The sequence below is a fragment of the Vigna umbellata genome, chromosome 8, assembly GCF_029865625.1.
Source record: "Vigna umbellata cultivar VRB3 chromosome 8, Vumbellata_1.0, whole genome shotgun sequence".
Taxonomy (NCBI): Eukaryota; Viridiplantae; Streptophyta; class Magnoliopsida; order Fabales; family Fabaceae; genus Vigna; species Vigna umbellata.
Genome location: NC_142172.1, coordinates 21,715,610 through 21,787,698, shown reverse-complemented (window position 1 = coordinate 21,787,698; position 72,089 = coordinate 21,715,610). Strand labels below are relative to the sequence as shown.

General features: G+C 35.7%; 4 protein-coding genes and 1 pseudogene across 7 annotated transcripts in view; 2 read left to right on the top strand and 3 right to left on the bottom strand.

The window, feature by feature from the left end:
* Positions 1-14,894, top strand: part of LOC148194260 (protein fluG-like) — a 22,764-nt gene extending 7,870 nt beyond the window's left edge. The window contains exons 10-18 of one of the 3 annotated variants that reach the window (XM_088096180.1): positions 285-457; positions 11,117-11,237; positions 11,306-11,358; positions 11,427-11,556; positions 11,879-12,024; positions 12,843-13,031; positions 13,226-13,458; positions 13,981-14,117; positions 14,582-14,894. In XM_088096180.1, coding sequence (XP_087952306.1) covers positions 285-457; positions 11,117-11,237; positions 11,306-11,358; positions 11,427-11,556; positions 11,879-12,024; positions 12,843-13,031; positions 13,226-13,458; positions 13,981-14,117; positions 14,582-14,719 — 1,320 coding nt within the window. In that variant the 3' untranslated portion in view covers positions 14,720-14,894. Of the gene's footprint in view, positions 1-284; positions 458-11,116; positions 11,238-11,305; positions 11,359-11,426; positions 11,557-11,878; positions 12,025-12,842; positions 13,032-13,225; positions 13,459-13,980; positions 14,118-14,577 lie in introns of all 3 variants that reach the window. The other 2 variants (XM_088096181.1, XM_088096182.1) reach the window with 2 other exon arrangements.
* LOC148194261 (uncharacterized) lies at positions 4,567-5,388 on the bottom strand (annotated as a pseudogene).
* A 5,329-nt stretch (positions 14,895-20,223) lies between the features above and the next one.
* On the top strand, positions 20,224-21,154 carry LOC148194259 (casparian strip membrane protein 1). The gene is made up of 3 exons (XM_088097469.1): positions 20,224-20,516; positions 20,591-20,714; positions 20,791-21,154. Exons 1-3 carry the CDS (start codon positions 20,278-20,280, stop codon positions 21,004-21,006), a joined length of 579 nt encoding a protein of 192 aa, XP_087953595.1. The 5' UTR covers positions 20,224-20,277; the 3' UTR covers positions 21,007-21,154.
* A 26,715-nt stretch (positions 21,155-47,869) lies between these two features.
* Positions 47,870-48,803, bottom strand: LOC148194258 (casparian strip membrane protein 1). Its single transcript, XM_088097479.1, has 3 exons — positions 48,509-48,803; positions 48,311-48,434; positions 47,870-48,234 (listed from the first exon to the last, which is right to left on the bottom strand). The coding sequence occupies exons 1-3, from the start codon at positions 48,745-48,747 to the stop codon at positions 48,019-48,021; spliced, it is 579 nt and encodes a 192-aa protein (XP_087953605.1). The 5' UTR covers positions 48,748-48,803; the 3' UTR covers positions 47,870-48,018.
* Positions 48,804-54,130: 5,327 nt separating this feature from the next.
* LOC124824844 (protein fluG-like) lies at positions 54,131-71,038 on the bottom strand. Of its 2 annotated transcripts, none has more exons than XM_088096600.1 (18): positions 70,793-71,038; positions 70,188-70,439; positions 68,712-68,778; positions 68,485-68,601; positions 68,305-68,410; positions 67,798-67,954; positions 67,614-67,709; positions 67,391-67,439; positions 63,977-64,236; positions 58,540-58,712; positions 57,805-57,925; positions 57,682-57,734; positions 57,469-57,598; positions 57,001-57,146; positions 55,994-56,182; positions 55,567-55,799; positions 54,908-55,044; positions 54,131-54,443 (listed from the first exon to the last, which is right to left on the bottom strand). In XM_088096600.1, the coding sequence occupies exons 1-18, from the start codon at positions 70,952-70,954 to the stop codon at positions 54,306-54,308; spliced, it is 2,586 nt and encodes an 861-aa protein (XP_087952726.1). In that variant the 5' UTR covers positions 70,955-71,038; the 3' UTR covers positions 54,131-54,305. The 2 variants fall into 2 exon arrangements, with proteins under 2 accessions (XP_087952726.1, XP_087952727.1); XM_088096601.1 differs by having other exon boundaries at positions 54,131-54,447; positions 70,793-71,037.
* Positions 71,039-72,089: the final 1,051 nt, after the last annotated feature.

The following is a 72,089-nucleotide window of genomic DNA, read 5'->3' as shown; positions in this document are numbered from 1 at the left end:
ATCGTGTGGCCAAGAGAAAAAGATGAAATCTATCCTAGAAATATAGAGTATCATGTTTTTTAACACTTTGCTGTCCTTTCACCTTTTGTTATAAAACTTGAAATACAGAATACTGAATCACTTTCTTGGAAGTTCTAATGCTGCATCTCTCATTCCTTGTGCACATACTGCATCTCTCATTCACTTGAACTTCTGGCTGTACAGGCCTGGAAAAGTTCGTTCAGCTGGTTTATGAATTCTTTTCTTGAAATTACATCTTGAGATGGAGTTGTGTTTTATTTCAGGCTGTTCCTAAAAAGCGTTTCAATGATGTGGTTGTTAAGAACGGTGTTGGTTTAGGGTTTGCGGCTATGGGATTCTCTTCTCATATGGATGGACTTGCAGAGGGGTCTGGTCTAACAACAGTTGGTGAAACAAGATTAGTGCCTGATTTGTCTACTCTAAGGAGAATTCCGTGGTAAGTACTGCTTTTCTTTACAGGATATGAGCTTTTTCATAAATTAAACTTCCTTTTCAATTGATTCTCAAGTTATCAAACATATAATGTTCTCCAATTAATTAACGAGGGAAAAGCTGAAAGGAAAATATCTTGTTTGTTTCCATTTAAAGTCTCTCCTCGCCAATGTAAGATATACTTGTTTATGCGCATTGCAACCGTTTTCAGTGTTTATGAATTGTATGAAGAACTCGGTTAGGTTTCTGAGTAGGAAACCTAATTATCCACGATCACAGTAGGCAGGAAAGATAATGAAAGAATGAATTTCTCTTATTAATGGTAATAGAATTCTCTAAACAAGGATAGTTGGGAGCATAACGTCTCTCAGAGGACTGTAGCTGCCTGTTAACAAACTCAATAATTAAAAGCATAACCCTAACAATAGAATCTAGCTCTATTTATATTAAATATTTTCCGCCCATCTTATACTGTATATTTCCCTAGAATATATAGCCCTATTTACTATAAATATCTTATACTGAATATTTCTCTAGAATATAGCTTTACTTACTATAAATATCTTATACTGAATATTTTCCTATAATATAGCTCTAATTACTATAAATATTTCCCACCCATCCTAACTGCTACAAGAGTTAGGATAGTAGCTCTTCAATCGATCGACTTAAATTCTTCACCTCTTTCAACCGTTCGGCTCGAGCCCTCACCGCCTTCAGCCGTTTGGCTCGATTCCTCACCGCCTTCCATCGTTCGGCTCGACATCTCCCCGCCTTCCACCGTTCGGCTCGACCTCTTCCCGCCTTCCACCGTTCAGTGTCCTTCTTCTCTCATACTTTCTTCTTCTCTCGTAAACCTTCCAACCCCTAACATTACCCACCACCTGATGTTCAACCTTATCCTCAAGGTTGAAATCTGGATATTGATCTTTGATAGTCATTGCATCTTCCCACATTGTTGCACCTCGTCCTCCCCTTGTTGTATCTATCTTCTATCCAAAATTCTGATAGGCCAAAAAGATGGTCCATCCACTTGCAAGTCTGTTGGCAATTCTTTCTCAACACTTCTTTCACCCACTACCTTCTTCAACTGGGATACATGAAACACTGGGTGTATCCGTGCGGTATCTGGCAATTAGAGCCTAAAAGCCACCTCTCCGACCTTCTATGTGACTTGGAAAGGCCCAAAATACCGAGTGACTAACTTATGATGTAGTCTGGACGGCATAGAAGTCTGCCTGTGCGGTCTGATCTTTAAGTACACCCAATCCCCAATCCCCAACCTCTACATCTGCTGATCTCCTTTTTTTATTGGTCTGTTTCACCATCAGTTCTTGAGCCCGTGCTAAATGAAATTTTAGTTGTTTCAGAGCTTCGTCCCTTGTCTACAACTCCTGACCTACGGCCTCCACTAAGGTTTCTCCTGGTATGAACCTGTGCAAGGAAGGGGGGAGATCTCCCATACACTGTTTCAAATGGAGTACACCTCGCTGCTCCTTGGTAGCTAGTATTGTACCAATACTCAGCCCATGTAGTACTGAACTCCACCCCTTTAGTTGTTCTGAGCAAAACATCTCAGATAACCCTCCAACACCCTGTTCAACACCTCGGTCTGCCCATCCGATTTAGGATGATAGGCTGTGCTCATCTTTAGTTGGGTCCCCTGCATTTTGAACAGCTCCTTCCAGAAGACACTCAAAAACAGTGGATCTCTATCACTAACAATATATATTGGTACCCCATGCAACCTGACAATTTCCTTAACAAACACCTCAGCTATGGTGTGGGCTGAATATGGATGTTTCAGTGGTAAGAAATGCCCATATTTACTAAGACGGTCCACCACCACCAGTACGGCATCATACCCTTGGGATTTGGTCAACTTCACTATAAAATCCATGCTCACTTCCTCCCAAATGGTGTTGGTTATGGGCAAAGGTTGTAGCAACCCCTATGGGGAGGATGACAAATATTTATGTTGCTGGCATACCAGGCAACTTGCAACGAAATCAGTCACGACTTTCTTCATTCCTATCCAATGAAGTGATTGAGCTACCTTGCGATAAGTCCGATAAACCCCAGAATGTCCCCCTTTCTGAGTCATGTGAAATTTAGCTATTAGTTTAGGTACCCAGGCCGATTGAGCTAAAATCACTAGCCTTTCCTTATAGTGCAATCTGTCATGCTTCATGGTAAAAGTTGGGTGCGAGTTAGGGTCCTTTTTAATGTCTCCCATTACCCTCTTCAATGCCTCATCCTCCTTCAAGATCTCCCCAAAGTCTTGCCAATAAGGCCTGGCCACAACCGTCAACTCCTTCTCTTCTTCCGTACCTTTCTCCCTCTTTCGAGATAGGGCATCTGCAACCCTGTTGGTAACCCCAAACTTGTACATAATTTCAAAATCATACCCTTGGAGCTTTGCAATCCAATTCTGCTGATTCTGGGTGGTGATGCACTGCTCCAATAAGTATCTAAGGCTCCTTTGGTCAGTATGAACCACAAATCTTTGGCCCAATAGATAGGGTCTCCAGTGCTGTATGACCATAACCAAAGCCATAAGTTCTTTCTCGTATATTGATTTATTCAACGATCCCTCCGATAAAGCCTTGCTGAAGAAAGCAACGGGCCTGTTTCCTTGTGTGAGAACCGCTCCTACTCCTCCTCCTGATGCAACACACTCAATATGGAAAGGTTGGTAAAAGTCAGGCAAAATCAATACTGGTACAGTAGTAATGGCCTCCTCCAATCTAGTCATGGCTACATCAGCTTGCTCTGTCCATGTAAACAACCCCTTTGTAAGCAACTCGGTCAACGACTTGGCGATCTTCCCATAATCCTTCACGAAACGCCTGTAGTACCCCGTCAGACCTAGAAACCCCCTTAAAGCCTTCAATGTACTGGGCTTTTCCCAATCCATCACAACCCTCACCTTATGTTGGTCCATCTCAACCCCCCTTTCCGAGATCAGATGACCCATATATCTTATCTGGACCTTGCCAAATTCACACTATTTCCTGTTAGCCACCCAACTGTTCTCCTCCAGCTTCCTCAACACTAACCCGACATGCTTCAAATGTTCCTCCCAAGATTGGCTATAAACCAATATGTCATCAAAGAATAAGTTGAAAATAGGACTGATTTTATTATTCAGAATCATAAAAAATACATTCTCATATCCTCTATTTGTAACAATCTAATTCTCCTAAACAGGAAATAGGGAAACTAGGTAAACAAAATAAAATAGAAGATTATATATCTAATTAGGAAGATTCTAAAGATATCTTCTCTAATTACAACACTCCCCCTCAAGTTGGTAAATGAATATCAATCATTCCCAACTTGCCTACAAGATCTTGAAATCTACCCGGAGGAAGCCCTTTTGTAAAAATATATGCTATTTGAAGTTCTATAGGAACATGAGTTGTAATCACAAAGCCTCTGTCAAGATTATCTTTGATGAAATGTTTGTCAATCTCAATGTGTTTGGTTATGCGTGCTGTACTGGATTATGGGTTATGCTCATGGCAGACTTATTGTCACAGTGTAGTTGCACCGGGTTCTCCACTTTGACTTTAAGATTATTCAAAATGATTTTCATCCAGAGTCCTTCACACATTCCTTGAGCAAGAGCTCGAAATTTAGCTTCTGCACTAGAACGAAATACTCTATCTTGCTTTTTGCTTCTCCATGTTACCAGACTATCTCCAAGAAACACACAATACCCAGAAGTAGATTTTCTATCAGTAATAGAACCTGCATAGTCAGCATCAATATATATCTTCATAGTCAATGTGTCTTCCCTTTTGAATAATATTAGCATCATCTCCTGCAATAATCATATCATCCACATAGACAAGCAATAGAGTGAGTTTACCTACAGAAGAGTCCTTTATGAATAAAGTGTGATCTCCTTGGCTTTGTCTGTATCTCAAGGAAACCATTGCTTTTTGTAAATCTTCCAAACCACGCTCTAGGGGATTGCTTAAACCCATACAATGCTTTCTTCAGGAGGTATACCTTGTTTCTTTCATTTTTCACTTCAAAGCTTGGGGGAATATCCATGTATACTTCCTCTTCTAGATTTCCATGAAGAAAGGCATTCTTCACATCCAGCTAGTGTAAGTCCCATCTAAAATGAGCAGCCAAAGCCAGAATAACTCGAACTGTATTCATCTTTGCCACTGGGGCAAATGTCTCCTCATAGTCAATCCCATATGTTTGGGTATATTCTTTTGCCACCAATCTAGCTTTATATCTTTCTATTGTCCCATCTGCCTTATGTTTCACTGTGAATATCCATCTACACCCTACTGCCTTCTTGTCTCTTGGCTTATCAACAATCTCCCAAGTTGAATTTCTTTCTAGTGCATTCATCTCTTCTTTCATGGCTCAATTCCAATGTTCAAGTTTCATGGCCTCCTAGATTGACATAGGAATTTCTGTGGCATCAATGGCAGCAATAAGACTTTTGTGCTTATCAGAGAGATTGTTAGTGCAAACATACTAAGAAATAAGATATTTAGCACATGATCTTCTTTCCTTTCTCAATGCAATGGGTAAATCCTTAGTAATACTTACCTCTTCCTCATTGATAATCTTCAGGGATCCTCACCTCCGAATTAGACAATTCTTCTTGCTTAAGAGTTGAAGTGGGTTGTTTTCTTCTTTCATATTTTTTGCCAAAAAATTTGTCTTCTTCCTCTTCTTCCTCATTGTGGACTATGGTAGCTTCATTGCTCAGGTCTTAGGCATACTGCAAAGACAAACATGATAATGACAAGGAGAGTTCATCCACTTCAAATGCTTTCTCCCCTTGAAGTGGTGGACTGACATAAAAGGATTGTGTTTAATGAAAGGTGACATCCATGGTGATAAAGATGCGACGACTCTGAGGATGATAACATTTGTACTCTTTTTTATTAGAAGGATACCCAATTAAGACACATTTAAGAGCTTTGGGATCTAATTTACCACGATTAGGATGATGAGAGTGAACAAAAACAACACATCCAAAGACTCGACTAGATAGAATCGTTAGAGGGGAAGAAGAAGGAACAAAAGACAACAGAGACTCTATAGGACTAATGCCATTTAATATACGAGTGCGTAACTTGTTGATGAGATATGTGACAGTTAACACAGCTTCTCCCCAGTAATTTTTTGGAACAGACATTTGAAAAATAGAGCTCTAGTTACTTCAAGAACATGACGATTCTTTCTTTCTACAACCCCATTTTGTTGAGGGGTGTTAACATAGGTTAGTTCATGAACAATACCATTATGAGACAAAAAATTGAGAAATTCATGATTCACATATTTAGTACCATTATCAGACCTAATTCTTTTGATTTTTTTTCCAAATTGATTTTGGACAAGATGGAAAAAATTAACAAAAATTTGAAAAACTTCGGATTTATTTTTCATAAGGTATGTCCACGTGACACGAGTACAATTGTCAATAAAGGTAACGAACCATTTGGTTCCAGAAATAGAATCTATGATAGGACCCCAAACACTAGAGGGAATTAAATCAAATGGAGAAATACTCTTTTTATGACTAATAGGATAAGATGTATGATGGTGTTTTGATAATTGAAAAATATCACAATTAAAAGACTCAACAGACTCTTTGGTAAACAAGTGGGGAAATAAGGACTTGATACGACTAAATGAAGGATGTCCAAGCCTTTGATAATGTAACCATATTTGGGATTTTGCACACGTCTCAAATGTTGCTTGTTGACTCATGATTTTCGTGTTGCTTTGGTCATCAAACTCTAAAAAATACAACCCACTCTGCTCCTTAGCAATTAAAATTGTCTTCCCTATGGCAAAATCCTGAAAAACACAATAAGTTGGAAAAATGTTATTGAACAATTTAAATCTTTTGTGAGTATTTGCAGAGAAATAAGACTATTAGCTAATTGAGGAACATATAAAACATCCTTCAATACAATAGATGAGTCCAAAATTATATTCCCAGAGCCGCATAAAGGTATACCCTGACCATTCGCAGCTGTAATAAGTTGTTCTTTATTTCTTTTACCATGAGTCGAAGGACACACTAAAAGGTGTCATATGATTAGTTGCACCCGAATCAAGGATCCAAATACCTTCAGACATATGACCAACCATATCTAGACAAATCTTACCTTTTATGGACAAAGTACATGATCCAGAGGGCTTACTCATTGATTCAACCATTGCTTTCAAGTGCTCGAGATCTTTTTTTAATGAAGGCACAAAGGAATAAATTTTACTTCAGACATCCCGTAGAACGCAACCAGGAGTCTCTGGTGACCTTTTCCGAGACGACGATGACGTGTGAGTCACATCGAGAAAAAAGGAGCAGAACTTAAAAGCTCATATATACTCAAATATAGGCCAAACGTGTCGTCACCAACCCTAAGAACAAACTCAGGAGGCTCCGGCGACTCTGTTTGTGGCGGCGGCGGCAAGTGGGTCACACCGAGAAAAAAGGAGCAGAACTTAAAACTCATATCTACTCAAATATAGGCCAAAGGGTCGTCACCGACCCTAGGAACAGACTTAGGAGGCTTCGGCAACTCTGTCTGTGGCGACGGCGGCGAGTGGGTCTCGTCGGAGGTGGGCGCGTGGGCTACATGCGCCAGCGACAGTGGCGACGCATGGCGGTGCGTGGTGGCTTCTCTCACGGAGCGACTTCCGACGTTGTGGTCGCCGGTGTTGGGCGCACCTTTCTGCCCAATCAATGACCCCAACCGGCGACGTCAGTGGTCGGACAGCGGCAACGGCGCGACTGTGCAGCGGAACGGAGCCCCAAGATTGGGAGCTCTGACACCAAGTTGAAAATATGACTGATTTTATTATTCAGAATCATAAAAAATACATTCTCATATTCTCTATTTGTAATAATCTAATTCTCCTAAAAAGGGAAATAGGGAAACTAGGTAAACAAAATATAATAGAAGATTATATATCTATTTTCTCTAATTAGGAAGATTCTAAAGATATCTTCTCTAATTACAACATAACACTAACACAAATTTTCTCAGATAGGTTTGCATCAGACTGTTCATAGCACTTTGGAAGGTTCCAGGTGCGTTGGTGAGGCCAAAGGGCATCACCATGAACTCATAATGGCCTTGGTGAGTCCTAAAAGCCTTTTTCTGTATATCCCCTTCCCTCATCCGAATCTGATGGTATCCTGCCTTCAAATCTACTTTAGAGAAATACCTAGCTCCCCTCAATTCATCCAAGAACTCTTCTATTATAGGGATGGAAATTTGTCAGGTACAATGGCTCGGTTCAGAGCTCTATAGTCCACACAAAACCTCCAGCTGCCATCCTTCTTCTTAACTAATATAACTGGGCTTGAGTGTGGACTGATGCTCGGCCTGACGATCCCTGTCTTAAGCATCTCGGTCACTTGCTTCTCAATTTCACCTTTCATCACATGGGAGTATCTATATGGCCTTACATTTACTGGGTCCGCCCCCTCCTTGAGAGGTATCTTTTGTACCATGCCTCTGTCAGGAGGTAATCCTATGAGCTCGTGGAATACCCCTGAGTACTGGTCTAAAATCTGATCCATTGCCTGACTCTGCTCCTCTATCAATCCCTGGTTGTTCCCTCCTTCCTCACTCCTTCCTATCCTCCCTAACTCCCACACTAACATCCAGGCTTCCACTTCTTTCATTTTGAACAATGCTCCTGGCTCAACCAATCTTCTAGCTAAAGTAGGGTCGTCCCCTTTTATGGTCACCTTCCTCCCCTCTTGACCGAACACCATGATCAGTTCCTTCCAATTCAGGGTTATTTCCCCCAGCTTGGCAAGCTATTCTACCCCAGTATTACATCAACTCCGCCCAATTCAAACAGATGAAACCTGTCTGTAGCCTCTACTTCTCCTATGCGAATCATTACCTCTTCGCAACACTCCCTTGTCTTCTTTTTCTGCCCATCTCCCAAGCTCACCAAATATGGTGGAGTGTCTACCATGGGTAATCCCAACTCTTTTACCAATCCCTTGCTTATGAAATTGTGGCTAGCGTCACTGTCTATCAAGATCAACACCTGCTTCTTCCTATCTCTCCATGTAATTTCATCATTCTTGGCTGGGTAAGGCCTCCAGCCGAGAAGGCCGACAACTCCATCTGCATTTGGTCAAATTCGGCCTCAATCCTTCCCTTTCCTCATCTTTCGCCAGTATAACCATCCGAAGACTCCTTTCTGGACAGTGGTGGCCTGGACCGAACGACCCTCCACACCTGAAACACCTCCCTTCTTCCCTTTGTTTCACAAATTCCGAATAGGGTAGATTCTTCGTGTTTCTTCCCTTGTTGTCAAAACCTGATTTGCCTAATCCACTCCCTTGTGTTCTTCCTTCCTTCCTAACCCCACACTCTCCGTGACCCCCGCTCGGCTCTAATTACGTCGGCTGGGATACATCCGCGTCACTATGCTGTTCGGTCTCCCCCAAGACTGATTCTTGATCATACTTCCGCCCCCAGCCTTTGCGCCACTGTGGAGCTCCTCCACCACGTCCTTTGCCATTCTCATAGTGATCATCAACTCCTGCGGATCAAGTAGTCGCACTTGATTATGAATCCCCTCCTGTAGCCCTACCATAAAGTACCCAATCAATTGTTCTTCGGGCACTCCTTTCGTCTGTCCCACCAAGATTTCAAAATCTTGGATGTATTCTTCCACAAATCCCGATTGCTTACTGGCCGCCAATCTTTCGAAGACTGACCCCCTGTTTCTTCCTTCGAATCAGATCACCATTGCCTCCTTTAAACCCGCCCACGAACGGTTCCTGACCTTCTCCCTCCAAAATCTGAACTAGTATCTAACACTTCGCTCCATGCTGATGCAGGCTAGGAGCACCTTTTCTTCCTCGGACACCCCTTGTAGTTAAAAAAATTTATCAGCTTTATTGATCCAATTCAACGGATCAATCCCTTAAACAATGGGTAACTCTACCCTTTTCCTCCAATTTGGTTGCTCCTCCTGGCGTCCACCCTCTCTCTCGCCTTCCTCTTCCTCTCGCCGGTCCCCCCTTCTCCCGTTGACAGACCCTGACTTCCATCCGAATTTCCATCTAGTTGTGGGGCTTGCCCTTCTATCATCCTCATCAGTTCTTGTAAATCTTTGTGGATTGCCGCCACCTCCGCCTCCAATACCCCCATGGACAACTCCACGTTCTCCAGTTTCCCTTCGACTGCATTCATTCTTCCCTCCATGACGTCTTTCACTCCTCTATATTAGTATCTGGGAGGTCGGACCAATTGTTAGGTTTCTGAGTAGGAAACCTAATTATCCACGATCACAATAGGCAGAAAAGATAATGAAAGAATGAATTTCTCTTATTAATGGTAATAGAATTCTCTAAACAAGGATAGTTGAGAGCATAACCTCCCTTACAGGACTATAGGCGCCTGTTAACAAACTCAATAATCAAAAGCATAACCCTAACAATAGAATCTAGCTCTATTTATATTAAATATTTTCCGCCCATCTTATATTGTATATTTCCCTAGAATATAGCCCTATTTACTATAAATATCTTATACTGAATATTTCCCTAGAATATAGCTCTATTTACTTTAAATATCTTATACTGAATATTTCCCTATAATATAGCTCTAATTACTATAAATATTTCCCGCCCATCCTAATTGCTACAACAGTTAGGATAGTAACTCTTCAATTGATCGACTCCAGTTCTTCACCTCTTTCCACCGTTCGGCTGGAGCCCTCACCGCCTTCAGCTGTTCCGCTCGATTCCTCACCACCTTCCATCGTTCGGCTCGACATCTCCCCGCTTTCCACTGTTCGGTGCCCTTCTTCACCCTCACTGCCTTCCACCGTTCGGCTCGACCTCTCCCCGCCTTCCACCGTTCGGTGTCCTTCTTCTCTCATATACTTTCTTCTTCTCTCGTAAACCTTCCAACCCCTAGCAAACTCAAAACATTCAGCCTTCCAATTTCCCTCTCTCAATTGGCAACTAGCATTTTGTTATCTATTGTCATTGAAGCTCTGACCAGATATTTTTGGATTATTATCCTATGTTTTTCTTTTACATGTGTCTTTTTCTCATTTCATTATATACAGAAATTCTTTTACTGCTCATGTTTTGTTTATCTTATTTCTTTTCTTTTCTTCTTTGTGTTAAATAAATTTTGTATTTAATTGTTGCCTTGTGATAGGGGAATAAAAGTATATATGTAAGGAGAAATAAAGGCGTGAAGGAGAAAATGTCCGATAGAAATTAGGAGGGAGTTTCTATTAGAAGTTTGTTAGAGGGAAAGGGGAGTATAAATAATAATTAGTGGAAAAGGGCGGGGGGATGAGATTAGTAATTGTTGTTGACTGGAACATTAGTCCAGTGGAGGGAGATCGGGCTTCCTTAGGAGGGATTACTATACAATTGTATTCTTGATTCATTGAATAAGAGAAGTATATTGAGAGAAGTATAATCTGTTGGTGTGGTTTATTTGCTTTCTTGACTTCTTGAATTAAGAAGTCCTGACCTTGTTTATTAAGTAAATAGTAATTGCATCATTGCATGGATCAAGTGCATCTGGAATGGAAATCAGCTTAAGGTTTTTTTTTTTTCAGAAATATATATTTCAGAAGATAGATACAATCTTGTTAACTAATGCATCTCTCTTTTGAATAGGAATAAAAAAGATGAAATGGTTTTAGTTGATATGTGTGTTAAACCTGGTGAAGCTTGGGAATATTGTCCAAGAGATGTCTTAAGAAGAGCTTCTAAAATTCTGAAAGATGAATTTGACTTGGTACGAAGTTGAGTTCATCCTATCTGTTGAAGTATAGGATGCTTAACTTTTTCTGCTTCCACTTCCAGGAAATGAATGCAGGATTTGAGAATGAATTTATTCTCTTAAAGATGCTAAAAAGGTATGTTGTTGATCTGAATAATGCAAATTACAGACAATTTGTTAAAAATGTGGTGAAAAAATATTCAGGGAAGGTAAAGAGGAATGGGTGCCATTTGACTCGAGTCCATACTGCTCCACATCAGCATTTGATGCTGCTTCTCCCGTACTTCATGAAGTTGTTGATTCTCTTCATTCCTTGGGAATTGCAGTTGAACAGGTAAAAGGAATTGTAACATGATCAATTATACTATTCTTATCTTCTGAAGATTTCTTTCACAAATGAAACCAGATTAAGGTAAACCTAATACACCCTGTACCCAGAGTAATAGAGTGATTAACAGCGCACTACCACAACACTATATTCTTGAAACTGAGCGTAAGCTCTGAAAAGCCCATCAATTATGAATAATTTGGGGGTTTAAGCATGACCAAGTCCTCATAAGGATTATCCTTTATAGCATGTTTTCAGACATTGTCTGATACTTCTTTTCAAGCTGCAGCCCACTTTTTAAGCTTAACCTTTTCTTGTAATATCCTAGATACACTGTGAAGCTGCTAAAGGTCAGTTTGAGGTGGTTTTGAAGTATACCATTTGCACTAAAGCAGCAGACAACTTAATTTTCACCCGTGAAGTTGTTAGGGCAATTGCCAGAAAGCATGGCTTGCTAGCAACTTTTATTCCAAAGTAAGTGGCAAAGTTTGTCTTAGTTTTATATGATATCTTTGTATTCAGATTTTTGAACGACAGAGAATAACAAAGTAGCATTTCAGAGCTGCTTTAAAGACTGTGCCAGCATATTTGACACCATATGGACACAATTGTATGGCGATAATGTTGTAAAAGGAGCCCCTGCTTGTTTCTTCTATGGAGAATATTCCTGATTGTGTTACTGTGTTGATAAAAGTACCCTCATGATTTGAATATACACTATCATAACAATATCTAAGCAAGACACAATAGTTATACTTCAGGACCATTTCTCTTACTACCACTTTAAAATATCCTGATTAAAATGTTAAAATATATAACTTCAGTAAATTTGTATACAATCATTTCTTTTATCATAAAATTATTAAAAGTCCATTCTTTTACAATCTAACATAAAGTCACATATCATATATGCTCTAGTGGTGTATGTTGACAACAAGTCTTTCTGGAAAGATGCTCTAATGTTATTACTTGCTGTCACTAGCTTTTGAAGAATACATCAACACTTAGACCTTAACTCATGGCCTTTCAGCTTCAAGTCTTAAACACAACTACAAACAAAACATAATTAATGAACTCTATTACAAGACATAATTAACACTAAGAATCACTCCTAACTTTTGTAATCCCCCAACACAATTAATTATAACAAAACATTAAACATAACTAACAACATTTAACATTCTATGTATAGACTAGTTAATAAAACATAATTGCAGCTGATGAACTATCTAAGGAAACCGTTAAAATTACTTTTGTTGGTGTAACAGAAGTTTTATCGTGACATTGTTTAGGTACGCATTAGATGATATGGGTTCTGGATCGCATGTTCATCTTAGCTTGTGGCGGAATGGCCAAAATGTATATATGGGATCTGGTACATCATCTAAGCATGGAATATCAACTTTGGGAAGAGAATTTATGGCAGGAATTCTACAACATCTTCCTTCAATCTTGGCATTTATAGCACCACTCCCTAACAGGTTGGTCTTATTCTGTGTGTTTTGACTGAAACTGATGTTATTGTATGACATTATATTGCCAGCGTTGATAAAGTTTAAGTTGTTATGAGTAAGATAGGATTCTTTTTTCCCTCTCTAACAAGCGTTATTTTAAATTGCAAATACCAAGTTTTGGAATTATGCCGCAATGTTACTGTTATCTGAATTCGTGGCAGTTATGATCGATTGCAACCCAATACATGGAGTGGTGCGTACCTTTTCTGGGGAAACGAAAATAAGGAGGCTCCATTGCGAGCTTCATCTCCACCTGGAACTCTCGACGGTCTAGCCACCAACTTTGAGATGAAATCATTTGATGGTTCTGCCAATCCATACTTGGGCTTAGCTGCCATACTTGCTGCTGGCATTGATGGGCTTCGAAGGCATCTTCCTCTTCCTGAACCTGTTGGTAAGATCATATAACCTTGATTATAATGTTTAAATCAACCATGAGCTGCACAAAATATTAAAATAGTTAGCCTGGGAATAACAGTGGCTTTTGATACCAATAATGGGATATTCATGAGGGAAGATTATATATATCAAATCTAGATAAGATACTGATACCATTTTTAACCTAAAAATTCGAAATATTAGATTTATGGGTCATTTTTCTTTTATGTTGTTTAATTTTGTCATTTTTTCAAAATGTGAGACTTAGTCACGCGATTATTTTCAACAGTTTTATCAAATAATACAATTGCAGTGAAATACTTATTGGAGTTTTTCATCAGAATCCTAGGAAGCACAGTGGATGCTAAATTTTATTTACTTCTATCAAGTTCAATTCCAAATTTGCAGCCTTTTTTTTCCGTTTTCTCTTTCATGTTCCTTTTACCAATCTGCATAACGGTTGCATAAATTTTCGCTGGGTTCTTTCATGTTCCTTTACAAATATCAATATAAACCTCTCATTTCATGTATGAAACAGATTCAAATCCAAACCCGGAAACCCTTCAGAGATTGCCAGCATCTCTTTCTGAATCTTTGGATGCTCTCCATAAGGATGACTTCCTTAAGGAATTTATCAGCGAGAAGTTGCTAACTGCCATAAAAGCAATTCGAAAGGTATGATGTATTCGATGTAGATGCCTTTTACCCTTCATGTTAGATATATCGTTTTGGCTATTCTGCAGCGGGTTCATAGGTTAGTGATTAGCTAAGTGGAGAATCATGCATATCTCAAAGATTTGGGAAGTTTAAAACAATCTTAAGATTAAAACTTTTTTATTTACTAATAAAACTATTCATGTTAAAATATATCATAATTTTGAGAGGAATAAATCAAACATAAGAATAAGGCCTTTTTATTAATAAAACAATTTATTATAAAAAATTAATAATTATTCATAATAATTTAATTAAATTTCATTCTCAAACATAATTTTATAATTAATTTAATAGAGATATATTAGTATCAAATTTTTTGTAGGCCTTTTTATCTAAGAGATCTAAAGTATGGACCTGCTTAGGCTTTAAGTTAGTCCTCATTCTTAATTTTGATGCTTAATGTGACTTATATTATCAGGCAGAAATTGAGCATTACACCAAGCACAAGGATGCATACAAGGAACTCATTCACCGTTACTAAGCTAGTTGCCTTTTGTAGAATGCAAGTTTGGTTTGAGCACAGTTTAAGTTCTGCTGAATTCTTCGTAATGACCATTTGATGTTACTTGCTTTTTTTACACTTGAGCTTTATGGTTCATGGTAAAGACAGTTATGACCGTATCTGTTTTACAGCCTGTATTAACTATTATACGTATCTTATACTATCTATTGTATGTACCTTGCTTGTATTGTTCTAGTAAGATATGAACTAATTTATGCTGTGCCTGTTGCTCACCAGGTGTAAATTAGTGAAATTACGTTTTTGATAAATTTTTTAGAATACAAATGGAAAATAATGTATTTTTATGCAAGATTGTAAGAACCCGAACAAAAAAAAAATACTTGATCTAATGCTTATGAGAATTGTATTTCTTTTCTCAACGTCTTCATTTTGTGCAAAAGCATATTAGCACTGTAGAATATTTGACTAGGAATCTCGAAACAAATATTTGATTAATGGATTATTAAATAAGATATTCTTATAATCATAGAGTTACTCTTAATAATTTATAGGATTAAATATATTTTTAGTTCTCCAATTTAGTAAAAATTGAAATTAGTTCTATAGATTTAGTTTTTTAACCAAATTTAGTTTTTTATTTTTAGAATTCTATAGATTTAATTATTTTAACCAAATTTTATTTGATGTTTCAAATAACGATGATGTGAAAATGTGTCAAATAGTATAACATCTCAATTTAGTAGTATAAAACTACTAAAATGAACATTACATGGATAATGATAGAACAAGAACTACATATTGTGATGAATAAAATTATTCACCTGAAGAACAAAAGTAATTACCTATATTGCAAGCTTCACTCCCAAACTTTCGTTGAGCCAACTGAAAAGACTATATCCTTAAGCTCACACCATTAAGGTGATGATTGCAAAAAAGAAACAATAAACAAATACAAACTACAAAAAAGCAAGGGTAAGCTAGAGTATCAAAAGATTTTACATATAATTTAAAACAATGACAATATACACGCATGTTATGAATCGAACAACACAGCAATTTGTCCATTCCACTTGTAACCCTTTTTGCTATCCGAATAGATGCATTGATGTCGGACTCATGGGGAACCTGCACCCGTGTATGGTGGAGCAAACTAGCTCAGAAATAATAATAACCACATCCTCAACCACCACCAATAATACCATACACCAAGGTTAATCCGTCAAACATCTATGGCCCTAACCACTGACCATAAACTAGGACCTCCTACTACTCTCCACGACATAATCACTTATCTCTAAGTGAAATGGGGTTATTGAGAGTGTCAGGGTCATTCCCCAATCCAGGAGCCCCTACTTTAATACATAACACAACATAACCAACTTAGGATATTCCTCCTTGGAATTCCTTTCCCACATGATACTTGAAATCCACAACTCACATTATTTGAACATCATCATCACACCTCATACATAATCATCTTCATAACTTTATTTACATACCACATTGCATACTATCTCATTGAATTCCCATATATAACATCACTGATAATCTTATAAATACTTATGCCTCATCCACAATGAATCAGAACATAACTCAAAGTTATTAAGACACAATAATGAAAAGAATAAAACAAAACTTGGACCAATTGTTCAACAACCACGCTCGTTGGGCGACCACATTCACCACCCCACACTCCTAACTCAAATCTCTCTCAATTAAAATGTTGAACATGTATAACCAACCCCAACTGCAACCAGCAAGTTCATCAATTCTTTTTCACCATAACACCATTTAAGATATCACCTCCTTTCTTCAAAACACCATTAAAACTTCTTTATCTTAAATTCTTGAATCCTTACATTTCATGATACACACTCAAAGCAAAATTGCAACACCTTAACATCCAATTACAGAACCAACATTGTTCAATACAGCAAGGACATCCAATTTCATCATACCAAACATAGATAATAAAGTACAATAAAATACACATCTAATTTAACTAACAGCATAATTACTCAAATTAATACTCACTCAAGTTAATAAGAAAATAACCACTAAACTTGCAAAACAATTTTAGTTAAAGATAAAACATCTAGCTTCCCTTACCTTACACCGACGATAAACAATTTTAGTTAAAGATAAACAATTTGATCAGTTCGACCCTGATTGAAAGTTTGTTCAATTTCATTAAGTCAACCTCGACCAAAATTTTACTTAATTTGGTTGAGCCATTTCTTACCAAAATATGGCCTCTTTAGCTAAGCCAACTTTTGCCAAAATTCGATAGAGTCGACAAAGGCCAAAATTTAACCGAGTCGTCCTCAAATGAAATTTGGTAGAATTCGACCGAGCCTTTCCAAACGTCGAGACGAGCCTGCCCAAGATGAAATTGTGATTGAATGGCCTTGGTTCAGCAATGTTGAGATGGATCGACCCAGACACAACATCAAGATAGACTGGCTTAGGAAGAAGGTTGGGAGGGGCTGACAACAGTTGAACATGTGTCAAACTAATTCACATGGACATGAAATTGAGATGGATTAGCTTGGGTTGGATGTAGAGACGGGATGACCTGGGTCGATGGGTGAGATAGTTTATGATTGATGGTTTTCACCTGTTATAATAGGTCTTCATAGAAACCTATTTTTTTCCACTAGTGCATGTAACAAAAGCAAGCAACGTGAAAATGACCCTGCATTAAGCACCCAAAAAGTTATCATGAATGATTATCACAATCATCTTTACTTCAATCATACATAACAAATAATATAAATATATCATCATACCACACAATCATTTAATATAATAATAATTGCAACTCATTTATACACAACAAGAATCAAACACATGATCACTAATCCACAACAAAAAAACTCTAATCATTTGTGTTACCCTTTACTTTTGCAATACTTATGTTTTATTATTTTAAATAATGACGTCCACACCATTGCCCTTTTTATAAATATTTTATTTCCATAAATATTTTACCCTTTAAGTTTTTTTTAGATACAGAGGAGATTTATGTTTTGTGATTAGGGGTGCCCAAAAAAATCCATTCACGTCAAACTGATATATTTTTGCTTTAGTCCATGTCTATTTAAAATCTATTTTATTAAAGACTCAATTCATTTAAGATTCATTTTATTAAATTTATATTTTAATATATCTATATTCTTTTTCTTTTTTATTAGATATTCATTTTTTTAATATCAATTTTCTAATACAGAAAATTTAGATGAAAAATTAGAAATCTAAATTTTAAGTTGATCTAGACCAACTGTCGAGATAGTCCAAATCGTGTCAAAAGTCGAGATGGATCATCTAAGTTAAAGGTTGAGAAGGATCGACTCGAGCCAAAGGTCAAGAAGGATTGATTGAGGTCAGTTTAGGCAAAAGTTCGAGATAGATTGGCTTGAGTCGAAGGTCGAGATGTTCGGTGTGAATCCAAGGTTTAGAAGGGCCAGTCCAATCCAAAGGCCCCCTAAGTCGACCAATTTAAAATTTGATTGAATTCTATCAAGACGGCCTACCCAAATTTTCATCGAGTTGGCCTAACCAAAATTTGACTAAAGGTTGGGAGGGGCTGACAATAGTTGAAATTTAACATGTGTCAAACTAATTCACATGGACATGAAATTGAGATGGATTAGCTTGGGTTGGAGGTAGAGCTGGGATGACCTGGGTCGATGGGTGAGATGGTTTAACCTGGACGGAGGGTAAGGATGGATTTACCATAAGAGAGAGTTGAGACTAGTTGGATCGAGCCGAAGATATATACGAGATGGGTCTGGCCGACAACAAAAATTTTATAAAATTCAATTTAAATTGCTTTTATAAAAAAATGGATTTTGGATTGAAAACTTGATCCAAATATTTGGATCTTAAAAAAAAAATCCAACCTAGTTCTAAAGAAAAATAAATTTGGATTCAAAATCTGATCCAATTGTATATCCAAAATCTGATCCAGTTATTTGGAGCGAGATTGGATTTGGATTGGATCTTTAGAACTTCAAATCATGGACACCCCTATTTTTGATGATAATAGAAGGGTTTTGGTGGCATCGTATAGGTTTAAGGAAAATGGAAACATTTTATATCAACACAAACGTTTTTTAATCAAATTTAAATAATATCCATGTACTAGTAAGACATATGTTGAGACAGTTGAGCGCAAGTCTTCTAATGATGCATGACAATTTTGATATAAGTTTTGATATTGATGCAAGAATGAAGTCAATTGAGCTAGATGACTGAATTATAGTGTCTACTAATGCATTTGGAATAATTGATTCACATATAGTGTCTATTATTCCAGTAATGACTACCATTCTACCACTTTCACTTGAAAATGCAAACCGATTTAATGGATTACAAATGATCCTCATGACATTCCTGATTCACCTAATGACACTCATGTTGATTGACTCATGTTGATACTAATATTCCTATAGTTATGCTCCTACAAATATAGTTGCCAACAAATATGCTTGTTCATGTTGATGATGATCCAAAAGAATCTAATCTAGTTAATGTTGATGGTGTTGATAATATTCATATTAATTTTCTTTCTAATTTATTTGCTTACACTCATAAAGTTTGTGATATACTTGTTCAAGAGAATGTGGGTAATGTTAGGGGTTGGAAAGTTTATGAGAGAAGGAAGAAAAGAGAGTAGAAGAATTCCTAACTGCCTTAGCAGTTAGGAAAAGGCGGGAAGTATGAGTATAAAAGGAATAACACATTATACTGTGATTAGTCAAGAATTATACTTTGTATAGAGCGGATTTCGAACCCGGTGAGGGCTCGACTTACACATTATTGTCATTGTTCGTTAATGTGAATAATATACCCTTTGTTTGATTCTTTTGGTGTGGGATGAGTGCGTATCAGTGAGTGAGGGAGACAGTTAGGATTTTATTTTCAGATTCCTAACACATAGTGTTTGTGATATACTTGTTCAATATCTTGACTGTGTTCATAATGTTATATTTGACTATGTAGTAGATGTTGATCCTAATAATGATTTTGTATATGATTTTTTTTATGGTGTAATTGATTTTATTGTTGATATTGATTTTCTTTTACTTCCAGCATCATCTACCTTTCCATTGCATTCTACCATCCCAATAATGTCTTCCCTTTTACTAGGGTATGTATCTAGATCGTCTACCCCATATAAACAAAATTTATATATATTGAACAAAAACTTACATAGGTATTTCACAGTTTTTTTGTTGTCTGTCGCATTTAAATAACATGAATTATACTTTGATGGTGAGCGAACAAAAGTGTAGTATACTGACCTCATGGGCGACTTTGGCAAAACAAATCCTTATGATACCAATCCCTACATATATATATATATATTTATAGATCGAAAAGCAAAGAAGTTGGAAGATATAATTTGAGAATATTATTATTTCTCTGAAACGTATCTCCACTAACTATTTCTCTTAGTGGAAATGGTTTTAACAACTCCTCTCATGGATGGCCTTCATTTATAAAATATATATGAACGTTGACCATTCTCTCTCTATATAAGGTATTGGCATATGGATTCATTTGCATAATTCACTGGGTCTTTAAATTCATATTTGAGTAGAATCATATATAGGACAGAGGGTTCCCTGGAGTTTGAAAGTAAAAAAAAAAATGTCAACGACCGTGGATGTCCCAGAATCCAGCAATGTTGGTAAAGGAAAAGCAGTTGCAGTTGGAAGGCCAGGAGGGTGGAAGAAAGGGTTAGCCATAATGGACTTCATTCTAAGGTTGGGTGGCATAGCATCTTCTCTTGGTGCTGCAGCAACTATGGGAACAAGTGATCAAACGCTCCCTTTCTTCACTCAGTTCTTTCAGTTTGAAGCTAGTTACGATAGCTTCACTACTTTTCAGTATGTAATCCAGCTTTTTCTCCATATTTATGCCTTTTCTTAACAATCCAGTACTAATGGTTACCAAAATACAGGTTTTTTGTGATTACAATGTCACTGGTGGCTGGGTATCTTGTCCTGTCACTACCCTTCTCAGTCGTAGCCATCATACGCCCTCATGCAGCTGGACCAAGGCTTTTCCTCATCATCCTAGACACAGTAATTAACTATGAACCAACCTTAATTATAATTACAAACTACTATTCACATTTAATTGTTTGTTTGTAAAATGCAGGTGTTTCTGACTTTGGCCACAGCTAGTGGTGCTTCGGCAGCTGCAATCGTTTACTTGGCACACAACGGCAATCAAGACTCCAACTGGCTTGCCATCTGTAACCAGTTTGGAGACTTTTGTGCCCAAACCAGTGGAGCTGTGGTTGCGTCCTTCGTCACTGTAGTTATCCTTGTGCTTCTCGTTATTATGTCTGCTTTGCTCCTCAAAAGACACTAAAGTTAATTAAGATCTAATCGTGCAGGGACTATACCTTTACCTGCATTATACTTATCAGTCTAATGTTTGGTTCTTCTTTTTTTGTTCACTTTAATTTCCTTTTAAGATGTGTTCCTGATTATTTCCAATGATTTTCTAATGTCACAAGTTTGAGCCTATCCCATGTTCAATTTATTTCAGATTCTTCTACCCTTTTATTTTTCGTTCCGGAAACATTGAAAATAAAATTATAAATACACAGTAAAAGTATTTAATCTTCCACTTACGGGTGGGTGTGGGTTTTACCCATCCTCCTCTACCAATTAAGAATCCATATTCATGTTTATCTCCAATACCCAATCAATGGAAGGAAGGTGTGTTGTCTCTAAACTTGTTCTCTACTTCTAAGAAAACAAGATATACATTTTCTTTCGATCATGATGAAAATATTATAATTCTATAAGTTTTAAAATAAAGTACCAAATATACAAATACTAGTAATATTTAAGTAATTTAAAATAAGGATGTGTGTATTCTACCTTTTTGCTTTAAGTGTCTTCGAAAAGGAAGATGAGTATTATCAATTCAACAATTATATAAAGGATACAATGTTAAACAAGAAGAAAAGAATGATGAACATACCATAGTGTTAAACTTAATAAAGTCATCTATATTGTAAAGAATTCTATACTCAAGTTGAGTGAAGTGTTTTTTCATTCCTTTTACATTTCTTTTATTCTTTTAATCCTTGTTTCCTTTTAGGTCTATGTGGTATCACTAGTGTAGTCAAGGGAAACAACAACGATTATTTTCGCTTATACGCAGCAGTTATTTTCCCTTACTGTATACAAAATCTAAACTATAGAGAAAATAAAGTTCAAACCAAAATATTACCGTTTCCCATCCACTCGTAACATGTGCACGAATAGTGGTCACCATCCAATACATGACGTAGTAACCACACTCAAATGACCCGATTTGTCTATTACACTTCAACATATCATCATAATTATAAAATGTTAAGTAACACCATTGGAATGCTACAAAATGTAACAAAGTATGAACTAAAATACCAAACCTTAAGGGTCAACCATGCAAGCTTTTTAGTTGTAGCAGTTGATCTCCCAGATAATACCATATGTGCTGCAAGGGAACTATTAAAACAAAAATTGCTTTAGCATACATTTACATAACAAAGAAAGTTGAAACATTGGTTCTTACCAATCTACTACTTGTCTAAGAAGGTTGGGAGGAGACTTGGAGTTGATGAAAACCCATTTTGGGAATTCCATTCAAAGGAGTACCAACTTAAGTTAAGGCTAAGAAAGGAAAGATGGAGAAGGACTTTTAGAAGCTCTTTCTTGATTTTCTTTCTCTAAGTCTTAGAAGGATTCTTTCTAATATGTTTATATGTTGTTTTGTAGGGTCCAATAAGACTAGGACATCATGGACTAACCAGCCAAGAAAGAACCCCTTTGATAAGAGGAATCAAAAGAACAAAAAGAAGGAAAAATTTCGGATGAGTTCCGGATTGGAAGCCAGCTTTCCGGACTGAAAATAGGAAGCAGAATGACTTCCAAAACAGGTTTTAGCCCAGCCAAAATCCTCTGAAGCCCAGCCACGCGAGTGGCATGTTTCCCATGGGTCTTTGCTGACCTATTTGAAGCATGGCATGCATGAACCAACCAGCTAGCCTTCTTGGCTCGAAATGTATTTGAATTTTGGAGGGAAACTTGGTGAGATTGAGGGATCCTCTTCACCTATAAATAAGAGGGCCAATACCTTGTAATAATCACTTTTGGATGTAATGAAATGCTGCAAAATTGTTTGCTCAGCTTCTTATATCATTAAGTCACCTCTGAATTTATAATTCAGCCACTCTCCTCTAGCTTCCTTCCTTAGTAGGAAGGCTTTTTGAGCTTAGAGGCTCCAAAGACACACCATACTTTCATTTACACTTTCATCAAACACCTTACATGCACCAACCTTCATTGCTTCATTCTTCATTTCGCTGCCACTTTGATTTGAGGACAATTGTCCTAGTGTGATGCCTGGACGTGCTTCCATCATATGGTATCATATGGGAGTAGCTTCCATCAAGTGCTTTAGATGTGGGGAAAAAGGATATTATGCATCTGAGTGTCGTAATAGAAGGTTAACTTACATTCTTGAGCATGAGAGTGAAAGTGAGGGTTCTTCATATAGTGAGTCTGAAACATCCACTTCTGAAGAAGAAGAAGCTTTACCTTGTAATGGTGACTTACTCATGGTAAGGAGACTCCTTGAAAGTAAACATGTTGAGCTAGAACAGTCACAAAGAGAGAACCTATTCCACACAAGATGTAAAGTTTTTGAAAAGACATGTTCAATGATTATGGATAGTGGCTCCCTTTGTAACTGCTGTAGTTCAAGAATGGTAGAGAAGCTACTCCTCATCCTAAACCTTATAAACTTCAATGGATCAAAGAGGATGAAGGAATAATAGTCAAAAAACAAGTTAGTGTACCCTTTTCCATTGGAAAATACGAAGACCAAATTGTTTGTGATATAGTACCAATGGAAGCTGGACACATATTACTTGGAAGGCCTTGGCAATTTGATAAGCAAGCTCTACATGATGGACTCACCAACAAAATCATCATTCAACATAAGGGCAAGAAGATTGTTTTGTGTCCACTTACACCTTTACAAGTAAGAGAGGACCAAATAATTCTTAAGAAGAAGTTGGATGGAGAAAAAAAAGGAAAATAGGAAAGAGAAAAAGGAGAAAAATATGGGTTTGGTAAATAGTGTCTCAACCAAAGAAGTTGTCCAAAACCAAACTTTGAAAAGTTCTAAAAATATTTTGCTTGGACAACCTCATTTTCTTCTCTATTGCAAAGAGGCACTTGTTTCAGTAAATTATGAACTTGGTTCTCTACCAAAGGGGTTGCAAAACCTTTTAAAAGAGTTTGATGATTTATTTCCTAAAGAGGTACCAAGAGGCTTACCACCTTTGAGGGGAATAGAACATCAAATAGATTTGGTGCCTGGGGTAAGCCTTCTTAATAGGCCAGCCTATAGAACCAACCCCATGGAAACAAAAGAAATAGAGAAACAAGTTAATGAATTATTGAATAAAGGGTGGATTCAAAAGAGCGTAAGTCCTTGTGTTGTGCCTATGTTGTTAGTTCCTAAGAAGGATGGATCTTGGAGAGTGTGTAAAGATTGTAGGGTCATCAACAACATAATTGTTAAATATAGGCACCCCATTCCTATAATAGATGACATGTTAGATGAATTACATGGAGCAAACGTTTTCACCAAAATTGATCTCAAAAGCGGATATCATCAAATAAGAATTAAAGAGGGAGATGAATGGAAAACCGCTTTCAAGACCAAGTTTGGTTTGTATGAATTGTTAGTCATGCCCTTTGACTTGACCAATGCTCCTAGTACATTCATGAGATTGATGAACCATGTCCTTAGGGAATGCATAGGAAGGTTTGTAGTGGTTTACTTTGATGATATCTTAATCTATAGTCAAGGTCTTCAAGAGCATCTTAGCCATGTCAAAAAGGTCTTGCTTCTTCTTAGAGAACATCATCTCTTTGCCAACTTTGATAAATGTACTTTTTGTCAAGAGAGTGTGATTTTCCTTGGATTCAAAGTTGGAAAAGAAGGTTTACATGTTGATACTGAGAAGATCAAGGCCATACAAGAATGGCCAACCCCTAAGATAGTAGGAGAGGATGAAGTTTCCATGGATTAGCTAGTTTTTATAGGAGATTTGTTAAAGACTTCTCCACCATAGCTGCTCATTTAAATGAATTAATCAAGAAAGATGTTCCTTTTCTGTGGGGTGATAAACAAGCTTTATCTTTTGAGACCTTAAAACATAAGTTAACTCATGCACCTATTCTAGTTTTGCCTGATTTTTCCAAAGCCTTTGAACTAGAATGTGATGCATCTAGGGTAGGGATAGGAGCTGTTTTAATTCAAGAATGTCATCCCATAGCTTACTTCAGTGAAAACTTAGGGGACCTACTTTAAATTATCCTACCTATGATAAAGAGTTGTATGCCCTCATTAGAGCTTTAAAGACTTGGGAGCATTATTTGGTAAATCGAGAATTCATTATACATACTGACCATGAATCTCTCAAGTATCTTAAAGGGTAGGGAAAGCTAAACAAGAGACATGCCAAGTGGATGGTGGAATACCTGGAGCAATTAACCTATGTCATCAAACACAAAAAGGGGAGTACTAATGTTGTTGCATATGCTTTATCTAGAAGACATGCATTATTCGTAACCCTAGGCTCACAAATATTAGGATTTGGTGATATAAGAGAACTATATGAAAATGAGAAAACATTTGCATCCACTTATTCATCATGTATTAAGAAGCCTTTTGATGGATTTTATCTTTCTGAAGGGTATCTTTTTAGTAAAGGAAAACATTGTATACCCCAATGATCCATTAGAAAACTTCTTATCAAAGAGAGTCATGGAGGAGGACTCATGGGCCATCATGGAGTTGATAAAACTCTAAACATATTCAAAAGTAAATTCTATTGGCCACACATGAGAGTAGATGTTCAAAGGCATTGTTCTAAATGCATAGCTTGTTTACAAGCTAAGTCAAAAATTATGCCTCATGGACTCTATACACCTATTCCCATAGCTAATACCACTTGGGAGGACATAAGCATGGATTTTGTTCTGGATTGCCAAGAACTCAAAAGGGGTATGATTCTATATTTGTGGTAGTAGATCGTTTTAGTAAAATGGCACATTTTATACCCTGCCACAAAATAGATGATGTTAGCTATATCTCTAGACTCTTCTTCAAATAAATAGTGAGATTGCATGGCTTACCCAAAACCATAGTGTTTGATAGAGATGTTAAGTTCCTAAGCCATTTTTGAAAAACTTTATGGGAAAAGCTAGGAACTAAACTTCTATTTTCTACCACATGTCACCCACAAACTGACGGGCAAACTGAAGTAGTAAATAGATCTCTCTCTACCTTATTAACGATAATATTAAGAGGTAATAAAAAAAGTTGGGATGATCATCTACCTCATATTGACTTTGCTTATAATAGAGTAGTTCACAAGACTCTTAATCTTTCTCCTTTTGAGGTTGTTTATGGTTTTAACCCTATTACACCTCTTGATTCACTTCCTCTTCCAGAATCATCTTCTTTTCTTCATAAAGAAGGTGTATCTAAAGCGGAGTTTATCAAGAAATTACATGAGAAAGTTAAAAACCAAATTGAAAAACAAACAAGGAAGAAAGAAAATAGTTTTTGAAGAAGGAGACATAGTTTTGCTTCATTTGAGAAAGGAAAGATTTCCCTCTCAGTGAAAGTCCAAACTTAGTCCAAGAGGAGATGGTCCTTTCAAAGTGGTCAAAAAGATAAATGATAATGCATATATATTAGACCTTTCTGAAAGTTATGGTGTCAGTCTTACTTTTAACATCTGCGACTTAATTCCTTTCACAGGAGATGATCAACAGGATGAAGAAGATATGAGGACAGATCCTTTTCAAGAGGGAGGGTCTGATGGAAGACCATCAAGGAATCACATTGGATCTCTTACTAGTGCCATGGCAAGGAAGATTCAAGAAGAAGAAGGATCACCTAACACTTTACTTCTATGGAAGGTTACTTACGAAAATCCTTCTTCTCTTGTCTAAAAACTAATATTTGTAAATGATGTTTTTGTAGGATACAATAAAGGCAAGAACCATGGCCAACCAAACAAATTTAGGAAAAGCATTTTTCAAGGAATCAGCACCAGGGCCGCTCAAGCGCCATCAGAGCTGCCTGAAGCACGTTTTGGCAGCATTGTCCATGTGACCCAGCATGCTTCCCGTGACCAGCTAGCTTAGCCTCCAAGCCCGTTTCTTATTTTGATTTTTGGAGGGAAATTAGGCCAGAATTGAGGCCCCTCTTCACCTATAAATAAGAGGGCCTCCCCTTTGTAACTTTCACTTTTGAGCTTAGTGATATGCTGCTGAAATTGTTTTCCAGCCCTATTGCTCTTGAGTCACTCTTAATTTTCAACTTCTTCACCCTTCCTCTAGCTTCCTTCCTCCGTAAGAAGGCCCTTTGAGGTTTGAGGCTTCACCCACACACTTCTTCACCTTAAACACTTCAAACACCTCATTATCTTCACTATTCCGCTGCACCTTTTTCCTTATTGTGTTATTCTGGTTTGGAGCTCCTACTTGCGTGAATCCAGCTGGGAGTAGCTTCCATTAAGTCACCTCTAAATTTATAATTCAGCCACTCTCCTCTAGCTTCCTTCCTTAATAGGAAGGCTTGCTGAGCTTAGAGGCTCCAAACACACACCATACTTTCATTTACACTTTCATCAAACACCTTACATGCACCAACCTTCATTGCTTCATTCTTCATTCTGCTACCACTTTGATTTGAGGACAGTTGTCCTAGTGTGATGCCTCGTGTTGGCTAAGCCTGTCATATTGCTCTTGCATCTCAACCTGTCTGTAGATCTTAAGTTTGTCAAGCAACATCATTTCAAAAGGTGAGAGTGGTTCCTTCAGGTTTCACAAGAATTTCCTCAAGTTCCTCTAACTCCCCATCAGGAAGACCAACCTTATAGACAAATTCATCTCCTTGTTTCATTAGTCTCATACGGCAAAATCCACTTTTATTAATCTTGTTGGAATTTAATATAATTTTGAAAACTTAGTTTGTCAAATATACTTTGTTCTTTTCCAAAACCTTGAAGATCGACACAACACAAGGAATATGACAGGCTTAGCCAACACGAGGCATCACACTAGGACAGCTATCCTCAAATCAAAGTGGCAATGGTTGAGATGCAAGAGCAATATTGTGCTTCTTCAACTTCCCTTTCTTAGCCTTAACTTAAGTTGGTACTCCTTTGAATGAAATTCCCAAAAGGGGTTTCCATCATACCTTCCCTCTTGTAAAATGTTTGTCCTCAAATAAGGAAGATATAAAAAGCACAACTTTAGTTTTTTGTTTTCGTCCTGGATCAAAATATATCTATAATAAGCATCAAATATATCTCCAATTAGTATCAATCCAAGAAAGAATTTTTTAATGGAAGTAACTTTAGAATAAGGACTTTCTATATTTTGGTTTATAGTTTTAAGAAAATTTGAAAGTCCTAATTCGAAAGTCACTTTTCTTTTATCTTGAGTTTCTTGTATCCCTAAGGGTAATAATAACTCAAGATATAAATTGCCATATTTTGAAGAGGGTAGTGTAATGAAAATTGTTATGGGATAGGGATAGGATATGTAATACCTAAAATCCTTTATCTGGAGAATTTCACCCAAAAGAAATACTGCCTAGGGATAGGGATATGATGTTTGGTTGTCTTAAGTTTCTGTTTGTATGCAAAATTGATTATTAGGGATGCAAGGGATTGTAATCTAATAATTAAGAATAGGCTTTTTACGCCGAGGGATCAGGTTTTAAGTAATTTAGAAAGTGACGTTAACAATTTAATGAAGAAGATGAATTCTTATATAGATGAAAGTAAGCAAGGTGAAATCTAAACCCCAACAACATAATCATCTCATATTATGACACCATTCATTCTTGTGTCAAGCCTTAGTTGATCAATTTGCAATCATATTTACTTTTGTTGCATTTACATTTAAACACCAATAAAATATATTTTTAGTCTTAATTAGTTAAGTAATTACACGATTACTTAGTGTCGTGAGTCTTCTTAGATAGATACTTGGTCTTACCAGTTATTATTACTTGATATGATTTGGTACACTTGCCAATGAGTTAACAAGTTTTTGACGCTGCTGCTGAGGAGTCGTGGTTTAAACTATACTTTAGTGTAATTCTTAACCAGTTTTGATTTTATTTTTATTGTTCTTTAATTTTTTTTGTTTATTTTTTATTTTTATTTTTTTTAGGCTAATTGGGTGCTCTAGTGTTTTGTTCTTTTTAGTGGATGCAAGATAAGATTCGCACTAGGAGTACAAAAATATCTAAACCTCTCTTTTTAGGTTTGGAAAATAGTAGAAGAAGAAGGAAGAAAAAGATTTTCAGAGAACTTTTCCCCTCCCTTGAGACTCTTCTACAACCTTTCACATTATCTGACCAGGAGACAGAAGATATGGCTGATAATCAGAATGGTAGATGTACCCTAGCAGATTATGCAGCGGTCACTAGACCTCTTAATTTTAATAGTATTGCAAGGCTAAGGGTCAATGCCCAAGCATGGAGATGAAGCCTGCTCTCATTCAACTAGTGAAGAGAAACCAAATCAATGGATTAACTCATGAAAATCCATATGAACATCTAACCACGTTCAATGAAATATGCAATATAGTGAAGATTAATGGTGTGCCAAATGAGACTATTAGACTTAGCTTGTTCCCTTTCTCTTTAGGAGGAAATGCTAAGATGTGGCTTAATTCATTCCCAAAGAATAGTTTCACTGAGTGGGAAGATGTGGTGGCAAAATTTGTGAATAAATATTTTCCTCCGTCTAAGGTAAGTGAAGGCAAACAAGAAATTTCTTCTTTTAGACAAGGCATGGATGAAACTCTAGGTCAAGCGTGGGATAGATTCAAAAGTTTATTGCGAAAGACCCCCACACATGGCTTTGATGAACCCACGGTGGTCATTCTTTTCCTTGGAGGACTGAGTTCATAGACTAAATTGATGTTGGATGCCTCAATTGGAGGTAATATCAAGTGTAAGACTCCAGAGGAAGCTTATGAGTTGATTGAAAATATGGCCGACAATGATAATGAGATGCAAAATGAAAGGGCCCAATTTCAATCGAAAGGAGTTCTACAATTACAATCTCAAGATGCTCTATTAGCTCAGAATAAAATAATGACTCAACAATTGGAGACTCTGATGAAGAAAATCTCTCAACTGCCTCAAGAATTGCAGAATGTTTCTCAAGCTCAACATCAACTTTGTGAGCTTTGTAGTTGTTAAGATGTCGGCAAGTGTACCAAATCGTATCAAGTAATAGTAAAATGGTAAGACCAAGTATCGTTTCCCAAAGCACTCATGACACTAAACAATTATGTGATTGCTTAACTAATTAAGACTTTTTAAGAAAAACACAACGTGAATGGATAATATTGAATGTGAGATGAATATGTTGTTGGGGTTTAGATTTCACCAAGTATCCTCTCATGCATATATGAATTCATTTTCTTCATTAATGTTAATATCACTTTCTAAATTACTAAAATCTCGACGTCTCGGCGAAGAAAGTCTATCCTTAATTACTAGTTTACAATGTCTTGTCTCCCTAACAATTAATTCTGCATTACATATGCACAGAAGCTTAAGATAACCAAAACTCATATCCCTATGTCTAGGCAATACTACTTTTGGGAGCAATTCTCCAGATCTAGGTTTCCATATATGTGTCCATATCACAAAAAATAATAATCATGCCATGAATTAGTTAAACATAACAATGCATAGAGCGAAGAAGAATAAACCTAACAATTAATGAAAGAAGCATAAATAATTAAGAATCAATTCAAATACATGAGAGTTCATAAGGTTACATCGTCCCCCAACAACAAAGAATGTTTAGTTCCCCGTCGTCAAGGAGAAATAGATGAACAATGGAATGAAAAAGATAGAAAAACCCTAAAAACTGAAGAGGAGAGCTTCCGCATCCACTTTTTCCTTCAGAGAGTTGGAGAAAATCTGAATTTGTGTCAATTCTGTCAAGAGATACCCTCTCTAGGTCGAGCTTATCCTTAAATAGGGCTGAATTGGGCCATGGGCCAACGTTGTCACCGCTCAGCGCCCCTACTTAGGGCGCTCAGGCGTGCTTGCGAGAGGATGGCGCTTAGCGTAAGTGTAGTGTTATTTTGAAAAAGACGCTTCCTCCTAAAGGCAAAGATCCAGGAAGTTTTACTATTCCTTGCACTATTGGGAATTGTGGTCTAGGAAAGGCCCTAGTTGATTTAGGGGTTAGCATCAACCTGATGCCCCTATCTATATTTAAAAAGATTGGTGGACTTGAGGTTAAACCTACAAGTATGATATTAGAAATGGCGGATAGATCCATCAAGAATCCCTATGGTGTAGTGGAAGATGTTGTTGTTCAAATTGACAAAATTAAATTCCCAGTGGATTTTGTAGTGATGGAGATGGGGGAAAATGTAAAGATCCCGCTAATTCTTGGAAGACCATTCATGAAGACAGCTAAGGTTGTCATTAATGTAGATGATGGAGTGTTGACGCTGAGAGATCAAGATGAGGAGGTGACTTTCAATGTCTTCAATGATGATGAGCCAATTCAAGTAAAGAAGATTAGTTCTAAAACTACAGATGAAGTTCTACCAGAATCTAGTCTATCTGAGCAAGCTGCCAAATCAGTCAAGAGGGGTCAAAATTGTTTCTTGTCACAGGTATAGGAAGGGGAGATAGATATTAAAGAGAAGCTAGTTCATCAAGACTCGGTGCTTGAAACTGAAGAATACAAACTTGACAACCTAGTGAGATACAGGAACAAGTTATGGGTTATTAAGGAAATTAAAGTAAATAGAGTTATTGAGATTGAAGCTCCTTATTCAAGGAGAGTAAAGATGGTGACTAGGAAGATGTTGAAGTTATGTTGGTGTGATGAAGGAGAGAAGAACACCAACATCAAAAATCTAGATTGAGCTTAATGGTGTCAATCTAATGTCATTAAATAAGCGTTTACTGGGAGGCAACCCTGTTTCTAAATTTGTTTTTGATTTAGTTGTGTGGTGTGGATTGGATTTTGCTTTGTATGTTTGAGACTTTTTAGGTTATATATGCCTCTTATGGCAATGACGACAACATTTACTAATGGATGCTACTGACAGCATCTACTTATGGATGTTATGTTGCTAGATCAGGACTTTTTATGTTTTTTTTATGCATTTTTTAACTTTATCTTGTTTTGGTTTTAGTGAGTTATGTACATGGTTTAATGATTTGCGTTGCAAAGGTTTGGTATGATGCGATAAACTGTTGTTTGTGATGAGTAATATTCTTGTGTTTGCTCTATTATTCTATGATGCATGTTGAGTAATGATTGGTTTAGCTTGTAAGCATAGATGGTGGATGCTCATATTTGTTTAAGACAGATGTTTATCAAATTTTGGAACCTTGAATTAACCTGTGAGAAGTTGGGCTCCAGAGTTTATTGTTGTTGAATGCTATCGCTTTGGAATCATAGTTGATTTTGCCTGAGTTTCTCTGTTGAACTATTTTCTTGCTTGTTACAAATGATCAAGGCCCCATCTGTTGTTATCCCTTGTAAGCCAATGAATAAAAGTTGGGAGTTAAGTTGAGAAATGGTTTCCTCAATTGAAAAGCAAAAAGAAATATTAATACTATATCATAAATTGTTCACTCTCTTAATTCAAGGTGCTTTGTTGTATCCAGAAAAACCATTTTTCTTCTTAGCCCGGCCACAATACAAGCCTTAAAAAGTCCTTGAAATGATAACTTGCTTGTGAATGTGTTTGATGTGTATAAATGAACGGCAAAGTTGATTTGTGTGACATTGTGATGGTAGAGTGAAAGAGACACCTCACTATACACCTTTGAGCTTGAGTGAAACACTTTCTTTGGTGAGGAATGGTTCCATGCACTATAGGATAACATTTTGCTTTGGTTATTGATCACTTATAAGGCTTTTGCATTTGTTGTGTATTCTTTGTTACGTGAGCACCATAGTTGAATCTTGATTGGCTAAGACTTCATTATATCTTGACTGATCTTTCTATGATGGCCAGACATGAGTGATTTACTTGTCTAAGAAGAAAATGATTTTTAATGTGTTTGACCATTGTAGTATGATTATTTTGTTTAAGCCAAGTTACAATTTACTTGAGGACAAACAAAGTTTCAAGTTTGGGGTTATGATAACGGTTGAATATACTGTTATCTGTGATGCAATTTTGATACTAAATCAACTCTTTTTGACTTAAAAGCTTGCTTGAACTATTATTTTTAGCTTAATTTTGTTGAGAAGTGAGTAGAGGTTATACTTATGATTTTATCACTAAATTCCCTTAATTTTGTAGGTTATTGTTATGTTTTGGAAGAGAAGCAAAAGTATCAAGGAGTCAGAATTCAAGAGGGACAGAAAAATCACTAGAGAAGAAGGTTGAAGAAGGTGCAGGGCGCCTGGTTGCCCTTTGTTGGGGCCCTCAGCTCCACTCAGCATCGCAACACGCCTAGGCGCCCTTCCAAGGGCGCTAAGCGCCAGTTTGCTGCACTGTTGAACGCCTGCTTGCCCTCTGAGGGGCGTTGAGCGCCAGTCTACACCCAGTGTCACCTGCTTGCCGTTAGTTGGGGTGCTAAGCGCTAGGGACGTTGGCCCATGATCCAATTTTGATCTATTTAAGGACTTGCACGCCCTAGGGTTGGTATCTTTGGAAGGCTGAAGCACAAAAATAGATTTTTTGAGCCTTTGGAGGCAGATTTGGATGCGGGAGCTCTCCTCTTCATTTTCTAGGGTTTTTATCTACTCTCATTCCATTGTACACCAAGGTTCTCCATGACTATGGAGAACTAAACTCATTTGTTGTTGGGGAAGATGTAACCTCTAAACTTTCATGTATTTGAATATGATTTGAATTATTTTATGATTCTTCATTAATTGTTAGTGATTTCCTCCTTTGCTTAATGCTTGTTATGTTTTGATCACTCATAGCATGATGTTTGGATTTCTTTCTTATTGGGAAATACCTAGAACCCTTGATTTGGAGAATTTCACCCAAAAGAAATATTACCTAGGGATAGGGATAGGATGTTTGGTTGTCTTAAGCTTATGTTCGTAATGCATAATTGATTATTAGGGATGGAAGGGATTGTGGTCTAATAATTAAGGATAGGCTTTTTATGTTGGGGGATTGGGTTCTAAGTAATTTAGAAAGTACGTTAACAATTTAATGAAGAAGATCAATTCTTATATACACGAAAGTAAGGAAGATGAAATCTAAACCCCAACAACATAATCATCTCATATTATCAACACCATTCAATTTTTGTGTCAAGCCTCAATTGATCAATTTGCATTCATATTTACTTTTGTTGGATTTGCATTTAAACACCAACAAAGTAGTTTTTTAGTCTTAATTAGTTAAGTAATTACACGATTGTTTAGTGTCGTGAGTCTTCTGGGATACGATACTTGGTCTTACCATTTACTATTACTTGATACAATTTGGTACATTTGCCAATGAGTTAACACCTCCTGGCTAACCTACAGAGGAACACAATCCAATGATTGCAAATGTTGAATTTGATCATCACAATAGTACACCAACAGTGTAGAATTGATCAAAACTCTTTCAGCTCAACTTTGTTGCAAGAATCTTGATGATTAACCCAATGTCATCTTTGATTCTCCAAGACTTGTTCTTAGATGCTCCTGCAATCAATACTCAATGAAAATATTAGTTATAAATAGGATTTCTCAATCCTGATGCATTTTAATCGATTACGTAATTAACATAATTTGTTGAGCTTTTCCTTATACTTTAACAGTTTTACATCTGTTTCAGATTTAACAGATTATACAGCACATGCAATCGATTATAAAATTTATACAAGCCAACAACGAATTTATATGACCACTATAGACAATTAAGATATTAAATGAAATTAATTTTCATAAGATAAACATTTTAACCGATTAAGAAACTTACGTAATCGGTTATGTTCAACACTTTAAACGAAACAAATTTTCAAATCAATTTTTATTCCAAACATTTCAATGCACTCATCAAACACATGTTGACATAACAATGTGTTTTAATCAATTATACAACTAATGTAATCGATTACTACACAACTATTTGCCCCTGTAGAGTGTATCTTGATAATTGGAGAAATTTTACCGATTATATACAATGATTAATTGATTATTTCTACAAGATATGTAATGTGCAATATGTTTAAACTTATGATTCATTTACACAAACCGAATACATGTATCAAGCATTTCAAGCACAAACACAATAATGATAAAGCAATTGTTATGTCATTTGTTGTGCAAGAAACCATAAAATATTTCTTTGGTTCATCATCTAAAACACACACACACAAATATATATATATATATATATATATATATATATATATATATATATATATATATATAGAGAGAGAGAGAGAGAGAGGTGGGTAAAGCTCCCACTATCAACATAGATGTTAGAATTAATGAGCTTTGTTTCTCAACACCAAGACGGGGTGAATTCGTGTTTTATAAAAATTGCACTTTTGAAATCTTTTTCACAAATAGTATGATTCTTTAAACCTTTCTTGGACAGTAAGCAATATGTGTGCAATGTAACAGTATGCGTAATCAATTAAAAACAAAACGTAATCGATTATGTTAGCAATATGATGAAGATGAAGTTTTAATGATGTCCAAATCGAGTCAAGAGAAATCAAGATTCAAGAAGATGTTATGAAGACTAGTATTGTAATGGAAAGCTTTTGTAATAATTGTAGTTTAGTGTCTAGGACTTAGATTTTCAGTGGTTTTGATTCCATGTACTTTCATATTATATAATTGATGTCCAGAGTCAGAATCATACTGTTTTAATCGATTAAATAGAGTAAAAGCTGAAAATTCAAACTGTCTTTGTTTTAATAGATTAAAATACCTTTTAATCGATTAAAACTTGAATTAATCGATTAATATGTGGATTAATCGATTAATATGTGGATTAATCGGTTAAAGGTGACCGTTGGAGCTTTCTAGCTATTAAAACTAGCCGTTGTACTTATTTTAATCGATTAACAAGAATATTAATCAATTAAAAGCGTTAAATGGTTGGAAACGAAGAACGAAAGAGTATTTGCTCGAGTCTATAAATAGGCTCCAATTTTCCTTCAACAATCTCTCTTCCCTTGTGCTCTAGAACTTAGAAATCATTGAGACTTGTGTGTTCTTGTTCGGCTTGAGAAACTCTTGTCTGTGGAGCTAGTAAAGTGCTGCTACGGTGATAGAGGAATAGTTGGTTCATCCTTGGTGCATCTGAGGAGGTGTTTGGAAGAAGAAGTCATCCTTCATGAAGCATTCAGAGGCAGTGTTTCATCCTTCGTGAAGTATTTGGAGGAAGTGTTCGTCCCTTGGTGTGTTTAAGGGAAGTGTGTCTCATATCTCGTAGCTTCAAGAGAGGAGTTTTCTAAACTTTTATAAATTGTTTCTTTGTGATTGTAATTTGTAATTGTTTTGTGAGTAGTAAACTGTTTATCTTGATTTGAGATAAGCGACTAGACGTAGGATTGGTAAGATCTGAACCAAGATAAAATCATCTGCGCAAATTTCTCTCAACCTTACTCTCTTTATTTGTTATTATTCTTTTCTTAGTAAGTTTAATTGAGTAGAAATTTAAAAGGCACGCGTTTGTATTAAAACCCCTCTTGGTTTGTTATCCCACGCTAACCATTCCATTGTAGCCACTCTGACAAATTAATGCAAAGAGATAGGGAGAAGAAAAATCACACTCTCATTTTTATACTAGTTTGGCCTCAATGCCTACATCTAGTGTCCTTTCAATCAACTTGGGATTGAAAGCCAATTACACTATAGAGATCTGAGTTTTTACAACAAGGCTTTTACAGCGACCAATCTGTCAAAATGTAAACAACCTCTCTCACTCACTAATATAATATAGGTAATACAAAAACCTGTAGCAAGAACAATCCTCTCCTATAGTCACCCCTTTGAGAACCCTCTCAAAGTACAAAGAACGCCTCATTCTTCTTCGTGGCCTCACCCATAGGGAACAACAACACAAAGTTTGCTAATGTTCTTCTCCTAATCAATCAACAAGCACCTTAGTTGTGCAGAACGATCAGTCTCTTCAATACAATAGTCTGCTTCACAAGAATTCTTCAAGATCCTTTAATCTTTCATGTTCTTTATTCTTGGAGCTTCTGAGTAATCTGTAAGCTTTCTAAACTCAATAACAATCAAATATGAAAATGTTAGAATCAATTCTTCTTACAGAAACCAATCAATGTGTCAATATATAGTTTAAGTCAATCCTGACGCAATGAAATTGATTAGCCAACTTATGTAATCGGTTACAAACAGATGTAACATAATTACAACCAACTTGGCTCCTTAATTGAATATTCAATTAATACACTCGATTTCATTAAATGCTTAGTCAAACATATTTAAAAATATGACCGTTGAAATAGTTAGACAAGCATAAGTCAGTTTTCAAATGCTAACAGACTTAATTGAATACATAATCCATGTAACCGATTATGCTTCAACACTTGGAAAAAGATATGTGCATACACACGAGTTTTAATCGATTTACTAACTAATGTAATCGATTCAAAACTGGTTGTTTTGGCATAGTTTAAAACTCAAGTTGTCTGATGACCTTAATTGTTTATCACAACACTGTAATCAATTAAGTCATGTAGATATGCTTTTGTGCATGTGGTTTTTCTATTTTCAAAACATATATTGTGCATGCACAGATATGATCACTGTACAAACACAGTAGTATGCATCAATCAATACAATATGTCAAATGTGACAATCACAATATGTGCATATTTCACAATAAGTATAAACACAAAAAATACATAACACAATACACATACATGTGTTTTTATTAACAATGTGTTGTCATCATCAAAAATAAACATCACAGGAAGTGGGTTTAGCTAACACTATGCTCCCCCTATCAACAATAGATCAAGACTAGAGCAACCCATGAGGCCCCTCTAGTCACCTTCCTCCTTGAGTTGGCCTAACCTCTCTTAGAGCCATCAAACACTAACCACCATATCTCCTAGAGGTACTAAGCTTCTACCACATCCATACCTTAGTTCATCATCCTTGGACCATTTCCTACCACATTTCCGCACCATTATCCAATGAAACACCTTTCCATACACATCTCCTAGCTTTGGCCCAACCTAGCCAAGGAAGTTGCTATCAGAGTGGTTGTCCAACAAGCTAGAAATTGTGTTCCAACAACATTCAAAGACACTAAAATGAGTGTTTTCAGTTTCTATTTCAGAAGGCATCAACCAAAGTTAAATTTTGTAGCATATAAGTGAAGTTAGGAGTTGTTTTCATTGTAATTTGTTGCTCATATCACCGAACCTTTTGTTGTTTTAGTGTAGTATTTGTTGTTTTTGCTAAGTGGCTTGGGAAAATTCCCTTGGTGACATTTTAAGTTCATAGTTAAACATTCTAATAGCTTTGAAACCGTGAATTAGTTGTTAAAGTGTGTTAATAGGCTCCAAGTGTCACATGCACTTTCACCTAGGGTCGTCTAGCATTACAAACTTAATTTACATTTCGATTTACTTTCCTTTAATTACTTTCTTTTTTCCTTTTATAAGCCTCCGTGATATCTAGGATTGTATTGTATCTTAAATTAACCTTCCTTTGGTTTATGAGCATTTTGTGTTTGCATTTGAAAAGATTTTTACCTAGAAGCTTAGATAAAGATAATCTAAGGAAACTCTAGTTAGGAAGGATAAGGAAACTCTAGTTAGGAAGGACTTGGTTTCTAAGCTTGTTCATTGTGACTCACCTCTCCTTCGTGGGAGCTACTTTGAACAACTTTACCTTTAGTTTCTTTCCAGAAATCCATCAATGAAAAAAAACAAGAAATTTTTATGGAAATTTTTTCACTCATAACTTGTGAAAGTTCTTTGAAAAACTTGTGAAAACAATTTACAACTTCGCAACATGAGTATTAATCAATCAAGTGTGTAGAGTAGTGTGAGGCATAGCCAAGAGAGCATGTAATTAAGGAATAAGCTCCAACAAACAAAGGGAGAAATTAGTAAGCTCAAGGATATGTTTGTTTAATTCATGGATAGCCAAAACAAAGGAAAATAAAAAGTGGAGTCCTCACACAAGACAAAGAAGTTCCTTGGAGACACATCCCCATATCGTAGTGAGCAGGAGCTCTATAGTAGTCATCACAATGATGACTTCTATCAAACACCTTCGAGGAGAACCCAAAGACCTAGGGAACATCACAAAAGGGAACCTAGGATAGATCTTCCCCCCTTCCATGGCCAACAAGATATAGAGGAGTATTTGGAATGGGAGATGAAAGTTGAGCAATTGTTTGAGTGACACAACGTGAATGATGAGAGAAGAGTAGCCATGGCTACTTTGAGCTTTCAAGGACATGCCATGTATTGATGGACTGCCTTGGTGAGAGACCTAAGAATTGGAAATCAACCTCAAATCAGATATTGGAATGAACTATAGGTCAACCTTGTGAAGAAAACATGTGCCCTTTTGATATCAAATGAACCCTTGAGAAGAAAACATGTGCCTTGGTGTTAGAGTAGAACAACAATTAAAAAGGAAAACTTCCTCTAAAAAAGACTACTCTAGTGATAATGGTTGATTTCACCGTTATTTAAGAGTAAATTTTGATATCAAATGAACCATTTTTTACTTAAAAACTTGTTTTTTCTCTTGATTTTGGTTTATTTTGGGAAATAAGAGAGTTGAGGTTACACTTGAAGATTTTATCACTAAATCCCCTTGGTTTTGTAGGAAATTGGGAAAATTGGAAGAGGAGTTAAGTTGCCAAGAAGTTGGAACTCATAAAGGACAGAAAGAGCATCAGAAGAGAAGGTTGCAAAAGGTCGCACTCACGCTTGGGTGCCCTTTTTAATGACCCTCAGCGCTGAAGCTCTGCAGTCATGCCTGGACGCCCTTTTTGGGGCGCTGAGCGCCATCTTTCCTGCAACGTTTCACACCTGAGTGCCCTCCATTGGACGCTGAGCGTCATTCTCTCGTAAGCACGCCTCAGCGCCCTAAGTAGGGGCGCTGAGCGGTGACAACGTTGGCCCATGGCCCAATTCAGCCCTATTTAAGGATTAGCTCGACCTAGAGAGGGTATATCTTGACAGAATTGACACAAATTCATATTTTCTCCAACTCTCTGAGGGTAGAAGTGGATGCGGAAGATCTCCTCTTCAGTTTTTAGGGTTTTTCTATCTTTTTCATTCCATTGTTCATCTAGTTTCTTCATGACGATGAGGAACTAAACATTCTTTGTTGTTGGGGGATGATGTAACCTTGTGAACTCTCATGTATTTGAATTGATCTTAATTATATATGCTTCTTTCATTAATTGTTTTGGTAATTCTTCTTTACTCAATTGTTGTTATGTTTAACTCATTTATGGCATGATGTATGATTTGCATGAGTACCGGGAGGTATCTTACAATTCATGTTCTGGAGAATTGCTCCCAAAAGCAATATTGCTCATAATGGAGATATGAGTTTTGGTCATCTTAAGCTCCTAATCATAATGCAGAATTAATTATTAGGGATGCAAGGGATTGTGATCTAGTAATTAAGGATAGGCTTTATTCGCCAAGGGATCAGGTTTTAAGTTATTTAGAGAGTGATGTTAACATTAATGAAGACGATGAATTCATACATGCATGAGAGGAAACTTAGTGAAATCTAAACCCCAACAACATACTCATCTCATATCTTCAACTTCATCCATTCAACTTTGTGTTTTCTTTCATTTGGTCAAAAACTGCATTCATGTTTACTTTAATAGTATTTGCATTCAAAACCACTAAATTGTGCTCCAAAAGTCATAATTAGTTGAGTAATCACATAACTGGTTAGTGTCGTGAGTCCTTTGGGAAACGATACTTGGTCTTACCACTTTATTATTACTTGATACGATTCGGTACACTTGCCGATATCTTAACATCTAGTTCTTCCTACCCTAGGAAAGATTCCAAGAGGAAGGGAGAACCCTCCAAATTAAAAGATGAGGGACCTAGGGATAGGGAAAAAGAGAAAAAGAAATTTCCTCTAAAGAACCTTCTAAAGATGTTAGGGTAAATAGACCAAATGTTTTAGATATGGTCACAAAGGACACTATGCTTCTGAGTGTCCTAACAAAAGGTCTACTTATATCCTAGAGCATAAGAGTGAAAACAAAGGTTCTTCTAATGATTCTAATATTTCCATTTCTAAGGAGGAAGCCTTTCTTGTGAAGGTGAGTTATTATTGGTAAGAAGACTTTTTGGAAGTCAACATATAGAATTAGAACAATCACAAAGGGAAAATCAATTCCACACAAGATGTAAAGTTCTTGAAAATACTTGTTCATTAATTGTGGATAGTGATTTCTCTTGTAATTGTTATAGTTCTAGATTGGTGGAAAAGTTAGACCTAACTACTACTCCTCATCTCAAGCCTTACAAGCTTCAATGGATAAAAGATGATGAAGAGATATTAGTTAAGGAACATGTAAACATACCTATCTCCATTGGAAATTATGAAGAAAAATATTGTGCCAATGGATGCTAGGCATGTTTTACTTTGTAGGCCTTGGCAATATGACCATAAGTCCACTCATGATGGCTATACCAACAAAATAAATTTTCTTCACAAAGGAAGCAAAATAATTTTGATTCCTCTTACATCTCAACAAGTGAAGGATGATGAAATAAAAATTGAAGAGGAAAGAAAAAGAGAAGAAGACAAATTGAATAAGAAACCTTCCAAAATCATCTATATGAACAAACGATCTCATATTTTGAAGTTTAATCAAATAAAATTGAAACGGGTTAAAAGATCAGAAAACAACCTAGGATAAAAACGTAGAGCCGAAAACCCAAACAAACAAAACTAGAACCTGAAACCCAAAACTTAGGAGTCAAAGGAAAACACTTAGGTCCTAAGAAATAGAAAAACATTTAGTCTAGAGAAATCAAACGCTTGATTAGACGATGTCTTGTCTAAAAGTGTTTGAGAGAGAAGTAAGTTAAACGCTCATTACTTAAGATACCTGAACTAAGTATTTAACTTCTCTCGAAAAACGAAAACAAATCAAGACAAGGTCTTCAACTAAAACAACTAAAAGACTCGACTAAAAGATATAAAAAAATCTGAGAAAGCTAAACATTATCTGTCTAAAAGGTACACATACAAAGAAGCGTTTATTTATATTCAGAGGATACCACGAGCGAAACAGACATGTCATCTTATGATGAAGTATCTATACGTTTGGCATCTACAAATTAAAAGAGCTCAATTGAAAAATGCAACCTAACGGTAGGAAATCAAAAAGCACTTTATTCTTCTGAACAAGCATTAAATGACATTAAATGCCCACGTTCAAAAACAAAAAAAAAAACTTATAAGAAAAGTCATATCTTTTGATTACACAGTTTACTCTAATTTTGTAGATAAACTATTCTACACGCATCCACAATGCTATAGTTCAAAATCAAATGTGGACGTCAGAGACAAAATATATAATCATGAAATGTTCCTCTCTTGAAGCAAAGTCTAAAAAGATCGTACAACCTACTTCAAGCAAAAGACTGAAAAATCATGTCTGCTGTGACAAAGTTGACTTACTCAATAGTTGTTCTGAAAAGAAGAAAGAAAAAGTACAAGCATCAAGGCTACGAACTACAAACGTTGTCTTACACAATAACTTTTTCATAGTTTATTAATATATAAATTTTAATATGCGTGTCTTAAATTTCATGAAATTTGTAGTTGTGTTTTGTATTGATCTTCGGGTTCATATTTGATTGTGATTTATAATCACTTTCATTTCGTGTAACCTGAAGACCAATGCGAAATGCTCGCAAAACTTCGTGAAATTTTAGATATGTTGTTTAAAATTTATATGTTTAATTAACTAAAAAAAAGTGAATTTTCTTGAATGGGATAGGGTCACACCTTGAATACAAAAACGATCAAAGTGATCATTCAAGATTATTGAAATTGTGTAACCAATTTCAGTAAATATGCGTACGAATCGACATTGGATTAGTTCACCAGGCATTAGCGCTGAGTACGAGAGAGGGGTATAAGAGTTTATATAGTTTGCATAATGTGATGCGAGTACAAGTGATTATGGAGTCAAGTTTAGAAGTCCCTGTGTCAACTGTTTGAATAGGAGGAAGTTGAATGCAACCGATATTAGGGAACATCTTATCTATGATGGTTTCGTACGAAGTTATACAACATGGATATGGAACAACGAATTAATAGACTTTCCAACTGTCTCTCCAACTAAAAATATATATGATTCAACCATGGATATGAAAGATCGACCAGAAGAAGACAACTTAGAGGACATGATCCGCGATGTTGGCGCAGAAGCTTTTGCCAAAGCGCATGTGTATGAAACGATGTCCACTGATGCGGAGACTTATTTGTATGTCGGTTCAACTAAGTTCACACGGTTGTCAGCGGTGTTAAGGCTTATGAATTTAAAGGCGAGCAATGAATGGACTGATAAGAGTTTTATAGAATTGTTGTCGTTGCTGAATGAAATGCTACCAGATGGAAATACATTACCCACTCGTAATTATGATGCAAAAAAATTCTTTGTCCGATCGGTATGGAGTAAAAATGGATACATGCATGTCTGAATGATTGCATATTATATAGGAATGAGTATGAAGTTTTGACAAAGTGTCCAAAATGTGGGTTATCACGATACAAGTCAAAAAACAACTGTGAAGATAGTGGTCACACAGAAAAGAATGGTTCTTCTTTGAAAGTAGTTTGGTACCTTCCACTCGTGGCCAGACTTAAGCGTTTGTTCGCGAATCCGAAAGACGCTAAAAACCTAAGATGACATGCAGATGAAAGAACAACTAATGGGTTGTTTCGTCATGCAACTGATTCAAAGCAATGGAAAAATATTGATCAAGAATTCCCAAAATTTTGTCAAGAATGTAGAAATCTTCGGTTTGATTAAGCTACTGATGGAATAAACTCATTTCGTAATTTAAGTACCAATCATAGTTGTTGGCCCATTATACTGATAATTTACAATTTTATCTCCTGGATTGTGCATGAAAAGAAAGTACATGATGTTGTTGATGTTGATATCTGGTCCAAAGCAGCTTGGGAATGACATAGATGTTTATCTCAGGCCACTAGTTGAAAACTTGAAGTTGTTGGGGGTTGATGGGATTGAAATATTTGATGCCTTTGCTTCTGAAACTTTCATGATGCATGCCATGTTATTTTGCACCATTAATGACTTCTCAGCTTACGAAAATTTACCGGGGTACATGTGAAGGGTCATAAAGCATGTCTTATATGTGAAGAAAATACTACAGCTCATCAATTAAAACACCGAAGGAAGAAAGTGAATATGCGTCACCGGAGACTTTTACAATCTAATAATCCATATTGAAGGTTAAAAAAAGCATTCAATGGACAACAAGAGAAAGACGATGCACCAATTCCACTAGCCTTGAAGTTCTTGAAAAAGTTAATAAAGTGCATCATGTATTTGGGAAAACATCTAAGAAGTCATCTATAACAACCCCTTGGAAGAAGAAATCAATATTCTTTGATCTTCCATATTGGTCAAAGTTAGATGTTAGACATTGCATAGATGTGATGAATGTAGAGAAGAATGTGTGTGATAGCTTGATCAGTACACTACTCAACATCTAGGGAAAAAAAAGATGGAGTGAATGCTCGTTTGGATTTGGTTGACATGAAGATCCGAGAAGAGTTGACACCAAGAGAGATTGGTAAACGTACTTATTTGCCCCCTACATGTTACACAATGTCCAAACAAGAGAAGATAAGTTTTTTCCTTTGTTTAAAGAGTATCAAGATCTTAGTGTCAATGCAGGACTTAAAGCTTTTTGGACTAAAGTCTCACAATTGCCGCAATTGTTACTGGTGGCAATTGAAGGAATTTGCCGAAAAAAGTTAGGCAGACCATAACTTGATTGTGCTCATTTTTCTCGTCAATTTGTAGTAAAGTCATTGATCCAACAAAGTTAGATGAACTTCAAGGCGACATTATTACCATCTTGTGTCAGCTAGAAATGTTTTTCCCTCCATCCTTTTTTGACATCATGGTGCATTTATTTGTTCATTTGGTTAGAGAAATCAAGTTGTGTGGACCAGTATACTTAAGATGGATGTATCCTATTGAGCGTTATATTAAGATTTTGAAAGGGTACGTCAAAGCACATTTTATATGAAGACTTTGGATGATAAAAGCATAGTACAAAATAGTGGCGTCATTCTAGAAGCCGAGTCGCTACAATTTTCCATATCCAAAGATCAAAATCATGTAGTTGGATCAATTAGATATTATGGTAGAATAGAAGAGATATGGGAGGTTTACACTAAGTTTTCTATTGCACTCTTCAAATGTAAGTTGGTTGACAATAAGAGTGGTGTCAAAATAGATGAATCTGGTATGACATTAGTTGATTTTCGAAAGGTTGGTTATGGAGACAACCGTTTATCATGGCATATCAAGCAAGTTAGGTTTGTTATGTCAAAGATCCTACGTCTAACCATTGGTATGTCGCTCTTCATGGAAAAAGACAATTTGAAGATAAAGAAGAGAATCTAAGTAATCTTCATATTACTGACAACCATTCATTTAAAATGACAATAAATTAAATCACGACCCTCTAGTTGATGTGTACATGCAATTTTGGAAGATCACAATGAGAGAATATACATATGACCAATCCATATGATTATGTATGAATTTCATATTTGTGTAAAAATTTATGGCTTTTGTTAAACAATATATGTTATTTTATAAGTCTTTTATTAATCTTTCATCTTATTTATTGTGACAGATATATGGCTGAGGCACCACATTCATCAAGGGATGAAGTTCCCACTTCTAGACCCACTAGAGGAGCGATGAGGTTAAGACAACTTATACTTAGAAGAAATGCAGGTGAGAGGACACCTGTCATTACTTACGTGGTCACAAGAGTAGCATCTGGACCGAATGTAGATGTTTTTAGGTCTTACCTTGGAGTACTAGCACGTGATCGTATCTCTATCCTTACTTCATCATTTGACCATTTATCCGAGGTTGATCGGAATCTAATCTGGCAAGATCTATTGGTAAGTTAATCAATATTGCTCCAAATTGTAGTTTCATTATATTGATAAATTTGTATTGATATAAGGTTATTACTTTCTTTATTGCAGATGACATTTGATATTTCAAATGTTGCGAGCCTAAGGAGTAGGTGTTTATCTGCAATTGCCGAAAGATTTAGGGGGTTTAAGACAAAATTGACGTCAAATATATATATATATATATATTTGGAGCAAATATTAATGAAACTCCATGTTCTAAATATTCTACAATTGACGAAGACACTTGGCGTCAGTTTGTACAACTTTGTTCATCCGAGTCGTGGCAAGTAAGTGTAGGTAAAATCATTCAATTTATCATTCATAATTTTATATCATAACAATTGACATGAAAACATAACCATTTTTTCATGTAATAGTAGACAGGTCAAGAGGGAAGTCCTAGAACGAAGAAGACTCGTTCATCTGAGGAGGACCCTCTTGGTGCATTAGACGAGCTTTGTAACATGATTGCAAATACGCCAATGATTGTACATGGGATTCTACTACATTTGGAAGAAATGTTGAGATCCCATTATACTTGCATCAGCAAGATGTTAGGGAACTTGCGTTGGGGAGAGAACAAATTAATATTACACCCATTCAGCTGTGGATGATGTAAGTTTATGAGAACTTTTTTATAGAAAATTGATTTATCGAGTTACTTATATCAGATCATTTCTTTATTTCAAGTATATGTTTGGTGTCAGTAACAAGATGGGGTTCAATGATGTATATGGGTTCATTGACCCCTATATGACTCATGAAGGAAATAGATTTGGTGAAATCAAAGCATACATCACTAGCTGCTTTAACGGGGAAGGAGATATATTTTTTCCCTTATATACTTAGGTAAGTGAAATTTGTTAACTTTAAAGTTTCATTTAAGATTTTAGTATATGACAATTAAGTTATTACCAATTTTAGGCGTCATTAGTAGCTCATTTATGTTTCAACTTTCTTTGTTGTATAAATGTATGCTAAAGCAATTTTTGTTTTAATAGTTCCCTTGCAGCACATATGGTATTATCTGGGAGATCAACTACTATAGCTAAAAAGCTTGCATGGTTGGCCCTTAAGGTTTTTTAGTTCAAACTTTGTTACATTTTGTAGCATTCCAATGGTGTTAGTTAACATTTTATAATTATGATGATATGTTGAAGTGTAATAGACAAATCGGGTCATTTGAGTGTGGTTACTACGTCATGTATTGGATGGTGACCACTATTCGTGCACATGTTACGAGTGGATGGGAAACGGTAATATTTTGGTTTGAACTTTATTTTCTCTATAGTTTAGATTTTGTATACAGTAAGGGAAAATAACTGCTGCGTATAAGCGAAAATAATCGTTGTTGTTTCCCTTGACTACACTAGTGATACCACATAGACCTAAAAGGAAACAAGGATTAAAAGAATAAAAGAAATGTAAAAGGAATGAAAAAACACTTCACTCAACTTGAGTATAGAATTCTTTACAATATAGATGACTTTATTAAGTTTAACACTATGGTATGTTCATCATTCTTTTCTTCTTGTTTAACATTGTATCCTTTATATAATTGTTGAATTGATAATACTCATCTTCCTTTTCGAAGACACTTAAAGCAAAAAGGTAGAATACACACATCCTTATTTTAAATTACTTAAATATTACTAGTATTTGTATATTTGGTACTTTATTTTAAAACTTATAGAATTATAATATTTTCATCATGATCGAAAGAAAATGTATATCTTGTTTTCTTAGAAGTAGAGAACAAGTTTAGAGACAACACACCTTCCTTCCATTGATTGGGTATTGGAGATAAACATGAATATGGATTCTTAATTGGTAGAGGAGGATGGGTAAAACCCACACCCACCCGTAAGTGGAAGATTAAATACTTTTACTGTGTATTTATAATTTTATTTTCAATGTTTCCGGAACGAAAAATAAAAGGGTAGAAGAATCTGAAATAAATTGAACATGGGATAGGCTCAAACTTGTGACATTAGAAAATCATTGGAAATAATCAGGAACACATCTTAAAAGGAAATTAAAGTGAACAAAAAAAGAAGAACCAAACATTAGACTGATAAGTATAATGCAGGTAAAGGTATAGTCCCTGCACGATTAGATCTTAATTAACTTTAGTGTCTTTTGAGGAGCAAAGCAGACATAATAACGAGAAGCACAAGGATAACTACAGTGACGAAGGACGCAACCACAGCTCCACTGGTTTGGGCACAAAAGTCTCCAAACTGGTTACAGATGGCAAGCCAGTTGGAGTCTTGATTGCCGTTGTGTGCCAAGTAAACGATTGCAGCTGCCGAAGCACCACTAGCTGTGGCCAAAGTCAGAAACACCTGCATTTTACAAACAAACAATTAAATGTGAATAGTAGTTTGTAATTATAATTAAGGTTGGTTCATAGTTAATTACTGTGTCTAGGATGATGAGGAAAAGCCTTGGTCCAGCTGCATGAGGGCGTATGATGGCTACGACTGAGAAGGGTAGTGACAGGACAAGATACCCAGCCACCAGTGACATTGTAATCACAAAAAACCTGTATTTTGGTAACCATTAGTACTGGATTGTTAAGAAAAGGCATAAATATGGAGAAAAAGCTGGATTACATACTGAAAAGTAGTGAAGCTATCGTAACTAGCTTCAAACTGAAAGAACTGAGTGAAGAAAGGGAGCGTTTGATCACTTGTTCCCATAGTTGCTGCAGCACCAAGAGAAGATGCTATGCCACCCAACCTTAGAATGAAGTCCATTATGGCTAACCCTTTCTTCCACCCTCCTGGCCTTCCAACTGCAACTGCTTTTCCTTTACCAACATTGCTGGATTCTGGGACATCCACGGTCGTTGACATTTTTTTTTTTACTTTCAAACTCCAGGGAACCCTCTGTCCTATATATGATTCTACTCAAATATGAATTTAAAGACCCAGTGAATTATGCAAATGAATCCATATGCCAATACCTTATATAGAGAGAGAATGGTCAACGTTCATATATATTTTATAAATGAAGGCCATCCATGAGAGGAGTTGTTAAAACCATTTCCACTAAGAGAAATAGTTAGTGGAGATACGTTTCAGAGAAATAATAATATTCTCAAATTATATCTTCCAACTTCTTTGCTTTTCGATCTATAAATATATATATATATATGTAGGGATTGGTATCATAAGGATTTGTTTTGCCAAAGTCGCCCATGAGGTCAGTATACTACACTTTTGTTCGCTCACCATCAAAGTATAATTCATGTTATTTAAATGCGACAGACAACAAAAAAACTGTGAAATACCTATGTAAGTTTTTGTTCAATATATATAAATTTTGTTTATATGGGGTAGACGATCTAGATACATACCCTAGTAAAAGGGAAGACATTATTGGGATGGTAGAATGCAATGGAAAGGTAGATGATGCTGGAAGTAAAAGAAAATCAATATCAACAATAAAATCAATTACACCATAAAAAAAATCATATACAAAATCATTATTAGGATCAACATCTACTACATAGTCAAATATAACATTATGAACACAGTCAAGATATTGAACAAGTATATCACAAACACTATGTGTTAGGAATCTGAAAATAAAATCCTAACTGTCTCCCTCACTCACTGATACGCACTCATCCCACACCAAAAGAATCAAACAAAGGGTATATTATTCACATTAACGAACAATGACAATAATGTGTAAGTCGAGCCCTCACCGGGTTCGAAATCCGCTCTATACAAAGTATAATTCTTGACTAATCACAGTATAATGTGTTATTCCTTTTATACTCATACTTCCCGCCTTTTCCTAACTGCTAAGGCAGTTAGGAATTCTTCTACTCTCTTTTCTTCCTTCTCTCATAAACTTTCCAACCCCTAACATTACCCACATTCTCTTGAACAAGTATATCACAAACTTTATGAGTGTAAGCAAATAAATTAGAAAGAAAATTAATATGAATATTATCAACACCATCAACATTAACTAGATTAGATTCTTTTGGATCATCATCAACATGAACAAGCATATTTGTTGGCAACTATATTTGTAGGAGCATAACTATAGGAATATTAGTATCAACATGAGTCAATCAACATGAGTGTCATTAGGTGAATCAGGAATGTCATGAGGATCATTTGTAATCCATTAAATCGGTTTGCATTTTCAAGTGAAAGTGGTAGAATGGTAGTCATTACTGGAATAATAGACACTATATGTGAATCAATTATTCCAAATGCATTAGTAGACACTATAATTCAGTCATCTAGCTCAATTGACTTCATTCTTGCATCAATATCAAAACTTATATCAAAATTGTCATGCATCATTAGAAGACTTGCGCTCAACTGTCTCAACATATGTCTTACTAGTACATGGATATTATTTAAATTTGATTAAAAAACGTTTGTGTTGATATAAAATGTTTCCATTTTCCTTAAACCTATACGATGCCACCAAAACCCTTCTATTATCATCAAAAATAGGGGTGTCCATGATTTGAAGTTCTAAAGATCCAATCCAAATCCAATCTCGCTCCAAATAACTGGATCAGATTTTGGATATACAATTGGATCAGATTTTGAATCCAAATTTATTTTTCTTTAGAACTAGGTTGGATTTTTTTTTTAAGATCCAAATATTTGGATCAAGTTTTCAATCCAAAATCCATTTTTTTATAAAAGCAATTTAAATTGAATTTTATAAAATTTTTGTTGTCGGCCAGACCCATCTCGTATATATCTTCGGCTCGATCCAACTAGTCTCAACTCTCTCTTATGGTAAATCCATCCTTACCCTCCGTCCAGGTTAAACCATCTCACCCATCGACCCAGGTCATCCCAGCTCTACCTCCAACCCAAGCTAATCCATCTCAATTTCATGTCCATGTGAATTAGTTTGACACATGTTAAATTTCAACTATTGTCAGCCCCTCCCAACCTTTAGTCAAATTTTGGTTAGGCCAACTCGATGAAAATTTGGGTAGGCCGTCTTGATAGAATTCAATCAAATTTTAAATTGGTCGACTTAGGGGGCCTTTGGATTGGACTGGCCCTTCTAAACCTTGGATTCACACCGAACATCTCGACCTTCGACTCAAGCCAATCTATCTCGAACTTTTGCCTAAACTGACCTCAATCAATCCTTCTTGACCTTTGGCTCGAGTCGATCCTTCTCAACCTTTAACTTAGATGATCCATCTCGACTTTTGACACGATTTGGACTATCTCGACAGTTGGTCTAGATCAACTTAAAATTTAGATTTCTAATTTTTCATCTAAATTTTCTGTATTAGAAAATTGATATTAAAAAAATGAATATCTAATAAAAAAGAAAAAGAATATAGATATATTAAAATATAAATTTAATAAAATGAATCTTAAATGAATTGAGTCTTTAATAAAATAGATTTTAAATAGACATGGACTAAAGCAAAAATATATCAGTTTGACGTGAATGGATTTTTTTGGGCACCCCTAATCACAAAACATAAATCTCCTCTGTATCTAAAAAAAACTTAAAGGGTAAAATATTTATGGAAATAAAATATTTATAAAAAGGGCAATGGTGTGGACGTCATTATTTAAAATAATAAAACATAAGTATTGCAAAAGTAAAGGGTAACACAAATGATTAGAGTTTTTTTGTTGTGGATTAGTGATCATGTGTTTGATTCTTGTTGTGTATAAATGAGTTGCAATTATTATTATATTAAATGATTGTGTGGTATGATGATATATTTATATTATTTGTTATGTATGATTGAAGTAAAGATGATTGTGATAATCATTCATGATAACTTTTTGGGTGCTTAATGCAGGGTCATTTTCACGTTGCTTGCTTTTGTTACATGCACTAGTGGAAAAAAATAGGTTTCTATGAAGACCTATTATAACAGGTGAAAACCATCAATCATAAACTATCTCACCCATCGACCCAGGTCATCCCGTCTCTACCTCCAACCCAAGCTAATCCATCTCAATTTCATGTCCATGTGAATTAGTTTGACACATGTTCAACTGTTGTCAGCCCCTCCCAACCTTCTTCCTAAGCCAGTCTATCTTGATGTTACGTCTGGGTCGATCCATCTCAACATTGCTGAACCAAGGCCATTCAATCACAATTTCATCTTGGGCAGGCTCGTCTCGACGTTTGGAAAGGCTCGGTCGAATTCTACCAAATTTCATTTGAGGACGACTCGGTTAAATTTTGGCCTTTGTCGACTGTATCGAATTTTGGCAAAAGTTGGCTTAGCTAAAGAGGCCATATTTTGGTAAGAAACGGCTCAACCAAATTAAGTAAAATTTTGGTCGAGGTTGACTTAATGAAATTGAACAAACTTTTAGTCAGGGTCGAACTGATCAAATTGTTTATCTTTAACTAAAATTGTTTATCGTCGGTGTAAGGTAAGGGAAGCTAGATGTTTTATCTTTAACTAAAATTGTTTTGCAAGTTTAGTGGTTATTTTCTTATTAACTTGAGTGAGTATTAATTTGAGTAATTATGCTGTTAGTTAAATTAGATGTGTATTTTATTGTACTTTATTATCTATGTTTGGTATGATGAAATTGGATGTCCTTGCTGTATTGAACGATGTTGGTTCTGTAATTGGATGTTAAGGTGTTGCAATTTTGTTTTGAGTGTGTATCATGAAATGTAAGGATTCAAGAATTTAAGATAAAGAAGTTTTAATGGTGTTTTGAAGAAAGGAGGTGATATCTTAAATGGTGTTATGGTGAAAAAGAATTGATGAACTTGCTGGTTGCAGTTGGGGTTGGTTATACATGTTCAACATTTTAATTGAGAGAGATTTGAGTTAGGAGTGTGGGGTGGTGAATGTGGTCGCCCAACGAGCGTGGTTGCTGAGCAATTGGTCCAAGTTTTGTTTTATTCTTTTCATTATTGTGTCTTGATAACTTTGAGTTATGTTCTGATTCATTGTGGATGAGCCATAAGTATTTATAAGATTATCAGTGATGTTATATATGGAAATTCAATGAGATAGTATGCAATGTGGTATGTAAATAAAGTTATGAAGATGATTATGTATGAGGTGTGATGATGATGTTCAAATAATGTGAGTTGTGGATTTCAAGTATCATGTGGGAAAGGAATTCCAAGGAGGAATATCCTAAGTTGGTTATGTTGTGTTATGTATTAAAGTAGGGGCTCCTGGATTGGGGAATGACCCTGACACTCTCAATAACCCCATTTCGCTTAGAGATAAGTGATTATGTCGTGGAGAGTAGTAGGAGGTCCTAGTTTATGGTCAGTGGTTAGGGCCATAGATGTTTGACGGATTAACCTTGGTGTATGGTATTATTGGTGGTGGTTGAGGATGTGGTTATTATTATTTCTGAGCTAGTTTGCTCCACCATACACGGGTGCAGGTTCCCCATGAGTCCGACATCAATGCATCTATTCGGATAGCAAAAAGGGTTACAAGTGGAATGGACAAATTGCTGTGTTGTTCGATTCATAACATGCGTGTATATTGTCATTGTTTTAAATTATATGTAAAATCTTTTGATACTCTAGCTTACCCTTGCTTTTTTGTAGTTTGTATTTGTTTATTGTTTCTTTTTTGCAATCATCACCTTAGTGGTGTGAGCTTAAGGATATAGTCTTTTCAGTTGGCTCAACGAAAGTTTGGGAGTGAAGCTTGCAATATAGGTAATTACTTTTGTTCTTCAGGTGAATAATTTTATTCATCACAATATGTAGTTCTTGTTCTATCATTATCCATGTAATGTTCATTTTAGTAGTTTTATACTACTAAATTGAGATGTTATACTATTTGACACATTTTCACATCATCGTTATTTGAAACATCAAATAAAATTTGGTTAAAATAATTAAATCTATAGAATTCTAAAAATAAAAAACTAAATTTGGTTAAAAAACTAAATCTATAGAACTAATTTCAATTTTTACTAAATTGGAGAACTAAAAATATATTTAATCCTATAAATTATTAAGAGTAACTCTATGATTATAAGAATATCTTATTTAATAATCCATTAATCAAATATTTGTTTCGAGATTCCTAGTCAAATATTCTACAGTGCTAATATGCTTTTGCACAAAATGAAGACGTTGAGAAAAGAAATACAATTCTCATAAGCATTAGATCAAGTATTTTTTTTTTGTTCGGGTTCTTACAATCTTGCATAAAAATACATTATTTTCCATTTGTATTCTAAAAAATTTATCAAAAACGTAATTTCACTAATTTACACCTGGTGAGCAACAGGCACAGCATAAATTAGTTCATATCTTACTAGAACAATACAAGCAAGGTACATACAATAGATAGTATAAGATACGTATAATAGTTAATACAGGCTGTAAAACAGATACGGTCATAACTGTCTTTACCATGAACCATAAAGCTCAAGTGTAAAAAAAGCAAGTAACATCAAATGGTCATTACGAAGAATTCAGCAGAACTTAAACTGTGCTCAAACCAAACTTGCATTCTACAAAAGGCAACTAGCTTAGTAACGGTGAATGAGTTCCTTGTATGCATCCTTGTGCTTGGTGTAATGCTCAATTTCTGCCTGATAATATAAGTCACATTAAGCATCAAAATTAAGAATGAGGACTAACTTAAAGCCTAAGCAGGTCCATACTTTAGATCTCTTAGATAAAAAGGCCTACAAAAAATTTGATACTAATATATCTCTATTAAATTAATTATAAAATTATGTTTGAGAATGAAATTTAATTAAATTATTATGAATAATTATTAATTTTTTATAATAAATTGTTTTATTAATAAAAAGGCCTTATTCTTATGTTTGATTTATTCCTCTCAAAATTATGATATATTTTAACATGAATAGTTTTATTAGTAAATAAAAAAGTTTTAATCTTAAGATTGTTTTAAACTTCCCAAATCTTTGAGATATGCATGATTCTCCACTTAGCTAATCACTAACCTATGAACCCGCTGCAGAATAGCCAAAACGATATATCTAACATGAAGGGTAAAAGGCATCTACATCGAATACATCATACCTTTCGAATTGCTTTTATGGCAGTTAGCAACTTCTCGCTGATAAATTCCTTAAGGAAGTCATCCTTATGGAGAGCATCCAAAGATTCAGAAAGAGATGCTGGCAATCTCTGAAGGGTTTCCGGGTTTGGATTTGAATCTGTTTCATACATGAAATGAGAGGTTTATATTGATATTTGTAAAGGAACATGAAAGAACCCAGCGAAAATTTATGCAACCGTTATGCAGATTGGTAAAAGGAACATGAAAGAGAAAACGGAAAAAAAAGGCTGCAAATTTGGAATTGAACTTGATAGAAGTAAATAAAATTTAGCATCCACTGTGCTTCCTAGGATTCTGATGAAAAACTCCAATAAGTATTTCACTGCAATTGTATTATTTGATAAAACTGTTGAAAATAATCGCGTGACTAAGTCTCACATTTTGAAAAAATGACAAAATTAAACAACATAAAAGAAAAATGACCCATAAATCTAATATTTCGAATTTTTAGGTTAAAAATGGTATCAGTATCTTATCTAGATTTGATATATATAATCTTCCCTCATGAATATCCCATTATTGGTATCAAAAGCCACTGTTATTCCCAGGCTAACTATTTTAATATTTTGTGCAGCTCATGGTTGATTTAAACATTATAATCAAGGTTATATGATCTTACCAACAGGTTCAGGAAGAGGAAGATGCCTTCGAAGCCCATCAATGCCAGCAGCAAGTATGGCAGCTAAGCCCAAGTATGGATTGGCAGAACCATCAAATGATTTCATCTCAAAGTTGGTGGCTAGACCGTCGAGAGTTCCAGGTGGAGATGAAGCTCGCAATGGAGCCTCCTTATTTTCGTTTCCCCAGAAAAGGTACGCACCACTCCATGTATTGGGTTGCAATCGATCATAACTGCCACGAATTCAGATAACAGTAACATTGCGGCATAATTCCAAAACTTGGTATTTGCAATTTAAAATAACGCTTGTTAGAGAGGGAAAAAAGAATCCTATCTTACTCATAACAACTTAAACTTTATCAACGCTGGCAATATAATGTCATACAATAACATCAGTTTCAGTCAAAACACACAGAATAAGACCAACCTGTTAGGGAGTGGTGCTATAAATGCCAAGATTGAAGGAAGATGTTGTAGAATTCCTGCCATAAATTCTCTTCCCAAAGTTGATATTCCATGCTTAGATGATGTACCAGATCCCATATATACATTTTGGCCATTCCGCCACAAGCTAAGATGAACATGCGATCCAGAACCCATATCATCTAATGCGTACCTAAACAATGTCACGATAAAACTTCTGTTACACCAACAAAAGTAATTTTAACGGTTTCCTTAGATAGTTCATCAGCTGCAATTATGTTTTATTAACTAGTCTATACATAGAATGTTAAATGTTGTTAGTTATGTTTAATGTTTTGTTATAATTAATTGTGTTGGGGGATTACAAAAGTTAGGAGTGATTCTTAGTGTTAATTATGTCTTGTAATAGAGTTCATTAATTATGTTTTGTTTGTAGTTGTGTTTAAGACTTGAAGCTGAAAGGCCATGAGTTAAGGTCTAAGTGTTGATGTATTCTTCAAAAGCTAGTGACAGCAAGTAATAACATTAGAGCATCTTTCCAGAAAGACTTGTTGTCAACATACACCACTAGAGCATATATGATATGTGACTTTATGTTAGATTGTAAAAGAATGGACTTTTAATAATTTTATGATAAAAGAAATGATTGTATACAAATTTACTGAAGTTATATATTTTAACATTTTAATCAGGATATTTTAAAGTGGTAGTAAGAGAAATGGTCCTGAAGTATAACTATTGTGTCTTGCTTAGATATTGTTATGATAGTGTATATTCAAATCATGAGGGTACTTTTATCAACACAGTAACACAATCAGGAATATTCTCCATAGAAGAAACAAGCAGGGGCTCCTTTTACAACATTATCGCCATACAATTGTGTCCATATGGTGTCAAATATGCTGGCACAGTCTTTAAAGCAGCTCTGAAATGCTACTTTGTTATTCTCTGTCGTTCAAAAATCTGAATACAAAGATATCATATAAAACTAAGACAAACTTTGCCACTTACTTTGGAATAAAAGTTGCTAGCAAGCCATGCTTTCTGGCAATTGCCCTAACAACTTCACGGGTGAAAATTAAGTTGTCTGCTGCTTTAGTGCAAATGGTATACTTCAAAACCACCTCAAACTGACCTTTAGCAGCTTCACAGTGTATCTAGGATATTACAAGAAAAGGTTAAGCTTAAAAAGTGGGCTGCAGCTTGAAAAGAAGTATCAGACAATGTCTGAAAACATGCTATAAAGGATAATCCTTATGAGGACTTGGTCATGCTTAAACCCCCAAATTATTCATAATTGATGGGCTTTTCAGAGCTTACGCTCAGTTTCAAGAATATAGTGTTGTGGTAGTGCGCTGTTAATCACTCTATTACTCTGGGTACAGGGTGTATTAGGTTTACCTTAATCTGGTTTCATTTGTGAAAGAAATCTTCAGAAGATAAGAATAGTATAATTGATCATGTTACAATTCCTTTTACCTGTTCAACTGCAATTCCCAAGGAATGAAGAGAATCAACAACTTCATGAAGTACGGGAGAAGCAGCATCAAATGCTGATGTGGAGCAGTATGGACTCGAGTCAAATGGCACCCATTCCTCTTTACCTTCCCTGAATATTTTTTCACCACATTTTTAACAAATTGTCTGTAATTTGCATTATTCAGATCACAGAGATAACATTATATAACATACCTTTTTAGCATCTTTAAGAGAATAAATTCATTCTCAAATCCTGCATTCATTTCCTGGAAGTGGAAGCAGAAAAAGTTAAACATCCTATACTTCTCAACAGATAAGATGAACTCAACTTCGTACCAAGTCAAATTCATCTTTCAGAATTTTAGAAGCTCTTCTTAGGACATCTCTTGGACAATATTCCCAAGCTTCACCAGGTTTAACACACATATCAGCTAAAACCATTTCATCTTTTTTATTCCTATTCAAAAGAGAGATGCATTAGTTAACAAAATTGTATCTATCTTATGAAGAATATATTTCTGAAAAAAAAAAAAAACTACAGCTTAAGATGATTTCCCTTCCAGAAGACACTTGATCCATGCAATGATGCAATTACTATTTACTTAATAAACAAGGCAACAATTAAATACAAAATTTATTTAACAGAAAGAAGAAAAGAAAAGAAATAAGATAAACAAAACATGAGCAGTAAAATAATTTCTGATATAAAATGAAATGAGAAACAGACACATGTAAAAGAAAAATATAGGATAATAATCCAAAAATATCTGGTCACAGCTTCAATGACATAGATAACAAAATGGTAGTTGCCAATTGAGAGAGGGAAACTGGAAGGCTCATTGTTTCGACTTCTTCATACAATTCATAAAGACTGAAAACGGTTATAATGCGCATAAACAAGTATATCTTACATTGGCAAGGAGAGACTTTAAATGGAAACAAATTTTCCTTTCAGTTTTTCCCTCGTTAATTAATTGGAGAACATTATATGTTTGATAACTTGAGAATCAATTGAAAAAGAAGTTTAATTTATGAAAAAGCTCATATCCTGTAAAGAAAAGCAGTACTTACCAGGGAATTCTCCTTAGAGTAGACAAATCAGGCACTAATCTTGTTTCACCAACTGCAGTTAGACCAGACCCCTCTGCAGGTCCATCCATTTGAGAAGAGAATCCCATAACCGCAAACGCTAAACCAACCCCGTTCTTAACAACCACATCATTGAAACGCTTTTTAGGAACAGCCTGAAATAAAACACAACTCCATCTCAAGATGTAATTTTAAGAAAAGAATTTATAAACCAGCTGAACCGAACTTTTCCAGGCCTGTACAGCCAGAAGTTCAAGTTCCTAAAGACAAAAAATTTGCAAGCCCAGTATGTGCACAAGGAATGAGAGATGCAGCATTAGAACTTCCAAGAAAGTGATTCAGTATTCTGTTTTTCAAGTTTTAGAACAAAAGGTGAAAGGACGGCAAAGTGTAAAAAACATTTAATGTGATTTCTCATTATATTTGCATTTGGAGATAATGTCTCAGTCAATTCAGTGGGGAGGGGGACATTTTCATTTTATTTTTTCACTTGTGACATAAACCTGAAGTCAGTCAACTTGTTTCCGAAATTTCTCTAGAGATTGAAAATGTATCTAGCATCCAACATTATTTCTGAGTACTTTTATGTTCACTGTGTCAACAATAATGCAATTGAAACTTTGTCTTAGTGCAAAACGATAGCAAGTATTCTGTTGGAAGTCTCACATCTACTAGAGATAAGGTCAATTCATAGTTTATAAGTGGGTGCAAACCTCACCCTACAAGCCGGTTTTGTGGGGTTGAGTTAGGCTTAAAGTCCACTTCTAATATGGTATCAGAGCCATGGTTAGAGCCTATCCTAACGAGTTCTATGTGGGCATTCTATTCTTCTATTCCACCCGTTATCGGGCCGTTATCGGACCATCCAATTTCTACTATCACGTACGAGATATCTATACCTCGGCGTGAAGGGGGTGTGTTGGAAGTCCCACATCGACTAAAGATAAGGCCAATTCATAGTTTATAAGTGGGTGCAAACCTCATCCTACAAGCTAGTTTTATGGGGTTGAGTTAGGCTTAAAGTCCAGGTGGAGATGGATAAGAAAAAGACTTCCGCTTCTAATATAACTTGGTGTCAGAGCTCCTGATCTTGGGGCTCGATTCCGCTGCAACAAGTCGCACCGCCGTCGCTGTTCGACCACCGCCGCTGCCGTCGTCGCCGATTGGGGTCGTTGATAGGGCAAAAAGGTGCGCCCAACACCGGCGATCAAAAGGCCGGAAGTCGCTCCGTGAGAGGAGCCGCCACACACCGCCATCGTCGCCGGCACGTGTAGCCCTCGCGCCCACCTCCGGCGAGACCCACTCGTCGCCGCCGCCATAGACAGGGTCGCTGGAGCCCCTTGAGTCTATTCCTAGGGTCGGTGACGACTCATTTTGGCTGTATTTGAGTAGATCTGAGTTTTAAGTTTTGCTCCTTTCTTCTCGGTGTGACCCACTGGCCGTCGCCGCCACAGAAGAGTCACCGGAGCCTCCTAACTCTATTTTTAGGATTGGTGACGACCCGTTTGGCCTTTATTTGAGTAGATCTGAGTTTGAAGTTTTTGCTCTTTTTTTCTTGGGTACGGGATGTCTGAAGAAAAAAGTATTCCTTTGGGGGTACCTAATGACCTACCAAATATAGGAAGTACCTCTTGGTTGGATGGTCAGAATTACTTGCAATGGAGCTAATTTATTCTAAGGATTCTCAAGGGTTGTTCAAAACTTGATCACATAGATGGAGGAGCACCAGGACCAGACGATCCTCATTTCAATTTGGGACAAGGAAGATTCATTAATTATGACTTGGATGTGGCAATCCATGATTCCTGAGATAAGGAAAAATTATAAGTTTCATTCTTCTGCAAAAGAAATATGGCATGATTTACAGAGTACTTTTTCTTTAAAAAAGGATCTTGCTGCTTACTATGACCTCAAGAACAGGATATTTAATACAAAACAGGGCTCCCTTTCCGTATCAGAATATCACGAAATCCTGAATGGTCTTTGGATGGAACTCGATCACATCCAAACAATAAAGATGTGTAAAACAGATGCTGCCGCTCTTGCTGAATTCATTGAAGGTGAAAAAATCTTTAAATTTCTCCAGGGCCTGAATCATGAGTACGACCGAATCCGGGTTCAAATTTTTGGAAGAGAAAAATTACCACCCCTGTCAGAAGTTTTTTTTATGGTAAGAGGAGAAGAAACTCGGATCCTTCATTTAGAGTTTGATGACCAAAGCAACACACAAATCATGAGTCAACAAGCTACATCTGAGACGTGGGCAAAATCTCAAATATGGTTACATCATCAAAGGCTTGGGCATCCTTCATTTAGTCTTATCAAGTCCTTGTTTCCCATTTGTTTACCAAGGAGTCTGTTGAGTCTTTTAATTGTGATATTTGTCAATTTCAAAACACCATCGTGCATCTTATCCTATTAGTAATAAAAAGAGTATTTCTCCATTTTATTTAATTCACTCTGATGTTTGGGGTTTTGTCATAGATTCTATTTCCGGAGTCAAATGGGTCAAATGGTTCGTTACCTTTATTGACGATTGTACCCGTGTCACGTGGACATACCTTATGGAAAATAAATCCGAAGTTTTTCAAATTTTTGTTAATTTTTTCCGTCTTGTCCAAACTCAATTTGGAAAAAATATCAAAAGAATTAGGTCTGATAATGGTACTGAATATGTGAATCATGAATTTCTCAATTTTTTGTCTCATAATTGTATTGTTCATCTTCTTGAAGTAACTAAACCTCTTCTTTTTCAAATGTTTGTTCCAAAAAATTACTGGGGAGAAGTTGTGTTAACTGCCACATATCTCATCAACAGGGTACCCACTCGTATCTTAAATGGCATTAATCGTATAGAGTCTCTATTGTCTTTTGTTCCTTCTTCTTCCCTAATAACAAGTCTACCTAGTCGAGTCTTTGGATGTGTTGTTATTGTTCCCTCTCATCATCCTAAACGTGGTAAATTAGATCCCAGAGCTCTTAAATGTGTCTTTATTGGGTATCCTTCTAATAAAAAAGGGTACAAATGTTATCATCCTCAGAGTCGTCGTGTCTTTATCACCATGGATGTCACCTTTCATGAAACAAAATCCTTTTATGACAGTCCACCACTCCAGGGGGAGAAAGCACTTGAAGTGGATGAACTCTCCTTCTTGTCATTACCATGTTTGTCTTTGCAGGATGCCCAAGACCTGAGCAATGAAGCTACCATAGTCCACAGTGAGGAAGAAGAGGAAGACAGATTTTTTGGCAAAAAATATGAAAGAAGAGAACAACCCACTTCGACTCTCGAGCAAGAAAAATTGTCTAATCCGGAGGTGAGTATTCCTAAAGATATCAATGAGGAAGAGGTAAGTATTACTGAGGACTTACCCATTGCATTGAGAAAGGGAAGAAGATCATGTGCTAAATATCCTATTTCTCAGTATGTTTGCACTAACAATCTCTTTGATAAGCACAAAAGTTTTATTGCTGCCATTGATGCCACAGAAATTCCTACCTCAATCCAGGAGGCCATGAAACTTGAACATTGGAATCAAGCCATGAAAGAAGAGATGAATGCATTAGAAAGAAATTCAACTTGGGAGATTGTTGATAAGCCAAGAGACAAGAAGGCAGTAGGGTGTAGATGGATATTCACAGTGAAACATAAGGCAGATGGGACAATAGAAAGATATAAAGCTAGATTGGTGGCAAAAGGATATATACCCAAACCTATGGGATTGATTATGAGGAGACATTTGCCCCAGTGGCAAAGATGAGTTCGAGTTATTCTCGCTTTGGCTGCCCATTTTGGATGGGACTTACACCAGTTGGATGTGAAGAATGCCTTTCTTCATGGAAATCTAGATGAGGAAGTGTACATGGAGATTCCCCCGGGTTTTGAAGTGAAAAATGAAAGAAACAAGGTATGACTCCTGAAGAAAGCATTGTATGGTCTTAAGCAATCCCCTAGAGCATGGTTTGGAAGATTTACAAAAGCAATGGTTTCCTTGGGATACAGACAAAGCCAAGGAGATCATACTCTATTCATAAAGCACTCTTCTACAGGTAAACTCACTCTATTGCTTGTCTATGTGGATGATATGGTTATTGCAGGAGATGATGAAACAAAAAAATTGGCATTAAAAGAAAAATTGACAGCTCAATTTGAAATGAAAGACCTAGGAAAACTCAAATATTTTCTTGGAATAGAGGTTGCCTACTCCAAGAACGGAATTTTCATTTCCCAAAGGAAATATATACTTGATTTCCTCAAAGAAACATGAAAGCTAGGATGTAGAACCTCAACAGTTCCTATAGAACAGAATCACAGAATTGGAAGTGAAGAAAGTGCTCCTGTAGTAAAGGCCGAATATCAGAGATTGGTGGGAAAATTGATTTATCTATCACACACAAGACCAGACATTGCTTATGCAATTAGTGTAGTGAGCCAATTTATGCATGATCCAAGAGAGAGACACATGCAAACAGTTGACAAAATTCTCCAATACTTGAAGTCAAGTCCAGGAAATGGGCTATTATTCAAAAGGGAAGACACATTGACTATAAAGATATATACTGATGCTGACTATGCAGGTTCTATTACTGACAGAAAATCAACTTCTGGAGATAGTCTGGTAACATGGAGAAGCAAAAAGCAAGATAGAGTATCCCGTTCTAGTGCAGAAGCTGAATTTCGAGCCCTTGCTCAAGGAATGTGTGAAGGACTCTGGATGAAAATCATTTTGGATGATCTTAAAGTCAAAGTGGAACACCCGGTGCAACTACACTGTGACAATAAGTCTGCTATGAGCATAGCCCATAATCCAGTACAACATGACAGAACCAAAGACATTGAAATTGACAGACATTTCATCAAAGATAATCTTGATAGAGGCTTTGTGATTACAACTCATGTTCCTACAAAACTTCAAATAGCATATATTTTTACAAAAGGGCTTCCTCTGGGTAGATTTCAAGATCTTGTAGGCAAGTTGGGAATGATTGATATTCATTTACCAACTTGAGGGGGAGTGTTGTAATTTGAGATAATATCTTTAGAATCTTCCTAATTAGAGGAAATAGATACATAATCTTTTAGTTTATTTTATTTTATTTTTCCTAGTTTCTCTATTTCCCTTTTCAGGAGAACTAGATTATTACAAATAGAGGGTATGAGAATGTATTTTTTATGATTGAGAATAATAAAATAAGTCTTATTTTCAACTTATTCTTTTCTAGGATAGATTTCATCTTTTTCTCTTGCCACACGATTTCCAAGAAAAAAACATGAAACTAACTATATACAATATGATTGGCATGAGAACCACGCAATTTAGATTGATTCCAAATGTAAACAGAATAAAAAATGGACCTAAAATTAGAAAACTCAAAGAACAATGAAATAAAAAGAAAAAAGCCCTTGAGGGTGACTCACACGACATCTGTGTTGTCCAACACCATCAACCCACATGACACGAACAAGTGAGACATCAATGTCTAAGTCACCACTCAAATTTTGGGACAAATTACTATGTGAATTGATAACCCTGTTAGCTGGAGTAATCTTGTAGAAATGAATTGCATTTCTTGCAAAGATGTCCTTTGCAGCTTCCACAGCTTCAGGAACTGAGAGATCACCATCAATGCATGCATCATGTAGAACAGAGAAAACAACTTCACGAGACTTCTTTGCACCTGTAAAAGAATAACTCATAGCTTTAACCAGTAATATTTACACCATGAGTTAAAAAATTTCAAAATCAGCAAAAGCCACAAAGAGATAATGTTGTTCTCATTTTTCATAGACAAGAAATTCAAGCATTAATTCATGACATCAAGTTGTGCATCACATTCTAATCCTAAGGTTTCAAAAGAAGTTACGAGCTAAAATATATTCAAAGGCTCATAAGTTGAAATCATCATAAAATCTTAAATATGATATATCCATCTACGCCTTTGAAGTTAGCACATTACATGCACCTTGGGAGTTTCCAGCATTAGCGTTGTTAAGAACTAGACTTTAGGTCTAATTTAACCTTACAAAATCAGCTTGTAAGGTGAGGTTTGCACCCACTTATATAATGTAAATTAGTGTTATCTCTAGCCGATGTGGACTTCATACCATGTCAAGAAGTGGACTTTAAGCCTAACTCAACCCTAACGTTAGCATTGTTAAGAACTGGACTTTGGTTTGCACCTACTTATATATTGTAAATTGACCTTTCTTTTGTTAATGTGGGACTTCATACCATGTTAAGAATTGACCTTATTACTACTTCTTATGTTCCATATGTGCAACAGTTAGCAAATCTATTTACCAAAAGTCATCCATAGAATGATTTCATGATCTCACAACCAAGTTGGGAATGACATCCTTATAGCACCAAACACAGAAATAGAGACAAAGGTGAAATAATTTGTTATTGCTCACTCTCTCTTAACGAAACAGAGGAGAAGAAAAAAAAACTCCACAAATCATATACTCTGACCTCACTCCCAATTTCCCAAAATTCTCATACCCCTTACACGTGCTCCCCCTCTCCTCTATATTCTCCCTTTCTCTCCCCTCCAAAACCGAGAAAGAATCTTTCGGTTAAGATCATAATCATTGGGTGTGTGCTTGTGATCCCCAGAGAATGGGTTTCCACTTCTTTCTTTCATAAACCTTAATGAACTTTCCACATCCATTCACCAACTTGAGGAGCAGGGTGGAGGGAAGGGGATGTTGGGGTGTGGGAAGTGTTATTAATAGAATACTAAGTGTATTGTTAGATGTTGGAAGATTCTAGAGATCACTTTGTAATCAATACTTCAGGGTTAGAATTCTCTATATACAGATGTTGATATATTGTTTCAAATAAATTTATTGAATAAAATCTTCTCTCATTCAGAAGAATCCTTTTCAAGTGAAGGATAACAGTTAGTTGTGACAGGGAATGCTTGTGTGAAAAGAAGTAATTCCTTTGTATTTTGGTGCTTGCGTTATGAGTGGATAATTGTTGAATAATACATAAAGGGTTAGATTCTGAAGGGATATAACGAAAAGTTGACTATGTTTGATAGGCAAGGGAAAAAGAGAGGGGTCAGGAAAGTATACTGTAGGAAGAGAAATAAAAATAGAAATAATTAATTGGTTAACAGTTGGTTGTTATGTGAAATGAGATGGAGACTTTTTGTAAAAGTCTATATATTGTCATGTATAAGAGAGGAGAAGGGGGAGTGAAAATTTGTAGATTGAGCTTCAGCCCTTTGTGAAGGGACCCTTGGAGGAGAGAGTGCTCTCCTATTTTTGTGTTCTTTTCAGTAGTTTCAATGAAGAAATATTACTCTTCTTTCTCTTGTCAGTTTTGGGTTCCTATCAATGTTGGAAAGATGGGCCAGAGAACAAGGAAAGGTTGTTGTAGAATTCAAAGTAGATTTGTCTATTATGAAAGAAAGCTACCGAACATCAAAGAAGTGAAAGAAGGTGGGGAGAATTCAGTCAACAACAATGACGAGAAGGAAGAAAGATATGTGCATGGTATCAGATTTGATTAAGAGGGAGAAATATTGTTGAGGTCACGGGCTATACAGGTGGAATTTCCCACATTCGAAGGAAGTGATCCATTAGAGTGGATAGCAAGAGCTGATTTTTTTTTTGAACTGCAGAATTTCACTCAAACGGAAAATTAAATTTGGTTATCATTAGTATGGGAGGAAACACAAGTCACTAGCTTGAATTTTGGCATCAGATCCAAGAACCCATATCGGGAAGAGTTTCCAACATGTTGAATACATGATTCAGAGGTAGGGACAATAGTACTGTGTTTGAAAGATTAGCAGCCATAAGACACAATGGAAAGGTGGACGATTACACCTAGGAGTTTGAAATATTGGCATCACAAGCTCTATATATACATAACATAAACTCTTGGGATATTTCTATGCAGGGTTGCAAGCTAATATCTAGAATCGAATTAAGTGACCTGATCCAAAAAATTTGATTTGAGTCATGGAAATTGCACAGGATGTGGAGGAAGCTATGAGAGACTCTGATAGGTTTCTTTGATAAAGAAATCTATACATTCCTCCCACACCACACACAATCGCACAGAAAAGAAAAAAAACTGTATATTTCTTCTATAACCAGTAACAATGTACACACACAAGGCCTTCACAGGAGCTCTCTCCCTCCAAAGGATAAAGACGTCCTGTCTATACAAAAGAATTAACAAAACTGAAAAATATACAAGAGTTCCTCAGCCTCTTAAATAGTCTCCCCTCCCTCTAACTAACAGTTACTAACAGTTACAAACACCTCAGTATCCTCCTAACCCCTTAACCCTATTAATTCTTTTTCCTCCTCTCATAGACTTTTAGTATTCTACCAGATTCACATTAGGTAGATGGTTCTTCACACCAGATACTACATCTAGTTTTCGGTATCAAGGAGGAAGTGGGATAGTTTCATGTGCATATACCTACAAAAGTATTGGTAATATCCAAGCTTCAACTGGCATAGACAACAACGTGTGGATGAGGACACCAAACACAACATATGGATCAAGAGTTGGAGGAAACAAAACCATAGGGCTAAGAAACTGTTAAGCAGGAAAGTAATGAGAGGAGTTGGAAAGTATATTATAAGAAGTTTAAAAATAAAAGTAGTTAGTCGTTACATAGGGACTAAGACTTTCTGAAAAAGTCTATGTATATTTTCCTCGGGTGTGGCCAACATAGGTGTAGAAATTTTAAGAGTCAGCAAAGGAAACTGCATATGTTATGGGACAAGTAGAGTAAGATACTTAAATACCACAACAAAGCATTTAAGTATAATATTTATATTAGGTGTAATAGTATATTAACCAACCTAAGTAAAATGTTTCAGGAAATGCATAGCCATTAGTACTGAACATCACCTGCATTGCAAAGTTTATTCTCGTGAGACATCAAATGCCGTGGCCAGAAAGTCGTTATCTTGTGATTTACATGTTTCATTGGATAACCCAATTCAAGAAGATTCTAATTTCATTATAAAATTCTTATTCCTTTGCAATTTACACATAACATTCAATTTATTTTGTTATAGCCACCTTATTTAGTGGAGCCAATTCTAATAGCTCTTTCATTGAAGAAATCATCCCATGTACACTCAACTTTGGAATTGCCAGCCCAAAATCAAGGTAGACCTGAAAGAGAAGATTGTGCTACATGCCAGTTATCCAGTAACTCAAATATACTAATACCAAGCCATTGATTGAGTTGTAAAATGTTTGCCTGTGAGTAAACAGAGGCTAGATATGACGCTTCCCTTGAGAATGGATAGGATGCATGCAAAAGCACAATCCGAGACTTTGAATATCTCTTGTCCTCAAGAACTGCACGTAGATGAAGAGGATTGGAGAGTCGCATATCCAAATCTTTATCCCCAAACCTATCGAACAAAAGAACAAATTAGTATCCTAAAGCTGGGAATAAGAAAAGAAAACGTATCTTTAACATTTAGGAAAAGTGTGGTAGATCCTAGAAGTGGACAAGACGCAAACTAATTTCACCTAACTAACACCTGTGATGTTTTGAGACCAAAATGTAAGATAGTCACAGCTCAATATGCTTTGTTGTTCAAGTAACCTTACTAACAAGGTTCTGTTAAGCACATAGAAATCAAAGTATTTCAATTTATGCTAGCTGAGTAATTTTTTGAAATTCCAAAATATATTTCCCCCAAAATACTCGGATATCATTATATGTAAAAGTATCAAACAATTTAAAATTATCCAATACCCCGTGTGTATCTGCATTGGCAGGTCATAGGATTGAGCAACTTCCAAACTTCGTAAGAAGATGTAGTCAATAAGATTTTTGTTTGCAATACGGACAGGCTTCCCAGCTGAAAGTAAAGAAAGATGAGAAAGAATATCCTGAAACAGATTATATTAAAATAAACCTGCACACTATACTCACCAATCAATGTTTGCCTTAGTCCCTCCTCAGCATCGTTATTAGTAACATTAGTGTTGATTTCTAAGCCACTGCGGTATGCAGCTATGCTTTTCAATCCAAAGATCTCACCAGCAACTGTAACAGCGTCGCTAAGGAATACAGCTAAAATATTATATTCTAATACAGCTAAAGAAGAATTGCTTCATGTGTGTGGAGGGAGATAGAGAGAAAAACATATAAAGGATATGATTTCAACTTTGAGAGAAATGCTTTAGTAAATGAATCCACAGTCCAAGAAGATCCATCGGGCAGGCCCTTCAACATAATATTTATATATAAGATAATATAACAACAAGGTGAATGAGAACGACCGAGAGGTAGAACATAAATAAGACTGAAAATAGACGGATGCAATTAAACAGGAGTTTGCAAAATATACAGTTGAACAATTACATATTCCTAACAATCAGCACTGGCCTTGATTCACAGCCTTCTTCTGATGAGAATAATTTCCCAAATAAAATTTAATTTCTTCACATTTGCTAAATTCACTTTTAGACTCAACTGCCACATAATAGTCTCCACTTCGGGGTGAGAAAATGATTAACTGATGGCAATTGGAAGGAGATGTCTGGAAATCACAATAAGAAAAAGCACCAAAATTAAGAATGTCACCGAAGTTTCTGTAAGACCTTCACTTGCATTAACAAGCTATAGTTATAGCCATCAAGCATTGTAGAGAATCCATCTTCTATTGATAAATTCTGGTTCTGGCGGAAAGCAAATAACTTTCTGGCCTGTTATCATGATGGGGTGTCTTGGACATTTCAGCCTCCCATAGACTAAGGATCAAAATTCTCTTTTTTTTTTCAAGTCAAATACTATAGGATCTTAAAATGTTGGGGAAAAAACACTTATTAGTTCCTTCCTTCCTTTTCTCCCTCGAAGAGTATATGTGTGAGTAGATGTTTAACACTCAAATTTCGAAAAATCCAAACCGAAGATGTGATATAAAGTTGATTAAATTATAATTGAATTGGAAATGAATTTGGATTGTCTGTTGGGTTTTTCTATGTTGTTCCTCTGTTATACCTTCAAAATATATTGATGGATACTAATTTTGATGTTTTAAAATATATTAAAAAGAATTTTAATATACTAATATAGTATATTTTTAATGTTCAGCAGAAGACAACACCAAAAAGCTGAGTAGAGAATTGGGCTCAAATCTCCTTTCCAACAAAGACTAAGGAATCTCTATTTAAAGACTTTTCTCTGATAAGTTATGCATAACGTAATTTGCCAAAACACTTTAAGTTCTATAAATAGCTAAGCAGATGAAGCCTTTGAAATGGATGCACATATTGTGAAAGTCCATATGCAAACTACTGGTCCAGAATGAACCTTGCAAAACACAAACGTATTTCTCCTCATTTCAAGAGTTCTGTTTTTTCCTTAATTCTATAAAATGCTTGCACAGAAAGGAAGTAACACAGATGTCTGAAAATTTGAAGGCCTAACCCTCTAACTTCAACAGTAGAGAAGGGCTTTGGATATAGTATTGTCTTTAGTGCATATATAATGACGTGGAAAAAAACAGTAACATTAAACGAATACCAGAGTAGGATTTTTTGTCCCCAAGAAATACTGTAATGAAATTTTACCTAAGATACCTAATAATCATGATAATGCAAATTAAAAGTGCCTTTGTGCTCGTATCTCACCTCATCGAGGATTTCCTCGGCCAATCGTTCAATTCTTAAGATTCTACCAACAAAAGGTATAAAACTCTTGTGCCATTCTACATCATGCTTTTTGTCCAATTGTAAGCCATCATCAATAAGTATGGCAGCTATTCTTGCAGCTTTAAAGCATGATGAGCTGATGGATTGCAATCCAGATACTCTACGGTATTCTTCAACACCTTGCAAGGATATCTCACATCTATACAGCTCAGCAATGTCTCTTAAATTTCTCTGTTATATTAACATGACAAAATAGGCTGTTACAATAAGATTCAAGCCAGACTGAGAATAAAGTTCCTCAAATAATTTTTTTATCATATTTTAGCAAATATAAGTTGAAGAGTAAAGTAATGCACGAGTGCTGAAATCACCATCAAATTCACCGACACTCTGAAGCAAGGAAACAGCACCTTGACTCGTGTAAGCACCTTGAATTGCTTACACATATGACTCGATGTCGCTCAAAGTTTGCGAGACATAGCAATTAAATATAATTTGAAATGCAGAAGGAAATATTGTTCTTGAGACAGCAATAGAAGGTTGATGAAAGAAAGTTAGAGAGTAAATTGTAAAGGCGAAGTTACCTTGAAAGAAAGAGACTTGGGTGAGAAAGTTAGCGCTTGACCATTGGCCTCAGAAAAGGCGTGGATGAAGGAAAGGTTTGAGTGAAGAGAAACTATATTGTGAGCATGAGCGTCCACTAGTTCCACCTCCTCCACCGCTTTTCTCAACTCACTCGTATCCATTCTCTCTCTGTTTTTCAATGTCAACTCTGCTTCTCACTTCAGAACTCGCTGCTTAGTGCCATATGCAACTATTATAAACACCGTTGGAGTTCGGACTTTGGGGGAGACAGATATAATATATAATAACATTATTATTATTATAAACTTCTTTTAAACTTATTGTTATTATAAACTTATATATTTTCTTAAGAGTATATTATTTTTATGTAATAAGAATATGAATAAACATCACCATATATGTTTCCAAGGGTGACATAACCTTAATAAAAGGAACTGAAATTTCTTAATTTACGTTTCGAAATCATATTTATAAACTAGACGAAAAATAATTATGGAAACATTTCCTTTCCATTATAAATTTTTAACGGATTTTAATTGATAATAAAAGTATAAAGATTATGTATAAAATAAATCTATGATAATAAAATGTGTGAATAAAATTAAATGATAAAACTAGTAAAAATTGAAAATCTATAAAGTGAAATACTTACAAAATATAAAATATAAAAGTTAAATATGATTTTAGTATTTAAATTTATATGTAAAATTGAATAGTTGCTTTATTTCAGAGAAACCAGTTTTTTTATATTTTTACTAACACGTGTTATATATAAATAATTCAAATATTAATTTAAAATATAATATTTAACATGTAAAACCAATTTTGCCTGAGTAAAATGATGAAAAATTCCAATTTTGCATAGATAAATGTTGTACAATAATATCTATATATATATAATCTTTATGGCCCAGATCCTATTGATATTACAGAGTATCCTATGTACGGATATTTAATGCAGCATATTATAAATATATACCAGTTTGACTCTCTCTATAGTAATTAATTGTATTAATTTAGTTGGGACTTGCGATTTGCACAGAGAGAGACACGTGGACATGTAAATGTTGGATAATTTTCTTAAAACGTTACACGTGATAAAATGGGTTATAACTGTAGGCTTATTCAGACTACCACACAAGTTTAGATTAACTCGGTTTGAAAAAATATAAATTTTTATATTAGTTTTCAATTTAATCCATTTAAAAATCGATTTATTCGAATTTAACTCGTAATAAGATGAGTTGGTTTATCAATTAACTAAATTTAATTTAATAATGTATTATTTTGTATTTT

What these genes read in the sequence shown, in the direction of transcription:
- LOC148194259 (XM_088097469.1), top strand. Translation starts at nt 20,278, where the DNA reads ATGTCAACGACCGTGGATGTCCCAGAATCCAGCAATGTTGGTAAAGGA. An exon ending in GATAGCTTCACTACTTTTCA is followed by an intron (nt 20,517 to 20,590) that starts GTATGTAATCCA and finishes ACCAAAATACAG; the next exon opens with GTTTTTTGTGATTACAATGT. An exon ending in TCCTCATCATCCTAGACACA is followed by an intron (nt 20,715 to 20,790) that starts GTAATTAACTAT and finishes TGTAAAATGCAG; the next exon opens with GTGTTTCTGACTTTGGCCAC.
- LOC148194258 (XM_088097479.1), bottom strand. Translation starts at nt 48,747, where the DNA reads ATGTCAACGACCGTGGATGTCCCAGAATCCAGCAATGTTGGTAAAGGA. An exon ending in GATAGCTTCACTACTTTTCA is followed by an intron (nt 48,435 to 48,508) that starts GTATGTAATCCA and finishes ACCAAAATACAG; the next exon opens with GTTTTTTGTGATTACAATGT. An exon ending in TCCTCATCATCCTAGACACA is followed by an intron (nt 48,235 to 48,310) that starts GTAATTAACTAT and finishes TGTAAAATGCAG; the next exon opens with GTGTTTCTGACTTTGGCCAC.
- LOC124824844 (XM_088096600.1), bottom strand. Translation starts at nt 70,954, where the DNA reads ATGGATACGAGTGAGTTGAGAAAAGCGGTGGAGGAGGTGGAACTAGTG. An exon ending in TTGGACAACACAGATGTCGT is followed by an intron (nt 58,713 to 63,976) that starts GTGAGTCACCCT and finishes GTTTTATTTCAG; the next exon opens with GCTGTTCCTAAAAAGCGTTT. An exon ending in TGGGAATTGCAGTTGAACAG is followed by an intron (nt 57,147 to 57,468) that starts GTAAAAGGAATT and finishes GTAATATCCTAG; the next exon opens with ATACACTGTGAAGCTGCTAA.